Raw genomic sequence first — 59,253 nt, 5'->3', positions numbered from 1 at the left:
AATGATGCCCGCTGACGTCAAAAAAAACATTGGCGCATGCGCGAACTGGAATGTAAACAAAGATGCCGTCTGCGGCCGAGCGAAACGATAGTCGAGAAATTTCTCGGTTTATCCTACTTTCTGAAGAAGAACTGAATGCTGTGGTTTCAAACAAGGACTCGAAACGAACGAAGACGATAATCAAAGGTGCATTGAACGTTTTGCAGAAGTATTGCGACCCTGTCGGGAAAAACTTTTTCTTGCTGAACCACTCCAACATAAGCTTATTACATCATAAGTTTACATGCGACAACTTTTGTGTATGGTACGTTCTTATGTATGACTACGGATGAGGTGTGTTACAAAACACATATTGACTGGCCATGAGGGCAACAGCATACGTCTTTAACCCCTCGGGCCTGTGAGTCACCCCCAAAACAGACTGTTTCCCTCGGCCTACGGCCTCGGGAAACAGTCTGTTTTTGGGGGTGACTCACAGTCCCTCGGGGTACAGACGTATGCTGTTGCCCTCATGGCCAGTCAATATGTGTATAATGATGCCCTCTGCGAACGTGATGATGCCCTCTGCGAACTTGATGATGCCCTCTGCATTTGATATTACATGGATGACGTCAGTTTACTTACTGCGCAACCTTTCTGCGCGTAACAAATTGTCGTTCGCTTGTAGGCCTACTTGCAGTCGGCAACTATGGCAGCGAAACGTCATGCAGAGCTGTCACCGGCACAGTTAGACGATATTTTGATGCAAGTAAACAGCAAACGAACGAAAATAGCAACAAGGAATGCAATTTCTGTGTTCAGTGACTATGCAAGCAACAAATTTGGATACGCCACCGAGGAGATCGGCAAACTTTAGCGGCAAACCTCAGATTCGGCACTGACAACATTTTACTCTGAGGTCCGGACTCATGCAGAAAGGCGAACTGTACTCGAAGAAGTTTGTTCGGTGTAATAAAAATAATAACACATGAGAGCTAGGGCAAGATCACGATTTTTTGCCTGCCCTCGGGCTGGTGGTCATGATCGAAATATTGATGATGCCCGAGCCGTGCCCTCGCTCTCATGTGTTATTATTTAAATATTAACACAGCCATGCAATGCAGAGCTAGCCGTTAACATCCTGGATCCAACAAAACCTCTGAGATTCCCTATCTGGTCGGTGGTAGTGGTGGACCAATGTCTGTTTGTCAGTAAAAATAATATAGCATAAAAATAGCCTAAAGGGAAAGTCCTACAAGAACAATATAATTTTCCTGGCCGAGTGATTTTTTAAAGAGAGTATGTAAGCCATTATGGCTTTTATTTTTCATTGTTTCATTTTATCGCTTTATTTCAAACAACACGTAATTGTCAAGTTTCACCTACATCTTTATTAACTCTAACCAAGTTATACAAAGCAGCAAGTGTTTAGAAGTTCACTGATCCACGTATCACAAAATGTTGAACACATGCAAGCACTGATTTCTAACACTAAGCTATGTCAAGCAGTTAAGTTCAACATACAATAATGTAAGAAAAATTTTTTTCATCAAAACTGAGTTGATTTGAATGAGATTTAACATAAAATGTTTACTGTATACGCCTAAAACAATTAACAAATGAAGAGCATGGACCTGAAATAATTACTTGTTTACTAACCAGCAAGTCCTTTTTTGTTACAAATTATCTTTCATACAATATAACATTTTCTTAAATATTGAAATACATAATTTAATCAAATATTCAAAAGAATAAAATTATACAAAGAAGTTTTCTAACTCTGTATTATGTATTCATATATGTAATGTGTGTGTGCCTGTCTGTATGTATGTGAATGTGTGATGGTGTTTGTATGGGTGTCAAAACTAGGAATGTATGTATGTATGCAACACAGTATGTACATGTATGTATGGTATACATGCATGCAACGACATATGAAATGTTCTGTATCCAGAGAGCTACAGCAGAATCCATTGAAATGGATTCTGCTATAACTCTCCGAGTCTGGATACGGAACATTTCACATGTATGGTGAATCCCATCAACCATGGAACACTAGGATATGTAATTCAAACATCACTTGAAACACAAAACTGTTCAATTTAAGAACTAAACTAGTTTTGTCAAATTATTTAAAACACATCTAAATTCACAGAAAGTTTTAAAGTACGTAATCATGATTGTCTTGACACTTTGGATGGAATATGTATGGGTAAATAATTATGTTGGTTTTACAACAATGCATAAATGTATTTTACTTTCCATCTGTTTCCTTTAAACTTATCACTTGCAAAACAGTCACCACGTTTCTGGAAAGAAAAGAGAATTCTAGAAAAAAATACACATTTAATGATGATTAATTTAGCAACTACTAGAACAACCAATCACTGAGCCTGAAATAATGGTAATAAGGTAAAAATGCAAATTTTGGCATAACTGAGCTGTATTAGAATACTCTTGAAAAAATGAAATGTTGAAGGCAAGGGCGCTTTTTTCAAATAAACAAATTCTCGCTAGATTTTCCTTTCACTCCCACCCCTTTCCTCTGGGGCCCTATCACAAATTATTTCAGAAGGTTGTATTTCAGTGATATTCCGGAAAGTGTAATGATGTTTCAGAGGAAGGGGAAGTGAAAGGTTAATGAAAGCCACAAAAATAAACCAATAAAAAAGCTTTCTGGGAATATGGAACACTATCTGCTAAAAGTCATAAAGCTGAGATAAATCATAGTTGAAAAAACTGATATATCACAAAGTCTGTACAATTAATGTTCATTGTTCATTGACTTTTCTAATATGTTATATTAGGGCACTATCCTTTCAGACCAAGCCCTAAAGTAGAAAATAATCTTGAGATTACCAACTATTTTATTGTACATGTGATTGCTCAGTGTCGAGTATCTTGTCCCTGGCTATAAATTATAAGTCCAATAATGAACACATCTTGAAATCAAGACATCATTTCTGTCAAATACTGTTTGTGAGATACGAAAGTTGCCATCGTTTGATTTAAGTGTCATGTGCCATGTGGATAGTCATCATCATTCATCATCATCATCATCATTTCCAAATCGCCTCTTTGCAATTTGGATTTGATAGCTTAGAGCTTGAGGTATCATACCAACAATGCAGAGAGGTACTTGACAGCATCATCATGGTCATCATAATTTCAACTCACTATTGTTTGTCATTTTTTTCATAACCATAATCATCATCATTATCATCATCAACACCATCATCATCATGGTCATCATTATCATAATAATACTTATCATTGTTGTTGTCATTATTGTGATGATATTATCACTGTGATGATGTCATCCATCATCATTTTTGTCATCATCATCATCATCATCATCATCATCTCTCCTTCCTCTGCTCTCATCTATTTCATGGCAGAGCCAACCAGGTGGGGTCTGATGACTTGCATATATCCTTTCAGCGGAGCAAAGAACCGGCTGTACTCCAGCCTTCGGAAGCCCCCCATATCAATGTATGTCCATGTTTGACGGGTGAGATGGCAGCCATCACAGAATACGAACAGGGGATTCAACATGCGCTGCATCAGATGCGTCCAACTGTTCTTGCTGGCTGAGACGTGTTCCATGTAGAAGAACATGCCACCCTGGTAACAGAGAACGACAATAGTGAATGGTAATGATCTACATCAAGCATAGATTAAAGAAGAAACACAAATAACATACGCATTTCATGCACAGAGGTCTATAACAAGACTGGATGGTGCTCATTGCTTGGTTGCAGGAAAATAGAAGGAAAATGTGAAATTATTGAATCAGCTGTAGTTTTACTCAAGTTATGTAGCTTTGTAGCATGAATAACGATCACAGAAACCAAAATGCTTTATTGGACATGTACATCAATGTCAGGAGATGAAACTCTAATAGTCAGAAAGTGCCCTGACATCTGTGCGGTAATCTTCTGTGTCAGGCCCCAACTCAGATACCAATCTTGGGGAGAAACACAGTCCAATGCCAGACCTACTTTCAACGTTTTGAAGCAGTTTTCATGCAACAATTATTTGTAATTCGAATTTTGTCACCTGCGCTACTTTTTCAAAATGGCTGTCGATATTTATTTGGGATGCTGAATGTAACTTGAAAACAATAATGTATAAAGAGAAGTATCAATATTGGGAGGCCAATACACCAATAGTAAGGTGTACAGGTTACCGGTATTGGATGCCAGAATGGGCGATATGGGTCAAATTTTCACCAAAAAAGTCAACTCTTCATCAAAAAATCTAAACACGGGTTTATTACATAGGAAATCCTTCACACACAACATTATAAAGGTAAACAATCCACAAATTTGTCCAAAAAATCCCTAACAATGAAACATTTATTGCAGTCATACTGATGTACTCCATTAAGGTATACAACAAAAATAGCCCCTATTTGGCACCCTTTGTCGTACTGGGAGACATTTCTAACACTGGGAAACATTTTTAACATTGGGCACTTCCACCATTCAAGTAAGTATCAGGGCTGTAAAGATTAATAAACAGAACCAAAATTAGTCTTCCTTGAGTAAACATGGTGCGGCCACCTTTAGTATATCACATTCTGAGGGACGGTGTGTAACTATATTTTCTAAAAGAATACTACAGAAGTTTAGACTTGCTCATGGCATTCGTTGAGGGCGCTAAACATTTTCTACAACCAACCTTTCAGCTCAGGGTCTGCCATTGATATGAGGGACTGTGTGGTCCACTCAACAAAACAGGAAAATTTCACTCAGTTCAAGTGACATAGGAAAAATAAATTCCGACAAATTACTGATATTCGTTAATTAAAGACCATTAGTATTCATTTTGCAGCACTGGTGTGTATAATTGCAGTGTCAAATCTCAGTTGTGCAATAAAGAAAAATTTCTATGGCAATCACATCCACAGCATCGTTGAAAAAAATATATTTCCATCTTGTTTTCAAATCAGTAGTGTGGAGCTAGTCCATACACAGCCTTCTGTGCTATTTTGACCTCATTTTTTTGATTTATTGGGAATCTAAGCTATTTAATGGGCCGGTAGCCGTAACTTTTGATTAGTTTTTCTTTGTTTTGTATTTACTGGTAATGTCACAATAGTTTTTTGTTCAACTCCTAAGAGCATGTTTAGACACAGAATGTTTGAGCTCATCAACCGAGCCTTTAAATGTGTAAACTGGATGGTTATTGTCGACAAATAAATACTGATTTTTACTAGAATTCAAACTTAAACAATGAAAGCGCATTTTACACTTATAGATGCTGTGTTGACAAACTAAATGGTTGGTACCTCAAATACTTTGGAAACAACAAGAAATTATGAAGACATACACAAAAAAATGGTAAAAAACATCAAATGATATATCTACTTTATAATTGCATGAATAGAAGACTCACTTAGAAAAACATTTTTTAAAGTACTAAAATTTGACCAAATCATGAACAGCAAACCATATGTTTGCCCAACAGAACAGGATTTTGTGTTCATGATTTTTGTATTTATAAGAATATTTGCAAAAACATTCAAGAAAAAACGTATCTTGGTACATATATTGGAGATGGTTAGAAAAAGAGTATGTGACAGTGTATGAACTATTATAGGTTTTTAATATTTTTAGTAAAAATTCAGGTCACGATTGTACACTGGATAGATAGATAATTTTTTGTCGCAAAAGGGGGTATTTTGGAAGGCTTTTAATATAAAAGATATCGCGGATACCCATTAGCCACCACTTCCAGCTCACCATGACGACAACTTGACAATGCCTGCATAATGCAAAGAATGTTGCTCTGTCCGTACTTGAGCACTTGTTTGAAGCTGTTCACAGGTTGCTCAGTGCAGCGGGCAATATACTTATGAAAAGTAAACAACGCCCCAAAATGAAATACAGACTTGACATTCTCAGCCTGCCATTTAAAAATGGTGGTCGGAAACGCTGAAGTTCAACATGGAACTAGTACAAAATGAAGAGGGGGGAAATATTTCAGTAACCACTGTACGGACAAAAGAAAAAAAATTCTGTCAAAAATATGTACTGTAAAGCTTCAAGTTGTGTAAATAATTTGTGACGCATGAGGGCGCAAAATGATGCCCTTCTGCGAGCAGGGTGCTTTCCGAACATTTTTTTTCAGGGGATAGGCCTACATCGTTACTTACAGGTTTCAAAATTCGCTTGACTTCCCGAACATAGTCTTCAGGGTGTTGCATACCGCTCATTACAAGGGTAGAAACCACTGCATCAACGCTATCGTTCAAAATGTCGCCCATGTCTTCACCCTTCGCAACGACGAACCGGTCGAGAACAATATGGCCAGTGTCCATGGCTTTTCTCTGCAGGTATTTCTGATACCTTTCGTTCGTGTCGACTGCAATTATCTTAGAGCACTTAGGGTAGTACTGGAAGTTGGCACCTCCCCCGGCGCCTACCTCCAATATCGTCAGTTCCCCGCCGTTCCTTTCCTGCAGGTCGGCCAAGTTGGCGAACAGCCTGCGCTTAACACCACCCATCCTGGAGTTGTACGAGCTCGAAAAACAATTGACGAACAGTGGTGAAATGACCGATCCAAGACGTTTCACGACTACGTTCAGGACACGGCAACTTACGTACGCGAGCAGGGCGCACACCAAAATCTTAAATAACAAGGTCTCCAAGATGTCGTCCGTGGCGGACTCGCGATTGGGATCCGCTTGTTGTTTCGCTTCAGTGTTGCTGTCAGCCATTTTCAGAGCTCGGCCCACCACCACGGTGTGACGGACGTTTACAGGTGCCGGTACGTGTTCGAGGTCAGTTTTACAACCTGTGAACAAATCACGTGCCACGCCCACTCCTCGAGGGGTTGTCTCACTGGCTGATCGCGAGCACGTTTGGGCCCTGCCTAGGGACCGACCCACAAATAGATTGTAGGAGGGGTGGTTAGCAATGGACAGAAATATGCGGGTAAAAGTTCTCATATATTTTTCGCATTTATTCTTTTATCGAAAAATATTTACATATCTTTCAAACTGGGGAAAGTGTAAAATTCTATGAAAAGTATAGGCATGCTCAGCAGACTCTCAAAATCATCGGAATGCAAAATAAAATACCTCATCCTGTGCAACTTCAGACTCGCCCTTCCAAGACCAAATGGTCCAACCCTTACACCGCATTCCAGTAGAACTGGCTGCAGCTGCAAAGTAGCTTTGGTGAATGAGCATGTGTTTGCCGCAGCTTCATGATGCTACTAAATATTACACGAAACATCTGTTTCCCTTGACTTGAGCAACTTTCTAAAGAAAACCTCAATACCTACATGAGAAAACGATCGACAAAATATGCATGACATATTCTTGTATAGCAATTATCTGATCGGACTTAGGCCGCAATTATTCACTACCGACAATTTGATTTTCCAACAAAAGTGGGGTGTAAACATTCAGAAATGAAACAGCTTATTGAAAAATTGGAGGTAACGTGTTACTTTATACTTTTATCAATAAATAACCATATCAATTGTCCGATAAATGAGGGAAAACGGAAGCAAGACCTTTTCATAAATTAAAAAATTATTTATTGACAAATACTTCCATCTTACGTAGTAAAATTGTATGTACATTGACAGTCGTTCCGAATAGCTCTCTCTCTCTCTCTCTCTCTCTCTCTCTCTCTCTCTCTCTCTCTCATATTATACATGTCATCTTGAGGGTTTATCAAAGATTCGGACTTCAGGCTGCGTTAACAAAAGTAAGTTAGGGGGTTGGAGGAATTCAGGGGGGATTTGAAAATTTTGGAGGTATAGTAGAGGGGGGACTTGAAAGTTTTGCTCCGCCTATAGGGTAGACTGAAAGATTCCGTCGCGTGCGGGCGCTCCGGCGCACTGCGACCTACGACCCTTTACCAAAGGTAAAGGGTCGTAGGTCGCAGTGCGCCGGAGCGCCCGCACGCGACGGAATCTTTCACTCCGCCTATAAGGGGACCTGAAAATTTTTTGGTTCCTCTTTTTCACGATTCCAAGGTTTGATGGGTAATTCAAAGACCACTTAATAGCATTTCAATGTCATCCAATGTTCTAATGTTAGTAATCATTAAACAAGATCTGGTACCATTGTGTCACATTTCATTACTTTTGCTTCGAAAAAATCTTAATATTTATGAATTTTTGTAAAAATCAAGTAGGCCAAGCATCGGGGCAGAAGCTGCAACTGCTGATTTTTTTTCTCAATACTCCGCGCAATATATCAAATGCAGTTTCTTGCTGTCTCCCTACAGCATGCTGAACGCACAATATTCAGTTTGTCGACAAAAGCCTGCATATGTGAATATTGGGTGATAATTGAATTAGAGTCCAGAGTGAAAGTCATTTGTCAATGATACAACTGTAGGGTACATATTCACAGGCTGTGTTCGCAAGCTGAATACATAAACTGAACAAAAAATACTGTCAAAATTATCAAAGTTAATACAGCTACTGCCCTGCTACTGCGCGCCTATGGGCAGTGTTACTGTCTCTGTATACCGGCAGTGACAGAGATAGCTCTGACTATGAAGTAGCTGAAGAAGAGGTCGGGTCATGTGACGCTCATGACAGTGAAACACACTTGTGCATAAGATCAGGCCAGAGAGCAACACATGGAAGACCAGGAGACTTGAAAGTCATCGGAGAGTTTTGAATTTTGGCATATGAGAATAATTAAATATCAAAGAAAAAGATGAGGTCACCATGTTTGGTTTTCTAAATTTTCACATTCTCATCGTAAAATAACACAAGAAACACAATTGGAACTAATTTGGGAGAATTGGATCTTTATATTTTTCAAATTTATCAAAATTGTTAGGTTATGGCTAAATGTTGCAATATTACAAAGTACTCCTAAAACAAGTGTATTGCTTAAAAAGAATTCAGCAGATGAGCTTACATTATTGATTTAAACCGACATTACTTCATTCAATTATCCAAAATTGCTTGCAATTGTGTTAAAAGTAAAACTTTGTACTAATTTAAATGAAAAAAATAAAATGGAATTATTTTAAATTTACCAAATTTTCCATTCTTACACCAAAAATCTCAGAGGGTTATTTAACCTTCCAGTATTGTCAATTTTGTAAAACTTATAAGTAGCATCTAATGTAGGCAGGAATTCACAATTTTCATACTCTCTCATGATCGTCATTTTGTGTGCTCTTCAGCAGGTGCCATTGGCATGGCCAGATCGAGTTGGATTAACTCAAGTCGGCTTTGACTGATAAATCAAAAAGTCCACTGATGTGTCTTTAAAAATGAATCAATTTAGAAACTTGCCTTAGGAATATGGCTCTACAAACTGCTACCTGTAATAACAGGTAGTGTTGAATATCTGTGGGCTGAACTGCCAAATACATGTTTATTTTAACTTTGTGTGCATCCCTAAATATGCGGCTATATAAAAATGGGGGATGCTTGAAAATTTTTGATGATATAGACGGGGAGAGAGCTTGAAAATTTTTATTTTATTTTTATTTATTTTTCCTTCAGCCCCCACCCCCCAACCTTTATTTGTGAACCCAGCCTTACACCTTGACATTATCGATGCATTAATAGACTTTGATCCTGAACTGGTGACATGTGGATTTTGAGGCCAAATTTCCTGCGGTAGCTTGGTGAAGGAAGAATAAACACCTATTTCTTTACACGATGAATACAATTTTGTCGAAAACTCTGTTTTGTAGACCGTCCCTAACAAAGGGAATGAATCACCCGGTTTGGCATTCGACCAAATCTCTCTGACAATTGACAATATTGCGTTTACAGTCTGGTTCCCTGAACCAGACTAGTGCGTGGCGTTATTCTCTTACGATACACGCCCTCTTTTGGCTAGTTGACCTCCTAACTTCGTTTTATAATTGTGACTTGTATGGAAGACCGGTCACGACATGCGACATGCGACCTGCGACTTCAAAACTGCGACCTGCGTCCCGCGAGTTTGAAACATGCGACCTGCGACTTCGGCATTTAGACCTAGGTGTATACCTGCGACTTCACAACAGCGACCTGCGTGTTTGTCAAACTGCGACCTGCGACTTCACAACTGCGACATGCGACAACAACACGTAACGTTTCATGGTGTTTTCCTCAGTATTAGATTGGAGGCGTCTTGCGTGAACTTTAATCCTTTGAGCGCCAAAGTCTATTTTTGTCCCCTTATATAATAACCCCTGTCAATCTTTTCTTTCTCCAATTTTTGCAAAAAAAATTGGGAAAAACCTGTAGCCAATGAAATGTGATGTCGATTTGGTCCAAAATTATCAAAAATTACAGAAAATTCATACAATTGGTAAAATTTTGGCACTAAAAGTTTGGTGGGAGAAAATTACAGCGCTCAAAGGGTAAAACGTGGAAGGAGATTTAACGTTCAACATTGATCAATTAAAGTTCCATTAGCTGTATCTTCTTGCGATTTTTCCGTTAGTTTTGATTGAAATGATCACTGGCTCATGTTGAATAGCCTGTCAAATAACAGAGAATCGCATATATTCGGAAACATTACGTGCCCTACAACTAATAACATGTGATTTTACAACGAAATTTCAATTTTTGTCCGGACAGAAATACAAACTCTGTTGACACGCGGATTGCAACGTAGGCATTCTTCTGCACCTGCGCGAGCCATTTACAGCAATTTCAAAATAAATATTCATTACTTATGCCCAGCACTTACGTCGTAGTCCATTGTCCGAGCACGTTGCGTAGCCAGATGTCTGGCAATCCTCGACGCAATGTTGTTTGATCCCGCAATAAACGTGAACTTGTAGATCTGGCGTGATCGCGGCGTCACCATATCTGCGTTTCCCCAGCACGCTGAGCATGACGGACGTCAACAAATGAGCTCGATAGGGAAACACGTTTGAACAAAAATTAGCAGTTTTATGTGGCTATAACATCACTAATCATGTTTGTTTCTTTTGCAACAAATATAACCTCCAACATGGAATTTTCCGAGGTAAAAAATGGTCAAAAGTTACAAATAATGGCCCTTTAATAAGCCATTGCTTTCGCTTTGGTAAATCGTTCACCAAGTCTGGCAAAACTCAATTCATGTACACACCAGTTCACTCATTTTCATCTGGAGAGATAATTTTATGACGGAAATGTTGACAGTACGTGTTAATGCATGGAAAATAATATGCTACGTGATAGGCATTTAGATGTTTATATTATAATTTCAAATTATTTTAGATATTCTTCGTCTGCCTTACCTCGCTTCTTTCCTTATGTTATCAACAAACTTTTTGATTTTTAGAAATCTCTGGTATTTATCCTCATTTCACTGTGGTATAACCATCTAGCTGTCTGTTTAATTCATCAGTTGTCCCCCCTGTATCATAACTGCGTCAGTGTCATTGCAAACATTAGAATTTTCAGTTATTGTCGTTCATTTTCTAACATTTCCAGTTTTGTTCCAATTCTCCAGTGATTGATCATCGGATGTTGCCATCTTTTCGTCTAATTTCATTTTTACTTTTCGTCAAAAAATCGAATTGATCCAACTTTTGTTCAGTTGGAAAAATAAAAATATTCTTACTGGTTAACTTCGGACTACATTTGTCTACACAAATAACATATGCAAAGTAAAGCAGTTAAAATAATACTGATATTGACAGAAGTGCAAACATATTTGCTAACCATGAATAGCCAGAGACGACTCAAGTTCTTTATAGATAACGCGAGTTAAAACTGTAAAACAGGACATAATTAAACCCTCCTACAATCCTATTTTCAGTCTTTAAGCCTAATATGTACATACTATAATATGTACATATTATTTTTTTGTGTGTATATAATATTTTAGATCATGTAGGCAGAAAAAGTTCCAGAAACTATTAAACACTGATGTAGACGTTTAAAACCCTATTGCTATTGCATTATTTCAGATCGATTGCCTTTCGTAAGAAGGAAAATAAATTTGTGCTCTTCGTTTGTGGAATTCTCTACCGTCACAGCTTCATGCACTTCTATCGCTGGTTGAATTCTTTCGCTGGCCGATTTTTGCGTAGGCCAGCGGTGCGAAAATAATGCTCTGGTCGCGAGAATGCGGTAAACCGGCTGTTTTAATATAGTGCAATGGTGTCCCTCGTGTTTTTCAGGCTCGTGTTCAGAGCAATGGTGCGAACAAATCAAGACTGATATCGCAGTTTGACAAACACGCAGGACGCAGGTCGCTGTTGTGAAGTCGCAGGTTAGGCCTACACCTTGTAAATGCCGAAGTCGCAGGTCGCATGTTTCAAACTCGCAGGACGCAGGTCGCAGTTTTGAAGTCGCAGGTCGCATGTCGCATGTCGTGACCGGTCTTCCATAATTGTGACTTGAAAGCACACATTCTTCCGTTGCCTGGTTTAGGCTGCTGCGGTTCAGACATACTTGCAATCCCGGCGTTGCAATAATTACGGACAGAAGCGTAGTTGTCCGTTACAATCGAGATAATTGTATCAATATTTTGAAGATCGAGATAATATAAAGAATTTTTGAGAGCATCGATAGAAAAAATTATTGTCTCTTAAACCATAAAAGGAAATGACACGATGCTAGGTGATGCGTGACAAGAACTAACCTGTTGTTTTCTCAGACGGGTTTTTGACAAGGACTCCCCCTACAGTAGGGAGAATTGCGGGCTGCAAGCACAGGAAACCTTACATTGCAGTGTATTACCAGTAAAACTGGCTGTGGTACTGGTGTCAACGGATGTTGTAATTTCCAATAAAATAGACCAGTGTCCAGTAGAGCAACTATGAAGCTTCAGCGAACGTAATGAAGTCGAGTGGCTCTCCTCTTAGCTTTACGATACAGATTTATTATTGATTTATACACGTATTCAAATGATGTTGGCGATCGTTTTCATCACTGAACCTGACTTTAGTTCTTCTGTGGTTTGGACTTTATTTATTTATTTATTTATTTATTATTTATTTATTTATTTATTTATTTATTTATTTATTTATTTATTTCCCCTTAGAGACTGGTCAGTTTCTTCGTTTTTGGTGGTCGGTGATTATTTTTTGCCGAAGGACGTCAAAAAGTGGCTGATTCCCCATTCCAACTTTCGAAAACAGGTAAAAAAAAGGTGATATATATATATATATATATATATATATATTATATATATATATATATATATATATATATATATATATATATATATATATATATATATATAATGGGGGCCACCCTGTTTTTTTACTTTGGTGACGGGAGGTCACCATCTTCTTGAAATGATCAATATATATAATATAATATATATATAATATATATATATATATATATATATATATATATATATATATATATATATATATATATATATATATATATATATATATATATATATATATATATTATATATATATATATAAAACTACGCGCCCAGAGGCGCGCCGAAAAGTGTATGTCTGTTCTGATTTCTTAAAGTTACGGGCCAGAAGAGCGCTCCACAAAATGCAACTGAATGATGACATTTGTGGTTAGTACGATGCATTTTTAATAGACAAGTATGAGCCCATGTTGTATTTCAAAACACACCTGACACCCCCCCCCCCCCAAATTGATCATTTCAAGACCAAAGTAAAAAACAGGGTGGCCCCCATGAGTCCACCCCCCCCCCCCCAGCAGAAGTAGTCCCGCGCAGCCCTGTCTATGGCCCGAAAATACCTAGAGCCGTTGAACGTTGGTGGCGCTCTTCAAGAAAGAGATTTGAATGATTATGGATGTACATATCCGCATCTCTTCTCCAGCCATATCGAAGGTTGTTGACCTATTGACATGAAAAGAACGCCGAGGTGCACCAGTTATACCAGCCTTTCGGTGATCTGATCATCTGTACCGGATTTTGATATGTCAAGGTGAGTACTGGTTGACATAGACGTATGTATATACACAAACATGCAACGTATGCATGGAGGTCTCGATCCTGCGCGCGCGCGCGGGAGCAGCTAACCCCGGGCAGCTAACCCGGGAGCTTGCCCAGCAGCTCCCCGTACCGCTTATACCATTTTGCCATTTTTTGGCCTTGGATACACGTGCACCAGGTACTACGGTACTGCATGTAGTACCCAATCCATGGACAGACTAAGTCAGGTGTAATACCGTGGACAGTTGTATCAGTTGCAACGTAATGGCGACGTATTCTTGATTGAAAAGAGTGAAATCAAAAGTTTCCAACCAGGCAGCCGGGACTGCAGCCTGTGTGACAACATGAGAAAATGGAGTTTACTCAACATTCAAATATCTAAACACCCCCCCCCCCCCCGCCCCTCACGTCTAAGCACACGTCCGTGTTAGACTCAGTCCTCTCCAGTCTCCGGTTCCCAACGTCAATTTTCTCCCACTTCAAAACATCTTGAACTTTGTCTGACTTCAAGTACTGCTTTAGCCTTACCTTTATGTTATAACAACACTAAGTTTTAGAGAACTGCAGTCCAGTTTTTCAACTTACCTTCCCTTGTGAGCAAGACTGCGATTATTTGTTAGATCTATGTTAAAATTTTAATCATCGGAATGGTTGACAAAATTTGAATTTCTCATCACACCATATACATGTGGATGAATTATTAGGTAGGAGGTCAACTCCAAAAAGTCCTGATCACGACATTGATTTTTTCTTTCATAAATTGTGTGACTCCAGTTTTGATGATTTGAATCAAAAAGAGAATTTCATTCACATTTTGAGTCTGAAATATAATTACCTCTTGTGAAATAATTATTTTTGATACTTAATCCCCGGCAGAGCTTTGTAACTTTTGCCATACGGCACTCTCTGATCGTATTGTTGAACAATAAAGTGATTGAATGAAAGAGGAGAAAGTCCAGAGGATGCCTCAAAAAGTATTTCCCCTTTCTGCTGCTTTCCAGATGTAAATTGCATTGTCAACAACGCATTTCACACAGACATAAGCCAATTCTTTACCAGAGAAATAATGAATATTGTAAGAAGAACTAGACAGAATAAACAAATTCCGAAAATTGTCAGAAGTTACAGGCTCTAATAAATACATTAATGCTAATACATGATTTGCAGTCCATTTATTTATAAATATCAGCTCAATACTGGACATTATTCAGCGGTTGAATATCGATCTCTGTATGAGCAACTACAGTATTGTTTGTCTTTGAGGTTGTATTACGGAATTCTGCTTTATGGAAATCCATTTTTGTCTTTGTTCAAAAGGCATCAAAATGTACACAAAGGATGGACGATCTTAGAAATGAAGGGTGGTCAAAAAAATGAGGGCGCTCGGCTATGCTAAATTTGTCAAAATCCATGACCCTTGATCATAGTGCAAAATGCAAAATTGACATGACTCAAAGGAGCTCAAAAGTGAGGGAATGTTAGAATAGTGGGAAAGGGAAGTATGCATGCACTGCCAAACTCAACAAAAGTCTCCTTCGGAAAAGAAAATCTTGCCAGGCATGACATCTTTCAATCACATTTTCATCCCATGACTATTGTCGTCAGTCTTTCTTTTTGTAACAAAGTTGAACAGGCAGCCATTGTATGGTTTAAATTTCTCCCTCATAGAACATGTTTGTTTTGAGAACTCTCTCTCCCACGACTTTCTACTGCCAAGCTACTTGCGCCCTCTAGTGTTGAAAACTAGAAGATGATTTAGGCTGCAAGGTATCGCCTGCTGCTGTGAAGTACACTTGAAATAGTCTTAAGTATACCAAAACATTACAAGTAAAGTTGTTTTGTCCACCTGTTAGCAATCTATTAAAACTTTATGGAGTTCATCTTTGCGCATGAGAAACCAATGAAATTGGAATTTCAAATTAATGGGAACTTAAACAGAAACAAAAGTGCAAGACTGTTGTTATTGTCTTCTGAAAGTAGAAATTTAATGGCAAAGTTCTCAGTCATATCTGAAGACGGTGAGACAGTGAAAAATTTCACATTCTGGGAGATGTTTCCCAAGTAATAAAATTGCTGATAAGGCCAAGAAAGATATAAAGTTTGTTTCTCATCCTAGACATATTGCAAAAATGATGTGGTGATGCAGGTTTTTTTCTCAAATTTTTTTTAATTCTACAATCAACAAGAACACGCAAAAAAACCATGAACTTAATATAACTTAATATAACAGTGACATATGTGTAAGTTCTGAATAGAATGTTAGCGTCAGTTATTTTGTTTACAAGTCTGTTTTATACAGCACTGTGTTATTTACTATTGTCGCATATTTTCGCATTTATTTTTTTTATTTTTTATTTTTTCATTTCATTACCCAATGAGCAGAAAAAGAGTTGACGTTGTGGGTCTGATTTGGTGCATGAGGATGAGAAACAAACTTTTTATTTTTCTTGGCCTAAACTCAAGGGTGAAATTAGGTGTAGGTGGCAGATATGCATTCATTCCATGCTCCCCAAATTTCCACATATCAATGTCAGTCAAAAGTGAAAAAGCAAAACACACATTACCACCCAAGTCTTAATACGTCCTGTCTTCCATGACCATCTGTTATTTCTCATGAGAGGTTTGAAGTGTGCGTCATTCATTGTAACCTCAAAACAAATAAGAACAGACAACACAAATAGGATCATAGATGTACAAATATGTCTGAACAAGATATCGACCACTGGCAAATAATGGCATTCCAGAAGTGTAACCAACAGTTCATACAAACACGTAATGACTTGAGTCAAAGGTTATTTTACATGAAGTCAGCTCTGCACTTTGTGTGTGTGTGTGTGTGTGTGTGTGTGTGTGTGTGTGTGTGTGTGTGTGTGTATACATATCCGGTATGTGTGTATTGTGTGTGTGTGTGTGTATGTAATAAAAGTGTGTGTGTGTGTGTGTGGTGTGTGTATATATATATATATATATATATATATATATATATATATATATATATATATATATATATATATATATATATATATATATATATATATATATATATATACACACACACACACAACACATGACATTTATAAAGACATCTTACATTTGAAGGGTGCTTATCTCAAATATATTTTAATCTCCTACATAAACAGGGAATGTCTCTTTCACCATGAATTTCTTATATTCAAATAAACTTATATATATATATATATATATATATATATATATATATATATATATATATATATATATATATATATATATATATATATATATATATATATATATATATATATATATATATATATATATATATATACACATATGTTCAAGATTTATGTTGTGGCTCTGAGAGCGGGACTGTAGAGTGTATGTGTATAGTACTTTGCAGACTTGGCCACTCCAAGACGAAACCATTCATTTGTATCCGGTCATTTGTCCACTTAATGGAGCTATTTGCACTAGGAATAGTTTTCCCAGCATATATTATTCATGAAGTTGAGTTTCTGCCACTAGGAATCGCTATATCACAGTTTATACAGCTGACAAATGCATTTTGCACTTTGTATTTTTTTCAAATTTTCATCAGGTTCTCTATTTTCTCTGCGCGTCTCAATCCTTCATGTACGTAATCTGCTGAAAGCTTTGTTGGATTAGCTCTGTGTTGAAAGAAAAGCAGTCTTTTAAACCAGACAAAAACCCTTCTGTCATGGAGATGAAGTTTGCAAATACAACCAGTGCACTACCCCCTTAGTCGTAGTCATTGCTTTCTATCGATCAAAGGGCCTTAGCAACGCCCATGGTTACTCCTAACAATCAATGTCGCCTGTCTGGCCATTGTAATTCCCTAGAGGCTGTTTAGAGGTTCATCATTACTTTCCTCCCCTTAACGAAGGTGTCAGTGTAAATCGATTTTTTCCTTCTCTTTATCCTGCCAGCATTTACAGGCTGAGGAGATGCATTGACTGCCTCATTAGCATATGAATAGAGCAAAAGAAAAAAAACCTGGTAGATTGTTGTAGGATTTGCATACCATACATACGCTGATCGCCTCAGTATGTGTGTGTATACACGCTGTGGCCTTTGATACTGTTACCAACACAAGTAACGGCAGTATGCACTTAAGCAGTCGGGTAAACGTGAAATTCATTCAGAGGTAAGGTCTGGGCAATTGTCTCCAAATTTAATATTTTTTTCACTTTCCAGCTTTTGAAAGTCATGAGAGTTGTTTGATAACAGGGGCTGTAGTTTCTGCCACCTGTTTGGTAATTTTATGTTCCATACACAGTCACATTAAGGTTGTCCAGTAAACTGTCATTGTGTTTTGTACCAACCTATCAAACTGCTCTTAAAGTTTATAAAAAAATCCAACATCATGGGTGTCTCAAAGTTTGTAGGACATAAATTGGACACGGTTTAATGGGTTCTGTGTAATCAGTCAATTAAGGTCGGCAGGTAAAGAGTGAGTTATGTCTTCCTAGGGCAGGAGGTCGCAATGAACTAACACTTGTCTGGCTGTATTGGGGCACCTTGCGTTTTACCAGAAAAACACACAGATGTTCATGTTATACCCAAGCCACTGAGGCCCTGCAAGACAGTATGAAACCTTTGCACGGATGATATTCGGGATTCCAGTCCACATACTTTGGTTCGGTTGTAACCAGCAGATTTATCCTGCAAGTCTTTTGAGGACAGTAATTAGAGCAATTAAAAAATTGAAAAGAAGTTCAAGGCAAAATGGGTGCGGGAATTCCAGCGAATTATTTTCAACGTGTCTACTTTGGCCGAGTTCCATATACCCTGTTGTACATAGTGATACATGTTATCATGTTACACACTGCAAGGCCAGTATTGCCTTACTCTTTCCTTGTTTACAATGCAATGCTAGTTAGTTCTCAAATTATAGAACTACGGGCCTAAAATAGGATTGACTCACTGACAGGAAATCTGTGTCTAAAGATATATTTCAGTTACTCTTTCATTGTATCTTGGCAGTGTTCGGTGAAATTGAAGTAGCATGTCTTTAATTTCTTTGACAATAAAAAAATTTGATCCATCAAGAAAATATCAAAAGTCGAAATTGACAGATGGAGAAATTAGGGTTTGGTTTACTCCTATATTTTGAAATTATGTCTCAACATAGATGCTGTGAATTTTCTGTTGTAAACTGTATCGGGAACATGATGAAAAATGATAAAAAAATTGATATGATTTCTCAGTATAAATACATTATGTCAAACGTTCAAGATATCTATAATTCTCAAAATCAGTGTATCATATGCTCAGATACTCATGGAGGAATCACCATCAAGCCCTCTTTGAAAGTTTACAAAATGAAAGTGCAGCTCCGATTTAGAACTACACTGTGTTTACACTGGCAGCTTCAGCATGGTTTGATTCAGTCACAGAATGTTTTTCTTATCACATAAAGACTTTTATGTTTAATTAATGTGAATACACCGGTAGAGAAACCGCGAATGCAATTCATGCAATATTTAGCATACACCTTTCTAGAATGGTGCGTTACAGGCTTCAGTGACAGTGATGGCAATGAGTGTTTGGAAACATTTTGCTGTGGTATTAATGGTAATGATCAAAGAAATATGTTTTTTGCTAATACTACACATGACTTTCTCATTGTCTTTTTAAAACTATGTAAAATCATTTTTCAAACACAGTATGGCCATTTTTCACGTACAGATTGGAAAGTGGGGTAGATAATTTCATACACCCTGCGGGATTCAACCTCTTCATATTTTGTTTTCAAAACGGCAGAACGTGAGACAACTACTTTGCAAATCAATGCATTGTTTTGATTGGTGGCCTCAGTGAGTCTTCCCATTTGAGTTTCGACAGTGACTTGACCTTTAGTGACCTTTGGAATTATCTCCATCATTGGCAAAGTTCAGGTTTATCACAAAATTTGATGAGAATGAGTGTCTCCTTCCTTTCTCCTTTGTTTGTTTGTTTTTTCTTTTCTTTATAATTTTCATTTTGTGAATGGTAGTAACTGGAATCTGTTTACAGATCACAGTATGGTTTGTGCTATAGATTGTGTATCCTATCAACCTGCAATAAAATAGTCCTATAGACATCAACACATGTAGTATATTACTGGTTCTCTGGATCTGTCAGAGTTGTATCTGGTTCATTCACTTTGAAAAATTCAGGATCATTTCTGTTATTAGTAAAATGCCCTGATCCCCACAAAACCCCTCCCAAATAATATATTATGGCAAGTCCTCCCTCAAACCCTTTAATCAGCATACTTTTAACCCCACACCCACCCACTTAAACCACTCACCCTCTCCATCTCGTCACCTTGCTTGTGATAGTAACAACGTGATACTATTTAAGACAAACTGGCCTGGACAAAGTAACACTACAGTCACTGTCTGATGACTCAATACTGAGCGCTTTCAACATTGCGATTCCAGAAAACCGTGCCCAGTATGTGTCTAACAACAGGGATATGCAACAGGTGGATTTTGTGTGTTTAACAAATCTAAAAGACTGAATGATGGACTGCATGTGGTACTGAGGTCAGCTTGTCGTATTTGCATTGCTATGCTCCGTCTGATATCTCAAAATATTTGTAAATTCTGACATTGAGCGGTGAACGTACAGGAATTTAGGTCATTGGACTGAGGTCAAGCCAACAGAAAGACTACATATCATCAATTTTTTGATCGATAAAAAAATCAATAGAGTGTGCCCATTGTCTCATTGACTGTTTAGTGATCCACATAAATTATTATTGCCATAGCAATGAAAACATAATGCACTGCAAAAAGCTTTGTTTGTCCTGAAGAAGCCTAAATACAGTTCAGTGATTTCAAACAGAATTATGGCTAAAATACAGCCATTATAGAATTGTGCCTTTTACATTTGTAGAAAATGTAGCTGCCATTCAACCTTTCAAACATGGTGCCGTACATGATATCTGTGCCTTTGTGCATTTGGGGGAATTTTTTTTTTAATTCTGCTCTTATTTGATTCATAATTTGAAATAGTCAGGATATCTTTGTGGCCAGAATCAGGACATTTTGTTTTACTTTATGGAGTAGAATTGTGAAAATGCATTTTGTTTCAGATCTTCCAATTATAAAAGAATTTTCTGGAAGATTTTAGACATTATAAAATATTGGCACCCAATCTGTCTTGCTATGGAGTGATATCAGTCTGCCTGGCTAGACTACACTACATGTATCGGACCAACATATCAGACCAACCAGAAATGAAGAAAAAGTCATTATCTGTAAATTTTAATGTATTTTCCTGTATTTTTTTTTTACCTTTGTAAAATACTGGGTTTTTTTGGTTCTATTCCCAAAGCCAAGTTTAAATGCTGAATGTTCAGTTAGCCAACACTGAATCCTTGTGTGTAATTACCTGATGTTATTGATGAGAACAAAATTTTGGTCAAGACTAGAATTCATTTGTCAACAATAACCTCATGTATTGTACACAAGGAATTGTTTATCAGGGGTAAATACTTAGTATTTCACTTATAGGAAAGGAATAAACAATGTGTTTATTTTGTAGAACAAAAGATAACAAAAACATAATTTACAGCTATGAGTGTGACCTAGCTTTTAAATCACTCTGGCAAGTCAAGAGACTTTTATAAGAACTGCAGCCTAATTGTTTTCTAGTTTTAGTCATTCAGGCTGGTTTTATGTTTATTATAGCCGATAAAAGATAATAAATAATGATGAGAAGAGGTCCTTATGTCAAATCTATCTTCAATCAGTTCTAGGCTGAATGCCTTAGTCTAGAGACAGTCGTGTGCAATGCCTGCAGTGTGATGCTATCACCATTTTCTGGTTCACATTCACCGGACATTCTGTCGGATAATGAGCAAATTTAAGTTCTGACTATTCAGACTGTAGGAAAGAAAGCCAAGTGGCGATACTTTTATTGGAAATAAAAACAAACAAGTTATGAGTGCCTGTAGCCTTCTGGAAGCACATAGAAAGCCTCAACCAAGCCAGAATCATCTTTAATGGTTAAATTATTAGTGAAACTCCAAAGTAAGGAGGCAGAACATGTTTTCAGACAGGACCGCTCTCATTCCTCCAAGAAGAGAAAATCCTCTGTGTACAACTCTCAAGTAATTTACAGTTTGTATAAAACTGAACGAGAACTCAGCAATATGCCTGTAGCTGTGTAGACACTTTGTGGTGTGTGTCTTTGTGTACTGTGACATTTCCATTGTTAGATCCTGTCACCATAGTTACTAGAGATCGTTGAAATCTGAGACGAGAACTGGTATTCAGTGTACCTATAACGTGTATAGGTCTGCAATTCTGGATAAAAATCGATTTGAAAGCTGCTAGAATTTTTGATACTCTTCCTGAGGAACTTATGTGGTTATTAACACTTTATTATCAAACAGATAAAGGGTATAAAAGACCATGTGACATTGAAACGCCAGCATTGCTTCACCGACTGTCATTGATTCTCAACAAAAGAAATATACTGTAATTGGAATAAATGGTATACACTGGACTTCATCCCCTACATTTATACATATTGGAACAAGATTGCTAGTTAAATCATCGAAGCTCAAACTTTACAAATTGCTTTGTTGTTTTTTTTCAAAAATACATATCCTGGACTCTTCAGGATTTCAGGATTTCATATATGGGAAAGGATTTTCATAATTTGCAATTCCACAGATATGAACTATCAGGTATATCTGATTTGTAAGGCTTGTACATGTATCAACCTGGCGGGTGATGATTGTTCAAGGATTCACTGATAGCATCCAAGCAGGTGGTTGTCATCAACGTATTCAATCATGCACAACACAGGGACAGAATTGTCTGTGTGCCAATTTCGAAATTAAAGAATGAAAAATTACACCTTCTTTCTATTGAATCTGTTTTTTTCGCCGAATACAAAGCAATGACTCCAGTAATGGGCCAGGTTGTTTATGTGGATAAGTTGATGTTGTAATGAGAGATGTAGCCAATCCTAAACCCAACCCCAAACCCTAAATAATCTGTCTAAATACAGCGGCTATCAATCAGGTAGGTCGGCCCATTTGAATGGAGATCCACATGCACTGACTATTGTTTTTGCATTGTTGTCCACTCAATGGGCACTGTAGAACAAGAAACAGGATTTGAAAAAGTCAGCGAAAAACCATGTGATACGATACATGTTTTTAGCTTCACTACCTTAAGTCAAAATTCCAGTCAGATCGCAAGCAAGGTAGGTATAGGTTACAGAAAAATATTTTCCGCTTCATACCAACACTCTAGGAATTATATTACACTCTGAAAGGATTGGCAGGTTGTTGTATTGACGTACATTTCACAGAGATTTCGCTAAAGAGTTTCTCCGAAGGCGTGATTTGATCTATATCCTTTGGTTAGTGACCCTTGATCACACTGCGTGACCCCTGCATATTGACAAATTGTAAAGTTTCCAACCCAGATTATATGAGTCGCTGGCAACTATTGTGTGTTCCTCGATTGCGTCCCGCTGGTTTGCTCCCAAAGAGGGACGAAAACACCCATCTGTTTTCTTTCATCGGTCAGGAATTCTTTTGAAATTTTTCTTCTTGTGATCCATGTAAATGCTCCATTTACCGTTACAAGTTAAACTGTTGTGGATTTACAGGGTTTTAAGGTGAGTTTTGATGTACCTGTTTTACCCATGTCACAAATCTAAAGGACCCCATGTTAGTCTTTTTTGAACTGATCCATTTTTAGTCGACTAAAGTCACCTGAGAGTCTATTTAGCCGTGTATGTATTCTATACGTTCATTTTTGGTGCAGATACATGTACATAAATTTCTCAATGCATTGACAGTTGAACTACGCATGCTGTGTGTAGATTGTAATCAGAGACTGCAGTTATGTATTTTTGAAATAATGACTCTAACAGGGCTGTCCGCAATTGTAGGTCTGTCAATAAATATGACTGCAGGTGCAGGACATAATGGACTGCTGCCAAAAATGTGGACAAAATTTGTCAGTGTTACTTGTGCTGCTGTTGTTCTAGCTTGTAGTCTGAGCTGTTCATATGTTTTGGTTTTTTTTCTGTGGTGTTTATCGCAATGAAGTATGAAGATGTTTTCATCGTTCTTGTGTGCATTATTTCCAAAAATGTAATCTGCATACAAATATTTATTTTTGTATATCAATGAGAGAACAGTGACATCACTTCGGAACAGCCCTATCCGAAGAAAAGACACAGAAAATCACTCTTATATATTTCTTGAGTATTAATCTCAAATGGAAAAAGTTTTCTTATTTCCTGCGTGATTATTCTTCACGATGACATCAGAATCAGAAGAGCTCTTTCACTGATTCTAAATCTGATGATCAATACTTTGCCTCTGCTTGAAAATCTAAAATCTAAAATCATTGGAAAACAAAACAAACGGTATTGTTTTTCTACCAATGTTTGAATGATTGAATTTATCAATCTATATGTAAACAGGCCCTTTATTTCGATATAAGTGGGCGATAGCAGCAGCAGCCAGTGGGAATGTTGAATACTCCCTTCAAACAAACAGTTCATATACATATTGACTGGCCATGAGGGCAACAGCATACGTCTGTACCCCGAGGGACTGTGAGTCACCCCCAAAAACAGACTGTTTCCCGAGGCCGTAGGCCGAGGGAAACAGTCTGTTTTGGGGGTGACTCACAGGCCCGAGGGGTTAAAGACGTATGCTGTTGCCCTAATGGCCAGTCAATATGTGTTTTTGTAACACACCTCATCCGTAGTCATACATAAGAACGTACCATACACAAAAGTTGTCGCATGTAAGCTATATGATGTAATATGTTGGAGTGGTTCAGCAAGAAAAACGTTTTTTGCCGACAGGGTCGCAATACTTCTGCAAAACGTTCAATGCACCTTTGATTATCGTCTTCGTTCGTTTCGAGTCCTTGTTTGAAACCAGAGCATTCAGTTCTTCTTCAGAAAGTAGGATAAACCGAGAAATTTCTCGACTATCCTTTCGCTCGTCCGCAGACGGCATCTTTGTTTACATTCCAGTTCGCGCATGCGCCAATGTTTTTTTGACGTCAGCGGGCATCATTTTTCGGAACTGATGCCTGGCAGGCAACAGTTCCGACAAATGATGCCTGATGACGTCGTTTACGTGGATCAGCACAAAAAGAACGCATCCCACGTGACTGACAATTGGCGAATTAGAACACAGACTGCGGATGAGGTGTGTTACAATTCATATAATGCAGACTGTGTAGTTTTCAACAACGGGGCCCGGAAAAAACTCAAGTCAAACAACTATCACAGACAACAAGATATCTTCCAAGTTATTTGCGATTTTGATCAAAATTAAAGAAGATTACCGTTAATTACACTTCTGTCAAAATTGTTGACTGATCAGCCAAATCTTCAATCAAGTTCTTGTACAAGACTGGTTTACAATCAGATTGAACCATTTCAATCTGTTTACCAATGTAGAGGAATATTATTGATCCAAGGCAAATTCAACCCGGATGAAAAGGTTTCATTGGGTAACAAACATAACACAAATTAGTTTACATATCTTGTGGTGACATCAGTGCCCATGTCAGAGCTGATTAAACATATCTAAATGATCTTGAACATGTCTTCACTTGTGTAAGACTGGTCATGCTATACCAATATAAACATTTTTGTGTTGTTGGTATGGCTGCAATCACACCAATGATTACAGACTAGTCTTGGCTTTGCAGTTCAGCTGGTCTAGAAGACCCAGCTATTTGTGATTTAAAATAGACCTGACCCCTTTTTTAAATATGGTACTATGGTACAGTAAGTTCAAATTGTTCAGTCTTTCCTAAGTGTGTAGTTGGACAACAGGTATACATACATGTAGGTACATGTGGGTATGTGTATATATATGTGTCTGAGAACATGTATGTATATATGCATGTACGTATGTATACGGCTATATTATATATATATATATATATATATATATATATATATATATATATATATATATATATATATATTATATATATATATATATATATATATAATTATATATATAATATATATAACAGATATCTTGTCTGTTATTGTTGTTTGACTTGGAGTTTTTTCTGGGCCCCGTTGTTGAAAACTACACAGTCTGAGTCTGCATTATGAACTGTTTGTTTGATTCTGATGTTATATATATATATGTTGTATTTTGTATGCTGATATATATATATATATATATATATATATATATATATATATATATATATATATATATATATATATATATATATATATATATATATATATATATATATATATATAACATGTATATGTATTTGTATGTATCCCATATATTAAGACTATGTCAGAAATGTTTTTCCATCCATTTAACAGTTGTGTATTTTTTTACAGAGGATTGTCCAAAGATGTCATGATGTAGGAAGTTTGGATAAAGGTTACAATGGCAGACGACACAAAAATCGATGATGGTGTTTCTGAAGACGTGACGATGACAGCAGAGACTGTCACCGAGGACGTATCAGAGAGCGTAACAAAGCAAATAGTGGATCCTGTTGCGGAAGAGACAGCCCAGCCTGAAGTCGTTCAGGATGGAGAAACTGCCAAAGCGACAGAGACAGAAAACCAGGAGAACAAATCAACATCGAACAGCACAGAGGGTGAACTTGGACTTCATGAAAATCAAAGAAATATAGATAATGACAAATCACAGCAGGAAAGTAGTAACGAACAAATCAGTAAAGATGAAACATCCGACGAGAAGGAAACGGCGGGGAAAGGAGGAGAGAAACTGTCTGATGTGCAAAATGATGATGGTGACAAAAACAGGCCAACTGATGGAGAAGATGCTGATGTGGAAGATAACGAGGATGAAGAGGATGCAAATGCAAAGAATGCGCCAGCCGGGAATGCGCCCGCTGACGATGTGTCCAAAAAGAATGACAAAGACAGTCGTAAAAAGGAAAGAGTCTCGACAGGGAAGTCGGTCCAGTCATCCATAAACGTGAAAATTGTGCGCATTCGGGACTTGGGAGAGGAAGGTGAAGACGCCAAGTCCGAGGCCAAGTCGTACTCCAGTCGCAGAAGTGAACGAAGCACTTTCATGACGACAGTAGCGGACGAAGTGTCGGTGGCGCCGACGTTCGACGAGGTGCAAGCGGAGCTTGACAGGGTGTTGAGCCGACAAACAGCAGAGGACGGACTACAGCAGAGCGAACTTCCAGGGAGAACAGCAACTCGTAACACACCAGCAACTCCCATGACAGACTACCCAGAAAGTCCAACGTAAGTAAAACAACCATTGCTCATTTGATGAACAAAGAAACACTGCAACACCCATATTCCAAGTACACATTTATCCCAATAAAACTTTTTTTCCTGATATTGATGTATCAGTCGCTGTGAAATTTTGGTTCACAGGCTTCTGAGTGTTGGTATTATCGAGAATTTATTAATAATGATGGTATATTGACAATAATGTATATTTATCAGGGGTTACATATTTATTTAATATTTTATGCAATACTGGAATTTGAAATATCACAATATCCAATCATCCAAACTTCAAACGAGTTCATTCTTAATTCACTGATATCAAAATGCTGGCAGCATTCAGTAGGATCAGCTCTCTGTGTCTATACCTGATGCAATGATGTCATGTATACTCACTGTGTGCACCGTTTCATTCTCAGCCTGTTTGTGTTTTGTTGAAATTTTATACACACTGCAGTTGCCAAAATAACCAAAAAGTTAGGAGAGATCTGACAAACATATTTGGTTTCACACTGAGACTTGTAAGCTTGTTTAAACCGCAGGAATACATCTGTGTGTCTCGGAGATATTAACATCTTGGAAGGATGCTAATTTTTGTTACCCTGGAAAAGGTGACCAGATTAGTAATACCGACAGTCGCCATAATGTTTAAAGACGAGTGTTGATGTTCATGTAACTCAGTCAGTGTTTAATCATCCTGCATCGAGCACAGTGAATGGAACTGTGAAATTGTATTCTTCAAATTTGAAAGACTGGTAGGAACAGGGTGTACATGGACGAGATATCATTTGAAAATTCTGTAGTTTTTCTAGTAGATTCAAACTCACAAGGTCAAGTTTAGAGTGGTGAAAGTTACAAATATTTGAAAAACTAATGAACAGGCCAGGTATAATAAGCATGGGGTGATGTTTTTATTAATGTACCTATTGTGCTAAGTTTAAAGTTGGATTCATTGGTCTTATTGAATTGGCGTCAGTTGAAAGATAAAAGGCAAAATATCTTTTCAAAAGTTATCAAGAACATCAGGAGACTTTGACAGTCCATTGTTTAAATGCCCCATTATCTCTGTCAATGTCAACTCAAATGGAATTGAAGTTAGATAAATTATAGGTTCTGTGATTAATGTGTAGGACTGAATGAACAATGAGTAGCACTCACTTCATCAAAAATTGGTCACCCCCACCCCAACCAACCCATCCCCCCATGGCCGTTTGGTGTGGTACATTGTAACTTGATGTGTGCATAAGCAGAAATATGGTTTTCTGATCTGCAGTCTTTGGCATTGTTTTTAAAAAGAGGGGTATACGCTATGCAGATCCCCTTCTTCTGGACCACATGACCTGACCCACCCTTTTACCCCAAGTCAACCACCATGTAACTTGTTGACAGAAGCTAATTGAAGTCTTCAATGGACTTGCCGGTGGTACTGCAAGATTAAAGCCTTCCATTGAATGCAATTTCCTACTAACTCCATCATCTACAATTCTAATCAATGCTCCATTGTCTTGTCATTGTCTGAAATAAGTTACAAGTTTTGGCATATTGTATCTCGTGTTACAAAAACCTCAAACTGTCCAACTGTCCATGTATGCTATTTCAAATGAGCTAATTCTTCTCAATTATAACTTTAGAAAATTATCTTGTCTCTGTGGGAACTTTGCTCAATAATCAGGGAATGATAGAATTTGCAGATTGTTGCAGGATAACTATTTCAGTTTCACATCACCAGAAAAGATGATCGTCTGGCCACTTTCATGAAAAAATATTCCAGCGAATTTAAAGCCATGCATCATTCTCAAAGAAAGCCAAATGCACTTCATTATACCAGTGGCACTGTAACTTTAATACGATTCACAATAAATATCCATGTTACAGTTCCTGTCACATCTGCTAAGCTTCACACAAGTTCAAATTGTCTTTACAATGCTGCCATTTGGTTCCATTTGGTATTTTACAATTACAAAATATAATGTAAACCATTAAATTCTTAATGTCATAGACAAAACATTTTAAAAAAGGATAAAAATTTCTCAATTCATATGTGCGTACAGAAAATTAAAATTTTGGTGAATTCTTCTTACAAGTTCCCCTGGCCCTGTCCTCTATCATGAATGCCATGTGCATCTCAAACATACAGTATAAGTTAGTCAGCGATTTACTGGAGAAATGATGATCTAGTATGATCAAAAAACAGCATGCAGCAATCTTTTATAGTGGAATAATTATAAAGTATCATTTAGGTAGGGCCTTTTATTCAAAAGTCAAGGTAGCTCAGTCATGGGCAAATGGTAAAATTAATTATTGTGGGTGTTATAGAGTGACTACAACCTATATCCTAATTACATGTATCCTGAAGTTTTGGTCTTGCATCTTCACTATTGGAGGGCGCCATTCCAAGAGTTTTTTAATGACTCATAGAGGGCGCTGTTCTCTTTCAACATCTTTGATACACAAAGGGTTATTCCCTGAATCAACACTTTCTACCGTACTAGAACTTGTTAGAAGAAGATTCAATGAAGTAATTGGATGATATTTTCCTTCATTGGTTTGGTTTTTCCGTGCAATTTAGAACCAAATATAAAGATGACAAGTTGCCCATTCAACTTATTCATCTATTTTCACAGGAGTTTGAAATTCATAAGAAAGGTTTCAATGTAAGTATTTGTGCACACAAACTTTAAGGCTGTGTAAGCTGATATATAACTGTAAAGATTGACGTGTGAAGAAGTAATGTAACAGTAATTTAACATTCAAGTTCATCACATAGACTAATGCCAATCCATAACTTTATGAAAATTGATGAAGCTTCTATTATTAATATAACTTAACTGAAACACATTGTTATCTAGTGAGTCTCATACAGTAATGAATATATCAGTAAAAGAAACATTTTGCTGTTGGTTAAGATTACTGACCTCTTAGCCATATATTAATATACAAAGTAACGCTTTGGACATGATCTGCGTTTAGATTGCTTTCAGGGCTAGAAATTATCTGAAAACATGCCCTGAAGATATTACAATGTAATTCAAGACAGTATAACAAAATTGACTTTTGATTGTGTACAAAAAGGGCTGAATTTGTATTTTAATTATGCATTCAAAAGTGGACACACCTGAAAAGCAGTCTAAACACAATTGAATGTCCATGAGTGTATGCAAAGGGACAACCATCTCAGATTGTTGCATGAGTTCAACAAGTGAAATTCATTTCATCTACAGGGGAGGGGGTTTGATCTCCATTTATTATGTGAACTTCACTTTCGCACTTTTATTTCATGATCACAAGTTCACTATATATTGTGTGTAAAAAATAAACAAAAACTGCCCACTCGTGCCCACAAATTTTACTGCAACTACAGTTTCCAACTTGTGTTTACTCCCAAACACAATTTGCCAACTGTAACATGATATCCAACACTTTTCATTCATCATACTGTAAAGATAAAAAGTATTACATTTTTTTAATTGCTAAGTGTCTGCCTGATTAGTCCCCACGGACACCGTCCGGGGGGACTTATAGGTTTGGTCATGTCCGTGCGTGCGTCCGTGCGTGCGTGCGTGCGTGCGTGCGTGCGTGCGTGTGTGCGTGCGTCCGTCCGTTCACGCAGATATCTCAGAGATGCAAGAAGCGATTTCATTCAAACTTGGTACAAGGATTACTTCATATGTCATACAGATGCACGTCGATTTGTTTTGTGATACGATCCAATATGGCCGCCTGGCGGCCATTTTATTACGATTTTTTCATGTACAGAGCCATAACTCAGACATGTTTCAACCGATTTTATTCAAAGTTGGTACAAGGACATTAACCAATGTCATAGATATGCACGTCAATTTGTTTTGTGATACGATCCAATATGGCCGCCAGGCGGCCATTTTATGACGATTTTTTCATGTACAGAGCCATAACTCAGACATGTTTCAACCGATTTTATTCAAAGTCGGTACAAGGACATTGACTAGTGTCATAGATATGCACGTCGATTTGTTTTGTGATACAATCCAATATGGCCGCCAGGCGGCCATTTTATTACAATTTTTTCATGTACAGAGCCATAACTCAGACATGTTTCAACCGATTTTATTCAACGTTGGTACAAGAACATTGACCAATTTCATAGATATGCACGTCGATTTGTTTTGTGATACGATCCAATATGGCCGCCAGGCGGCCATTTTATTACAATTTTTTTCATATACAGAGCCATAACTCAGACATGTTTTAACCGATTTTATTCAAAGTTGGTACAAGGACATTGACCAATGTCATAGATATGCACGTCAATTTGTTTTGTGATACAATCCAATATGGCTGCTGTGTGGCCATTTTGTTACGATTTTTTTCATATACAGAGGCATAACTCAGGCATATCTCAACCGATTTTATTCAAAGTTGGTACAAGGACATTAACCTATGTCATACATATGTATGTCAATTTGTTTCATGATATGATCCAATATGGCTGCATGGCAGCCATTTTGTTATAATTTTTTCGTGTCCTTAGCCAAAACTTGGGCATGTCTCAACTAATTTTATTCACCGATTTTATTCAAACTTAGTACAAGGACGTTGACCTATGTCATACATATGCACATTGATTTGTTTTATGATACAATCCAATATGGCCGCCGTGTGGCCATTTTTTTCCCGATTTTTTCATGTCCGGAACCATAACTCAGACATGTATCAAGCAATTTATTCAAAGTTGTACAAGGACATTGACTTATTTATACATATGTATGTCGATTGGTTTCACGAGATGGTCCAATATGGCCACATGGTAGCAATTTTGTTATGGTTGTTCCATGTCGAGAGCCATAACTCTGGCAAGTCTCAACTGATCTTATTCAAAGTTGGTACATGTACATTGACTTACGTCATACATATACATGTTGATTTTTTAAACAGTAAGATCAAATATCGCTGCATGGTGGTGATTTTGTTACAATTTTCAAATGTACAGAGCCATAACTCAGACATATTTCCACCAGTATCATTCAAAGTTGGTACAAGGACATTGACCTATTTCATATATATGCTCGTCAATTTGTTTCACGTCATGTAGCAGTAACATGTCAATTATTGAAGTTTCGTAAGTAGGCTGATATGTCAAGAAATACGTACTGCATCAAATTCATGAAATTTTATACAGATGTTAACTGATGTTAAGCTCACATTGCTTTAACATTGAAAAAGACATTTATCAGTGTCATTTTAATTAATTTGTAATTGCATAAGTAATGAACTTTCCTAATTAGGGTGATATAGCCACAAATTAATACAACGCAAATGTGATGAAACTCGATACAGATGTTGATCTCATAGTGTTGTAAATACTGCATCAAACTTTATGAAATATGGTACCAGTGATAATCTGTCAAGTGTTAAAATTGTATGCAAAAATGTTTTGCAACATCCTGTTGATTAATTCCTAGTTGACTCATTTTATGAACTTTAGGATGGTGGCCTACATTGGTTTTATGTTTTCATCACCATGGAACTCATTCTTGGCCATTGAGCGCCATTTGTATCAAAGTATTTTTATCACAGACCTAATTAATGAAGAGGACTCTATCCTCTCTGAAGACATGTAATCAAAGTACCCATTAACAAGTGGGGACTGTGTCATCAACGATGACTTGTTTAATAATATATGCACCTCATTATTTCACTCCCATTTTGTGTTGACAAAGCAGTACTAAAAAAGATTTCCACAAGGTGCATAATTCCCAGCGAAAATATCCCCAAAATCCCACCTCATATATCAGGACAAATTACTATTTGGTAAACCAGTTGCTGGCTCAGTGCAGTTTTTTTGAAAAACACCATAATGACTACGAAAAGTTGTGGAAGCCTACATGTTTTTACACCGGGGAACTTGTCAATAACTGAAAAAAGAACACAAAGATGCAAAAAGGGAAGTAAAATAAAATAACACTTCTATGCAACAATATGCCTGGGATAGTACTCAAATTTGATCAATTACTTGACGATGTGTTGTGGCCAAGGGAAACATATTCTTCAGTAGCTATAGCAAAATTCTACATTGTACTCTCAGGCAGACATCAACATTTTGCTCTTTTGAAATTAAGGGGGAGGAGGTTTTGATCTAAACGAAGAAATTTTGTTTCTTGAACTCATGCAACATTCTGAGATGGTCCCCAAGTTAACCTGACCAATGCCTACCATCTAAAACCTTGTAAAGAGTGTGTTGGAAAATTGTGTAAGTTCAAAATTAATGTTGTATTCCCTGCCGTAATCAAGCAAAGATAAATTTTGCACGTGTGGACTTGTGTAGATAAATGTTCTGTCATTTGATCCATAATTTTATATAAAAAAAGGTCAAGTTTCAGAGGTGGGGAGGGGGCAACACCATCAAATTAACACTGAAAAGTTTGTAAAGTCCATTAATGTGGCCAATTTTTTTTATTTGTACACTGGTCACAAATATTTGTTTACTTTATGGTAGGATTTTTTATTGTTTCAAAGCGATTTATAATGCACTAAGTAGTGAGCACAAACCAAGTAAATCAACACATCTGAAATTATAACTATGATGTGCCAAACAGAGATTACATGTAATTTTATGTTTGTGCAGTGTTTCAAATTTGTTGTGTGTTGCATTTGTCATAGTGACAGTGTTTGGAAAATTTACATTCAAGTATATTTTATTACAGTCAGTTTAAGAAAAGTAAAACACCAGTAAAATTGTGGGAAACCAGGAAAATGATCAAAAGAGATGGACAAAACTTTTCTTGTTATCAGTATATTGCTTTGCAGCGCTTGAGAAAAGAAAAGAGCATTGTCATTTCCTGTCGCAAGGTGGCGCACTTTGAATTTTTTGTCAGTAATTTCTGCAAAGGTAATCGACCTCAGATCAGAAATAAAGCTCTGGTCTAGTTTCCTTTCAAGAAGTCAATCGTAGTTGTTTGTGACTATCTTGCCAATAGGACTTAATGAATTACAAAATAATGAATTTCACAATTTTGAGAATGGATTTCCGGCTTATCTAGAAAGTTGATGTCAGAGATTTGCCTGAAGATATGATAACCTGGTGTTGTCTCCATGAAGGATGACCCTGATCTGTTGACCTTTATTGATGAGCTCAGAGACATCAGCTCAGAGTCACAGGTATTTCTTTGAAAAACAGCGTTGTAATCAGACTACAGAGGGTGACCAACCTTGAAAACTAATGGCTTAGGAAGTGACTGTGAATGGGAAACGTGTGATCAAATGGGATGATTTAATGTTTCAACTTCCCTGCTTCAGGTGATTTTACTGACATACACGCTGCACCTACCTTGAGCTCAAAGCAAACACTGACAGCTTGAAATAAAAACGCATTTCCTGTGAAAGTCAAAACTTGTTACAACATTAATAAAAAAAAGCATTACAGGTGATTGATGTGCTGAGATTTCACGCTCCATGTAGACTCATCAATCAGTGCATAAAATTGATTCGCAGAGAATGAGAGAGGGTGGTAATCTCTCTTTTGTTGTCTGATGGTGTTCCTATACTCCCTTTGGAATTGTCTGCAAGATCAAACGAGGACGATCAACTGTCCAGGAAATTGCAATCTCTGTCTATCGTGTGAGTGTTTGAGTGTATGGATACGTGCAAACTGCCGATTCGATGGATATCGCCCTTCACCTTCAAGGATGCAGTATTCCGCAAGGTAACACTGAAATTAATGTGAAGCCATATTCCATCACTCATATTGGAGAAACAAATGGAGCACGGTGACCTTTGTCTGTCATTCATAAATTATTCATTCAGCCAATATTCATTATTGGAAATTTTCAATCAAAGGAAGGAAATTGGAAATTTATTTAGTGTTCCTAGCAATATTTGTTAGGTTAACACTGTTCTAGACAGGGCCTGAAAAATTTAATTTTTATCCACTTGTCCCCGGACAAGTAGCCTCTATTTTTCTACTTGTCCGTGCAGAAACTCACTGCCCTGAAAATTTCAAAAAAAAATGATTCTGCTCTTACCCAGATTATGGGATCTCTCCTACAATGGTTGTGACAAATTGGTGGTATTTACAGTTTATAATTGTAAAAAAAGTACATTACCATAATGAAAATTATTTAATATGCTTTCGTTGTTTATGGGAATTCTTTCCAGTTACCGCATTAAGATATGTTTAACAGAAATAAATACTAGTAAGATGTTTCATCACACTTATGACTACAAAAGTAGGAGTGATTGAAGACAATAGTCTAATAAAGCAGACATTTAACATGGTTTTTTCACTACTTCTGTAAAGTTCACTTAATTTTTATAATTGCCCAAATGATTGACACTTTTTCATTGAAATTGCAAAAATAAGATAGGTTGAAAACACTAAATATCTGAGAGGAACTCCTTTCTCTTCATATTAGCAATAACAACTTGCCATACCACGGCTTTGACAAGCTAGGTGGCTTTTGTTAAGGTCCGCTACAATTAAGATAGGGGGTCTTGACCATATAAGGAATGCAGCATGGTGACCTACACAAGCTTGCTGCGTACGATCGAAGAGTGGCATGAGACTCATTCTGGAGAAATTTCTGACTGCAAAATACTACTTTGAAAGACAGGGATATAGTGCTTCATCAAAATTTTGGAGTTACTGATATTTTTAGGTAAAGTTGTGAGCTTCCATCACATCACATAGTGCCGTTTGATGCTCCGTGCAGTGTGGCTATAAATTTCATTCTCTGTACACACTGTGTACTACTATAGCTAGCAGGTTAGTTGGGTAGAGACAGAGTAACGTTACCGTAGTTGTCAATAAAGTTTGCTTCACTGTTTCACAGTCCAAATTATTTGGTGAAAAGTTAGTTGTTCTATTTAAAATGATCTATGCTTCCGCTTCAAACATCATTGTCTGGTTATTATCTCGTTACATTTTACATGTAAAATAAGTGGAGAAGTACGTGGCCCGGCATTTACACCAGGGTCAAGTGGCTAGTGGACGCACATCAACTTGCCTATACCATGAATTGCAAACTGTAACAGAGTAACTGATTTTTCTTCAGTGTTTCCGTTGAGACGAAAAAAATAAGCTCCGATTTGAGTGCGTCCGAGTGACCCATGTCTTGTACTTTTGGGGGACATTGTTTCTAATTTTTGCGTCAAAAGACGAAAGAACGCACTCTTGACAAAACACTGAGTTGACTCTAAACTTTCTGCCCGCGGGCAAGTGAGGGCTAGCTTTGCACTAGTCCGTATTAGAAATAAGTCTGTCCCGGGCATCGGGCAAGCGTAATTTTCAGGCCCTGTTCTAGATATGGAATAATCAGAGCAATTAAAGAAAAGGCGGTCACGCTGTCCTTTGATGACCTTCCTTGACTTCTCTGTCTGCTCAGTTCTGTCTCCTTCCAGGGTTTTTTTCCAGAACTGAGTTATCAATAAAAAGGAATTACAGATAATTAATGGATGTGGTTAAAAGTTTCCATGGATGCCGGCAACTCCTTCTATATTATCCCTTTCACCCCCAAATAATTAGGAAAGTGAAAATCTTGCAAGCATTTTAATATTGAAAAGGGGAAAGTTAAAATGCTACATTTTAACCGCAGTTTTTCACAGCAAAAAATTGCCTATTTTTGAAAAATAATGTAATAAATGCAATGTTTTGTGAACCATAATGTATGTTGAAAAATATGCTTGTGCTTAATTTCTAGACATTTAATGAGGAAAATTGTCCCAACTTTAACAGAAAATATGCTACAAATAGTCACTGTAATGGGATAGGAATACTGGTGTTGATGACAGTAAATCTTTTCTGTCTTCTGTTTCTGATGTTTTTGGTTGCAAACATAGAGTCAAGAGTTCAATAGCAAATTGATCTTGTTGAATGTGCTGTGAGAATGTGATGAGGGCAGCACCATTTGATTTTTGGGAGGGTAGAGAGTTGGGGGGGGGGAATTACCAGCCACCAAAGGAGAAAAAAAAATAATTTACTAGAAAACAGATCCACAGTAAAATAATTTGTTGCCTCTTCCCTGATTCAGGTTAAGGTAAAATAATTATGTGAGGTGCTAAATAACCTGAAATGTGTGTCAAGAGTTGTCAGATCTTGATATGTTTGAGCTTCCACCTATGATGGCAAAAATAATACAAGCTCTACGTTTCAGTTAACTGCTTTATGTACATGTGGGTTATTTGTACGTTAATAAATACATTAGTTCATCATGCGTCAATAGTGATAGACTCTACAGTTGTTACAATCTGGATAGCAACTATTACAGTCTGTGACATTTGAAGAATCAGTGTGTATAAATTTCTTCTGTAATTATAATGTGCTACATCACTGTTGGTTCAGTTTGCTTTGGAGTTCATTACAATTCAGTTTTGAGGTTTGTATATTACCATGAGATGAGAGAAAAATATTTTTGACACCCTCATTAACTTCACCAATGCCCCCCCCCCTCCCAGATATCAAATGACTCTCCCCAAACGGTTAGAGCAACTTTTAGTCTGGTTTGGTAGTTTGTTGTGTATTTCCTTTGCAAGACAGGAATTGTCCCTTCATTGCGTTTTGAAGACTGCAGACATGTCCATCGGCTTTGAAGAGCCATTTTCTACGCAGCATTCTACAAGAATGGCCAATTTTCTACTCAGCATTGTCAAAGATTAAGGTGCACCAGGTACCCACCTTGAAATTAAAAAATTTAACTTTTGCTCAAGCTGTCTGTAAGGAAAATTTAAATCATTCCCTTACTAAGTTCCAAAATCGAGAATAAAAATCAGGGGTCACCGTGCAAACTTTTGTACTAGCCAAATTACCTAATATTTTTACTGACATTTAAAATTCAAAATGGCTGCCATCTCTGTGTTAACTCTGGGGTAGGGGGTGGGGGAATTAAATTATTGATTTTCACAGAAATAAGCTGGTGAAAATTTTACTTACTCCATGAGGTTCAAAATCAGGCCAGCACAAGTGACAGACCAAAACCAGTATTGTAAAAGTTTGAGAGTCAAAATATCTGTCCCTGTGGTGCGTTCTACCTTAATATCATTTCATCTTTGAAATCCAAAGCCTCAGTTGGTCAATGATGTGATTGCTGTATCATCATCCAGAAGAGAATCACTAATGTGAAAGAACTTACAGTGAAACTGCCACTGTAAAAAGTGACATTGGAGTAAAGATGTAAGGTTTCCAATATAAATCTTCAAAGGACAACAGCAGGAACCCTGTAGAAAGGTTTAACAACATTCTTAACCTTCAGAATAAAACCATATGAGGGCAGAAATTTGCATTTTCTTTCCTTTTCAATATTTTTCAATCCAAATAATAGATGACCTGGAAAATTTCCAAGATTTTTCAAGATGTTGGAAAATTAATCAAAATGTAATCTCCTGATACAAGCATTAAGCATACATTCTGTTCAATGAAATTTTATAATCACAACTATTATGAGAAAATCCCTCATAAACCATATCATCAATGTCGCTAAAGTTACATCAAAATTTTTATTTCTGTCAATACACAGGATTAATACTTGAAGGATAGGTGAACAAGGTTGCTTAGAAGTCAGTGCCCGTGTTTCAATGAGCTCCGAAATAATAATAGCTGTGTTCAATGCACTGTGATCTTTGTGTGATAAGATTAACCAAAACTAGCATGCCCCAAGTAACACCTCGATTACAATGGGATGATATTGTCCAAATTAAGTCAGATTTGTATGAATGTACAGCATGGGCCAAGTAAGATATGTGACAGGTTATCAAATTAAAGAATGACCAAAAAAAATCAAATAAATTCAGGTTCAGAGTCTCTGTCATGACATAAAAACAAAAAAACTATAACCCCTGAAGCAGAAATCTTGACTCTTTCTCGAGATACTGCCAAGATAATTATTGCCCCGCTTAGGCCAAGACTAACACTGAGTGTTAATGAAAGTACAATGGAAACGTAACAGACACTGTATACAATGCAGTCCTCAATGGTCAGACAATTGTTCCCTTGGTGGGAAGTCACGATGAACTAATACAATAGAACATGCTGTAATAAAAGTTTATAGCCTCAGGGGCTTTTTTTATCTTTTTTTTCATTTTGATTTTGATTTGTCATTGGAAAGTAATGAAGCCTGACAGATGACTTTTTTAGTGGCCTTTTCTACCTGGTAATGAAACCAGTGTTCATTGTGTACCTGCTGACTTGCTTAGAAATTGGGAGACCGGTTACTGCTGTCACTTCTGATAGTTGCCCCGTGGTGTGGCTGCTGTTGCTGTAAACAAAAACACAAAGCCCACCCAAAAAAAATAGGGCGGCAGCTTCTGTGCTGGGTAATTGATGGTTATAGCGTTAGAATGGAAAGAGAGCCGTATTCACACAGGCAAGTTGATTCATTCATAAGTTTTTGGTGTAGGGGTTGATTGCCAATTGGCATTAAAAAGTGATCTCTGACTCTGAGATGGTGAGTTTGTAACGTACTACATGTACTGTGGGCCAGCAGCCTGGGCAGCAGGGTCCAAAGGTATTTTTCTTGGTTCTATTGTTGTGTGAATTTAATCCACCTGTGTACCCGGCTTTTGATTGCTATAGTTGACACAGAACAGCAGATCTCTGTGATAAAATAAGCTTGTGCGCGACAACAGGGACAATGGTGATATGTCTAAGCAGTGACGACAGAAAGGGATCGGAAACCACTGAAGCAGAACCGGGAAGGAGTTGAGTTCACCACACCAATCAACTAGACATGACAACGTTTAAAATGTTTTGTTTATAGAGCCGGTGGTCAACGTTGTCACACAGACCCGCAGCCCACATGTAGTCTGATATGTTTGCAAAGGCCTGTGTCGAGGACAACCAGGTTATTGCCGGTTGCTACACACGTGTGTGTCCAACAAACAAGGGCATTCTAAAACTCTGACCACCTCATTATCAAAGTATCAGCATTATTGTGACATGTGACAGTTGCCCTGACTTCGTTATCGCGATCATGAAATTAGCGCTGAAATGAACACAGGTGCTGAAATTCGCGTTGAAATTAACTAGCAAGAGTTGAGTTTGTAAAAAAAATTTATATCTTTTTTTTTTTCTGGTCCAGCCGGGCAGGAACCAAACTGACTCTGGCCAGCATACCCAGCGCAACTAAAGATACCATCTATCAGAGAGCGTTGGCACTCATGGACACCAGGTGTAGTAGCCACACCAGGTCTATCGGCGAAGGCACGGTAACGACAGACCGGCTACCGCTCCTGCCACCGGCAAGCCTGCCAGATCACCCGTACAGACATTTCCCGGAGTCGTTTTTCTATGTTACCCAACAGAGACCACTTCCAGCTGCCCCTGTTAAGGTGAGTAAATATTCTGCAGGAGACCAACAGAGTCAGGTCCACTATGTTTGGCATAATATATGTTCTACCCACATGAAGCACAAAATAGAAGTATTCATTTCATATATTCATGTATCTCACGCAGTTATGATTCTGTATCTAGAATGCTCTCAATTTTCACTTTTTGAAATGTCGAATTTATCAGCGAGTGTAGCTGAATTCTCATATTTCAAAGTATGTCAATGGCCCCACACTTGAAGTAGTGTATTATTTTTGTCCGTGTTAAAGTGCAAAGTGGAAGCCCTTAAAACTTAATCCTGTAAGATTTTTTATTGAGTCCATTATTAAGTTTATCCAAAGCTTTCAAGGATGGATTGTTTTATTGTCACGAACACCTCATTCAGTTGTCCTGCGACGGATAAATGTTAGCAATAACAATTTGTACTGTTGAACGTCAAAGTCCATATCAGCCCAAGGAACTTTTTGCCTGTAATGTAAAATTTGTTTCAAGTCCTCTAAGAATAATTTTACAGTACTACAACACAGCTTTCCTGACTGACATTCAAGGAAACTTAGTTATTATTTGAAAAAAAATAATAAATGCTTAGAAAAACATTACATGCAAAATTATTTTTTATCATATCAGTAACTATCCAAAGTTTCTTAATCATGTTCCCATCAGATCATCATTAGTCTCTTTGGCTGTTAATCCTTTTAATACCAGAATGGTAGAACAATCCGATTAACTCTTGTGACAAATTTGGGAAACTGCATTATGGAAGGGGGTGAAAAAATCACATCTGGTTACACACTAGTTTGTAGGTGTTTTTTAAATTTCTGCAAACATGGAAAAAACCGAATTTCCAACAATGAATGTTTGATTGCCATTAGAGAGAAAGACCCAAAAGATCAGTCACAACTGAGATTGGTATGTGTCAGCCCACTGTGATTATATTCAATGTGTTCACAAACAAACACTATCTTAATCCTATTTGCTGAAATGTCAGGTTTTTATAAACATACTCAAGTCGTAAACAGTCAACAATCAACATTCCTAAAATAAAATATATACTCATAACTATTAAACAACGTCACCCCCACCTGCCAAGTGCTTTTATGCTTCTGGTTTTGAAGCCAAGATAAAGAGTCATTCTGATGAACACATCTGTCATTTCCATTTCATTTAGAAGACATTCCCAAGCTCATCAAACATTTTCATTCTGTATTGTTTTGATGTTGTATGGTTGTCAAGATGACTCACTTGTCCCTGTATCCACGGTCCCACACTGTCCTTTTGTGGGACTGTGATATATCCAATGACACTGGCATGTCTTAAGACACGCAATTGTTGTTTCAGTCACCTCAAATCTTCCACATAAACAGGAATTGATTTGATCTTCCCCTTAAAGACCTTAACAAACAAACATTTTTCAAATCTGATTAAAATATCTGGTTGGACACTGTGTACAATTTTTACGCTTTGTAAAATACTTTAAGATTCAAGCTTGTACTTTCCACAGAAACTACCAAGCAACGTTGTATAGTGTCTGGCAGTTTTCAAGAATTGCATGTTCAACTCTGTCGCTATGCATCAAGGGGGCATATCCTTTCTAGATTGGTGTGTATCTGTATGAATTCATGCAAAATAAGATCGATCCAAAATCAACTTTGGTTAACCACTCAAATGAAAACAAAATTTTTTGAAATAAATTCCTAATTTATCGATATTTCTCAAGGATTGTTTTTATCTGTACTTTACCGATGGCTTTCTTCGGCAAAATTCAAAAATGTGTGGTGAATACCAAAGAATTTTTTTGCAAGAAACTCCCCAGTTGCCAGCTTACAGGAGCTTAGTAAGCACTTAAACTCTGACAAAGCACTCTGTCAACAATTGTTGGGTTCCTTTTGTGGACATCTTGGATACAAGTACTTCCAATCACAAATATTTGAATTCATGCCAGTCTTTGCCACAATAGGCCGGTTACTTCACATCAACTTCGTAAAATACACCATTGTCGCAATACTGTAAAACCTGGCATGTAACTTGTACAAGCAATTTACCTGCCTATGATCATTCCCGCCATAATTCACCCACTCATTTAATCCAAAATTGTAAGCCTTTTTGATAAATTTTTAAAGGAAACATCATCACTTTTAGTATTTGGCCCAAAATGATTGTTTTTACTTCAAATATTTTGTAATTTTTTGCCATAAGTTATTTATTTTTGTCAAAAGATTCTCTGGTTTCAGTGGTTTTGTTTGTTTGCTTGAGTAGATATCATACACTGTATATTTTTCAGTTTCTCATATACCCTTTGACATTAGGCAGAAATGGCATGCAGGGTAGGTCATGCTAAATTTACCTGTGCATGTTTTCTAACTCACCGACTTAAAAAAAATTTGTAACAGAGTTTATACTTGAAGTTATCACCCGGGGTTGGCTTAGAGCGCACTCTCTCACAATGTCGATAGTGTACCTGCTAGAACTGCTAATACAAATACGTCCCTAGTTATTCTACCATGGCTATGTACAGACCCCAATGTAACCATGCGACTATTCACACAACAGGAAGTACATTGTATATACACAGCAACTTGTATTGAAACTGTAAATCTTTCCACATTGTTATACACCTTACAAGATAAGATAGGGCTCTGATTTCTTATGGTGTCAAGAGCAGTTATGTTTGCCTTTAATACTGGACTATTGACAAAGTGTCAGTTGACCCCTTAACCCCTGACACCATTTTTCTCCAGCCAATCAAAAGGGCTCACTTGCAATAAACAAATGGCAAGACACTTGTGTCCCACAATGCACCATTTATAGGTATGATATATAGCTATGACTTTTGGTGATATTTTTGGTTATTTTTGTTCCAGAAAACAAGCAAATGTTCATCTTTTCCTGAAAATCACGTTGAAATACAAGTTAACTTTTAACCTTATCAGCACAACACATTTTGTACAAACTATGCAATGTTATTGCTGACAAATAAATCCAAACCAATTTCAATCGTCAATGGTGACATCGGACAGTATACACACTCAGTATGTGTTGGCATGTATAACAGTACGGGTAGGTGTTTCAATGTGACTTTGAGTAAAGAGCAGGGCACCGTTGTTTAAAAAATCAATTTTTTTACAAATACTGGTGTATGAATCAGAAGTTACAGCGAACACGGAGTTCTCACCAAGTGTACAGCTCTTCTGCATCAGTCAGGTTCAATGACCTCCTGAACTCTGCTGTTGTGTATCATTCAGAGGACAACATCGGCCTTATTTTAAGTTTAAACATTCTGACACCTACACGATGCCATTTACCACGGAGATTTACCCAACGTGTTGACTGAGTGATGGCTGTACTTAAGAGTACCTTCATTCCAGCGATTCATTCCATGGAAGCAAGCCAGGGGGGAATATACCGCAAGAATCTACCTGAAGATGTTCCGCATTCCCTGCGCCCTGAAAGCAATTTTCATTAACATTCCCGGAAGTTTTAACCACATCCTGGAGATAATTAAGCGGTGGAAGCGCCACAATGGCAACTATGCCGGCTGTTTGTCTTCCTTCTCCGGGATGAAAGCCTTCATTTGCGTCTTTTTCTTTTCCCGGTGACCTGCTCAGCAGTTCAAAAGACACCTACTCTCAGCGTAAACCTGTTGGTTATCCATTATCGCCGTGGTAAATGGGGCCAAAGGGTCATACGCGTTGTCAATATGAGGATGAAGACAGCCGGCGCGATTTGGAAGAGAAATGATGAGAGCATACGTACAGCCAGGCATCCTGTTTTCAATCAGCTCTAAGTGCCTTAAGGTTAAATGATGTAGCCATCCTCTCTGTTCTAACAGGAAGCGCCGTTCAATTGACAATCCTTATGCTTCATCTAATTGGGAAGAAACCGGCATGATTGACAAATATTTCATCTTCCTTGGTGTCCTTTTTTCTCTCAATGTACGTATTGACAAAAGTCATGAAATATTTTCCAGAAGGTATTGCTGCCTGAAATAACACTCGGTGTCTTTATTTCATTAAAATCGTCTGCCTGGTTTGGTTCTTATATCCTTTGCAGGTGTATCAAGTATTTTGCCCTGGAGGCCATATTCCCATTTCTGTCTCAGGAATGGAGCAAAAAACAGCAGCTTGGCTAGATTTGTAGTGGCATTATTCCTCTCAAGGCTGACAAAATCTCCATGTGGCCATAATGATATCTGACGGAATCACAGACTCCAAGTGAATTAGTGTTACAGCTGGCTGTTGGCAGCTCAAAATCTCTTTGACTACAGAGTCTCCATCAGACTGTACCCTTGATGAAGATTCTAATTCAGTTGAGAAATATTGTTCCGTTGTACAAAGGATGAATTTGGATAAAGTGCAGTTTCCATGGAAACAATTTTGAGTCTGTTGTACCATGGTGTGATAAAGTGGGGTTGTCATCATGTTTTACTGTTTTAGCAATTATATGCCATAGCTGTCAGAATTTAAAATTTGCACTTAATTGTGTCCAGATTTTAAAATTGCATATTATCGTTGCAGGAAGTTGAAGCTGCATGTTTTAGATTCCAGAATTTAAAATTGCTCACTATAGCTTCCGGAATTCTTGTTCACATTATTGTTACAGGAATTTAAAACTATATGGTTGCTGGAATTTAAAATTGCACACTAGTGTAATTGCATCAGTTCAAAATTGCTCTCTATAGTTGCAAGAATTTAAAATTCTACATTACAGGCACAGGAACTTGAAACTGCACACCATTGCACTCTGTAATGACAGGAATTCAAAATTGCTTTCTATAGTTGCAAGAATATACAATTGACTTGTATAGATACTTGTAGGACTTTACAATTGCATCGTAATTCGGGAATTTAAAATGTTTATGCCACAGAAACCTTTCCCTATGTAGGCTCATCTGCCATCTGTGGTTCTGTACATTTAAAATCAGTCTATGTGCAAGGAGGCTTTGATTTTATGACTTTGTAACCAAGTCACCATCAATCCCTTTCAAAATAATTTTATATCAAATTTCACTCAAATTTTATTCAATTTCAAAATTGATTAAAGGATGTAACTTAACTGGCAATAGATTTTATTAGACTATCAATCAATGAACCCAAGTATTGTAGAAATTAGTTCACTTCATAATGACTTGAAATGCAATTCAAAGATTCATCACAAATGTAAAGAAAAAGTTGTCTGGTATTTTACCAGGTCATGACTCTTGCATGTTTCTCATTCTTATCTAAGCTTCAAACTTTGCAAGTAAAATGAAAATAGAAATTAATTTTCTATTCAATTATGGTGTATTTATGCCACATTGCTTTAAGTATCTCGGAGATACTTTTTGAATCCTCCGGGTTGGACATCTTTTTCCAACTTTGTTAAATCTCAGTACCAGTGCACTGGAACGGAAAGTACGGGCCAAATGTCCTATAGATAGAGGGACTCTTGGCTCAATCTCTTCACGAACAAGCCATGGTACAGTCCATTTGTTTCTGTTGCTTGGTTGTATCCATATATAAGGAAATCATCCCACTAATCTAGAGATATGATAATACTCAATAATTTTGTTGCTGCAAGCAGTGTCTTACCCAAATTTTTTCGTAGGGATTTTTTTTTCTAAATGATGTTCTAAAATTTTCACCTTTTTTATTGGTTTATTGTTATGAGAATTTGTATGTTGGATTAATGTACAAGATGAGGGGCTGAAGAGGAGGACATGAAAGGATAACTTACTAGTTTTCATGCCTACCTTTCTGGCCCTTCCCTATATTATAGGTGATGGATGTAATAGTGCTTTTAATTAGATCTATTTGACTCTAGTTTTAATTTGATTCTCCAATTAATTAATTCTAAAAAGATTATTTCTATGGCCTTTAATTTTTCAGCAGATCTTATAGATATTAGATAATTATGCATAAATCCAAAATAGTGAATCATAAATACAAGTGGTATTTTTATTGGTGTACTAAAACTAAAGTTTAGAAACTTAGATTTAATTGCCTTGTTTTGTAATGTAAAGACTTAAAAAAGTGAACATGAAATAGTGGAAACCTTATTTTTCAAATGTCAAGTTCAATTTTCCCGGATCATCAGGAGATGTCAAAGGTGCCATGTTCAAGAGAAAGACCAGTGCCATCTTTACTTGATGTCAAGCTCTATTGATGTTCATTAAGGCAAGAAAATGGAATGTGATTGTTCATCTGATTGCCGTAAAGATGCAAGATAATTATAGGTGGTTAATAGATTGATGGACTCGAAGAGGAGCAAAGCAAACTCAATCAAGTCTAGATTGGGAACTGTGAAAGCAAAAATTTTGAGTTGATTGAATCAACAGCAATTGATTTGAGGAGGAGGATGAGAGAGAGAGAGAGAGAGAGAGAGAGAGAGAGAGAGAGAGAGAGAGAGAGAGAGAACGGACATGCATGAGATGTTTGTTGTTGTACATTCCTGAGCAGCAGCTGTTCTGTCTTGCTGGGAGAAAAGCCACAGATGTGCAATGACAGTGTGGTGTGTATGTGTGTGTATGTAATGTGTGTACATGCCATCAGATTTATACACTAGGGTTTGCACTGACAAAGCTCTGTGTTCATCGTGTTCATTGGCGCAGTCACTTCCACACCAATGTTTGCGTACTCTTTTTGTTGGTTGAGGTGGGGGAAGGGGGTAGCTAGGTCACTGTTGACTCTAGCCGTGTCCCATGGGACCCATACAGAGTGCAGTCATGGTGAAAGACCTTTGTATAGTGACTGTGTGTCTACACGGGCCTTTCTACAAGGCATGAAAAATGTTGTTCTGGGAAGGAGGTCAAGCGGGAAGGTCAAAAAAACAGTCAGAGGATCATAGATTTTGTGCTGCCCTTTTTTTACCATTATGCTCTCACATTGAGATTTATTGGCAGAAATTAAAGAAGTAATGGACTAGGGTATTTGAAGAATGTTAGAAACTTGGCATTATTTTCTATCGAGAAACCAGTTGAGGTTAAACTGGGAGGCGCAAAAATGTTTTGTCGAACATGCAAAACTCATCAGACTAATATCTGTGAAGTTCACCGGTTCAATTCACTGCTATGTCAATTTACTATAGAAAAGTCTGTAAATTGAATGTGCTTTCTTGAAGTTGAAAGGCAAACAGAAAAAAATGCAACAGTGAATCATATCATAGAAATTTTGTGGGTCTATACATCAAAGGGTTTAGATTTGTGTAAAAAGAAGCAATGGAGAGAAACTGTGGAATATGCATGGCAACTGATCAGCTGGCACCATAGATGTTCATATCAGTGACAGCTGATGTTCATTTCATGTGACCTCTGATAGGAAAATAGCTTTAAAGGCCCAGTATCTATAACTCTCGATGATTTTATTTCACAAATTTTGTTTTGTGTGTCAATTGCACATTCTTGTTCTACTCCCAAAAGCAAGTTGAAACACCTGCTATTGAGCTACAGTCCACAAAGAGTCTACCCTATCAAGCACTGTTATCATTGCATACTGTACATTTAAATTCTAACCCGGACTAGAATTCCATCGTCAACAATAACAACAGTCTACTCATGTACTAACTGAGTCAGCAAAAATAACACTGTGTATCACAACAGGCTTTTAGGAGTAGTACAAGAAAGCGCATTTGATATTAAAAACAAAGTCATGAAAAAATCATCAAAGGCCTAAAACTACTGGCCCTCTAACATTTGATGGTACTGTTATTATTTTTGTTCCGAGAAACACATACTTTTATCTTGTTCTTTTCCCTATTAAAAATGTGTTGAAATACAAAGTAACTTGAAATGCTTTATGAAATATGCAATGTTGTTGTGGACATAATGAATTCTAGTCCAGACTTAAAATTCAGTTGTCAACAATAAAATTGGATATTACAGACATACAAAGTGTGTCGGTAAGATGTACTCTTGGTATTTCAACATGAAGTCATTTTGGAGTGGAATGAAAAGTTTGAGTGTTAAAAAAATACAACACAAATACTAGAAAATAGTTCAACAATTTCAGCTAATGGAACTTTAATGAAAGAAAGGCCGAACAATAACACCTTACAACTGTATGTAACATGGAAATAGTCCAATATGAAAGCAGCTTTCAACACAACATGTCTCTTGCCACAAATACTGCAGCAAGAAGAGTAGAATATCTTTGAGAATGTGTGTCTAAAAATTTGAGTAGAATCTGCCGAAATTCCACCATCACTATGAAGAGAAGAGAAAAAAGAGACGGATGAAGTATCGCTGTCTGAATAGCATCAACTGTGGCTTTTGTTGAACTGCTGAGACTGTCCATTGACAGGCTTAAAGTCATTGAAGGAAACAAGTTAAACAAGCTATGCAAATATTAAGCCGGAAGAAAGACTTCATTCTGATGGGGTGATTATGCCAGAGCTGAGAAAGTTCCCACAGTTCTCAGCCAGGTAATCCCCCTTTTTTGCCTTTCTTTTCAAAAGAAAGTAAGCAATTCTTTCATGAGCTCTGGAGCAGTCATACCTGGTGACCTCTTTGACCCATTGGTATGGCCAGTGTTGTATTGTACAGTGTGTCCGATGGTAATTCTGACACAAGTTCATGAACATTGTTATCATTTCTCATATTTCCCAAATACAATTAGTAGATCCCTGTCAACCATTTTTCTTTTCTATCTGTCATGAACAGTTTATGTTCTCTATTTCCACTCTCTTTCTTGTTGCCACTCCGGGATAACTTGGTGCCACTGATGATTGCACTGTGGGAATGTTAGAACAACAAATCCCATGAGAGGTAGATGCCATTGATGAGGAAAATCCCTAAGACAATAAACATATTAAGGAACCACAATTAGTTATCTTTCCTTTACAGAAAGATCTTGATGAGATCAGTGACTTGTGATGGGTTACCGTCATGATTTACCAAATGAGCAATTGCAGTGCCTGTTCAGTCTGTGATACTGTACAATGGTAACATCAAAGCATGGGGGGGGGGGGGGGGGGAGAGGGGTGGAAAATCTGCTGATTCAGCAAATATTGGTGTGAAAATTAATTTAACCCTCACCTGTGTAGAACTTAACTTTCAAAGAAGCAAATCACGCAACTTGAAATTGCGCAATTTTTTCAACCTTTCTCTACCTGCACAGTTGGCCTCCAGGTTTAAAATGAGGTCTTCCTTTTGTGATGGAACACGCAACCAAGCTGATCACAGCGTTGAATTTTAGGCTATTGGCAAAAAACTAACACTGTTCATTGTCATGATCATATGCTATCTGTGTCCCTGTTAAACCAGAAAATTGTACCAAATTGTCCCTGAAAATTCTCTCATCATATAGGAAAATTGAGGTTTTTTGTACTTTTTGTTCTTTTGCTGCCAACTATCATGTAAATTTGTCTGCCCGAGATGCGAAACAAGGACCTTTTGTAATCACAACCTGAGGTTATTTCTTTTGTTTCCAAGTATTATGAAGGAGATTGAAATATTGCGTGTCAGCGGCAGATTCTCAGAGATGAGATTAAAGGATAAAGACAGTCATATGATGCCAATTTGCATATCTCTGGCACCGTGACAATTGCCCCATCTGAGGATTTCAAACATTTAGACCATCTTGCTGATTAGACGGTATTTGTAGGAATTGACCAGTAATCCTGTCAGACCTATCTTGCAACACAATCAGCATTGAGCTTGTATGAATGTGGATTTAGGCCCTGAAGGTTTAAGTTGACAAAGGTGACCATTTATTCATAGGTCATATATATATATATATATATATATATATATATATATATATATATATATATATATATATATATATATATATATATAGTAAACATTTATAACAAGTAGAAACGACTTAGGCGTTATTCAGAGTTTCATGCTACATGTACATGTGTTCTCTGTAGCGATCATATATATATATATATATATATATATATATATATATATATATATATATATATATATATATATATATATATCGAAGTATGCAGATGTCCTCGTGGGACATGTATTTATATATGTACCAGCATTAATAAATATATAAATATATGTACCAGCATTAAAATTCAATAGAATTTCATGGCAAAGCGTAATTTTTACCACAAGGAAACCAGATTTCTCATCTAGCATCAAGTCAGCAGTTCTGTTGAGCATGTTTGTGTCAAAAAAACACAGAAACTTGACATGGGAAGTTTAAAGTAATCATAGGTTTGACAATGAGGGACCTGACATTACACTCGTGGCCACTTTAGTGTTGATTAAGCCTGTCTGGTGCAAGCAGAAATTCTGTTTGTATAAACGAAACAAAGTGGCAGTCGATGTAATAAATGTGAGGTTCACTATCGGCACCCCACTGTTAGGATTGAGATAACGTTCTACTAAAATGTCTCGCCTGCCCAATTCAAATCGATGACAACACTGCACTGTAGACACGCTGTAAGTCTGCACTCCGACAATGAACATCAATAACAACGGTCGCGAATATCATACGGGGAAAATCCTTCAGTAAGGACGTGGGCAGCTTGATTGTTCAAAATATAAGACATTGTGGTGGCAATTTGACATCTAGCGAGGTACCATGAGGAGCTATAAGAACAAGCAAGCGACTGTTTTAAGATAAGCGTGGAGGGAGCCAGAAAAGTTTGGAAGAGATATACATGTATCAGGACAGGTTCCCTTCAACCGGGATGAGAAAAGTGTCGTTCATGGTTACACACATGTGAATACATGTACATGTAAAATGCTACCCCGACTGTACTTTACTCTTACCTTTCCGTACCAAGTGAAATTGGAGTAAGTTTATTCACGGTTTGTAGGAAAGAAGCATGGCTTAGTGCAAGTGAATGTTTATTTCGAAAGTTTTGCAGTCAAGACGGGCGATGTCTGTAATTTAATTGCTAACATTTTCAAAGTGGCATTTTCTCAATTCCGCGTCTGAACAAAGTCTGAACACGACACTTACGATACACAGCTATAGTATCGTTGGTATTCATTCACTGCAATATTGAAATCGGCACAAAATGTGTGATGTTCTGTAACACTGACTGCATTTGAAACACATGAGTTTTAGCAGAAACTAAATACTGATAGGGCAAGTGCTGTGGTCAACATCATTTGTATACAGTGTATTTTATAATCACTCCGTAATTTCAGGCTAATCGGCGTGTCCACGGGGTACCGATAGTAGGATCATTATCACCACTGATACAGGGTAAAGTAACCGTTTTATCACCCTTCTGCAGACAGAATTTCTGCTTGCACCAGACAGGCTTGATCAACACTAAAGTGGCCACGGGTGTAAGTGTAAGGTTGAGAATTCACAAAACGCGTGTGTGTGTAAACATTGGCTGTTCTCAACTGAATGACATTCTTGTTTTCCATTGGAACTGCGGAGAGAGTATGTTAGAAGTTTGCCAGCTGTGTGAAAATCATGGGAGTAGAAAATAAACAGAAGACTAGTACAGTACAGTGTGACTGCAAAACTGGAAACACTTTGATGAGACACTGGTCTTTTCGCTACAAGGATATTAAAAAGGAGTATAGATAGTATGATGTGGCATATTTAACTTTTCTTGATTTTTAAGGATTGAATACTTGCCAAAACTCAATTACTGTATTTTATGAGAATAAGTCTTATGAAGGTGTTTTTGATGTTATGATATACCCACTCAAAATAAAACTCAAATCGTTTGGAAAATAAATGCATGATGTATGTCAGATAACATCAGAGCTGTATATAGATGTTAAGGTGGAATGCGCCTCGGGGACATATATTTTGAACTTCAAACCTTTCCAAGTATTCCCTGATCTATCACTCATGGGGGTTCATTTTAAAGCTATTGGTGTAAAAAAAACTTTACCGTCTTAGTTTTTCCAAAATCGAAAATTTTAGTTTTACTCCATTGAGTTTACACAGAGATGGTGGCCATTTTGGATTTCAAATATCTGTAAATCTTGGGTAATTTGCATCTCTAGTACCAAAAATTGCACGGTGACCTCAATTTTTATTCTTGATTTTGAAAGAGAATTGTAGAAAGATTCCTTGAGGAAATTTTGAGCAAATGTCGCTCACTTTCAAGGCGCATACTACCTTAAGGTAGAATGCATCTCAGATACAGATATTCTGACTGAAATACTTTTATAATTATACTTCTAATCCACCTCTTATATGGGCTCACTTTAAAGCTATAAGGGAGTAAATATAATTTTCTCCATTTCATTTTTGTGAAAAATGTATTTTTCCCCATATATTTAACACAGGGATGGTAGCCATTTTGAATTCAGTATGACATTAAACTGGTCCAATAATCATTTTTTGCTCACGTGTTGACACACGTGGGCATATGTCGCAGCGATGTCTGTCTGTCTGTGTGTCTGTCTGTCTGTCTGTCTGTCTGTCCGTCTGTCTGTCTGTGTACTCAATATCTCAAAAACGGCTCATCAGATCAGAATCAAATCTTGTACATAGATTCAGTTTGCAAATGGCAAGAACTGATTAGTTTTTGGTGGGTGTGGCTTGCTTACTTTTTGCTCATTTGCATAATTAATGATTTTAGAAAAAACTGATATATATTGACAACGACAGCACACAATTTGATGAGATTCGCTACAAATGTTGATCACACCAAGATATATCAGCTTTGAAAGATATTAATGGGTGACGTGAAAGATAATTACTAAGTTGCATGTTTAATGAAATTTCCTAATTAGGAGTATATATCTGAATTTGCTCGATCAAAATTGACGAAACTTGGTATGCATATTGAAGATTCTATGATTTAACCTTATTGAAAGTCATTAAGCATTTTTACTTCATGCAAATCCTAATTTGCATATTTAATGAATTTTTGAAATTAAGGATATCTATTTGAAGTTACATGACCAAAATTGATGAAACTTGCCATGTACATTAAAGATACTATGATAGAACATTATTAAATGTCATTCAGCATTTTTACATCAGCCAATTCCTAATTTGCATATTTTATGAACTTTCCTAATTAGGGGTATTTATTTGAATTAACGAGACCAAAGTTGATGAAACTGGCTATGTACATTAAAGATACTATGATAGAACATTATTGAAAATCATTAAGCATTTGAACTTTAGCCAATTCCTTATTTGCATATTTAATGAACTTTCATAATCAGGGATATTTATCTGTATTGACTGAACAAAAGTTGACAAAACTTGCTATGTACATTAAAGATGCTACGATACGACATTCTTGAAAGTCATTAAGCATTTTTACTTCATCCAGCTCCTAATTTGCATATTTAATGAATTTTTGAAATTAGGGATATATATTTGAATTTACATGACCAAAATTGATGAAACTTGTTATGTACATTAAAGATACTATTATGTAAGCTAACATTATTGAAAGGCATTAAGCATTTTTGCTTCAGCCAATTCCTAATGTGTGTATTTAATTAATGTTCCTAATTAGGGATATATTCTTGGATTTATTTGATCAAAGTTGGCATAACATGCTATGACATTGATGATTATACCAGGTTATACCAATATTGGAAGTCATTTCGCACTTAAGTTTTCATGTCAGCTAATTAATAGTTTGCATATCTAATGAGCTTTCAAAGTTTGGAATATATAGTTTGAAGGACTTGACCAAAGGCAATTACACTTGCTATATAAGTGGTGATACAATTATAGCAGTCAAAGAAATTAATTATTTTTATTTCAGTTAATTACATATTTTAATACTTAATGACCTATAGAGTTAATCTGTGGTGAATATTGTTTATTATGTTGATCATAATACTTTCAATGAAGTTGCAAACATGTGGCAAATGTTCAAATTTATACATAACTGCAATATATAATGAAACACGTGAGAATTTACAGTTCATATCTGGTCATTCAAGGTAATACATTACCAGGTCCATGGGACATTTGAGATTTACAAATTTAAGTAGGACCATACTGAGCCACTGATAGTTAGTGGTGGTACCAGGTGTCCGGAATGGGTAAGCGTACCCTGCTAGCATGCTACACCCGTCAGGATTGGTCCCAAAATTGTCTAAATATCGTATGAAGTGATACAGTATATGAATCACTGTAATAAGTCAAAACCGGGAATGCTGTCGCTAATCATTTGAGTGACCAAGGTGTCATATTTGGCCACAATGTCATCATATCGACCGTAGAACTTTTTGAAAGTCCTCACGAGTCTTTTGATGTATATCCCTGTCTCACTAGTTTTGATACCAATGAGCTGTGTCTCATTTGAAAATCAGCGTAGGCATCACAAGCCCTACAATATCTTAGAAGTTGAGACACACACACACCATACAGTCAAGTCTCTCATTTTCAGGGTGCACACTAACTTAATCATATGTGTAATTATCATACTTTGCAGGTAGATACACACATTTTGATTTGTTCATAAATTCTATCTTTAAGGAGGGTTGAACATATGTCTTATCAGCTGCCAAAGCTTGTTTGTTTTGACAAAAAGAAATAGCTCTTTTTTCAGCTTGTATAGAGTTGACAAAAATAATGTTGGATATGGCCACTTTAAGCCTTCCAAGAAATGCCACCCTAATTTCAACCCTGTTATTTCATAAGAACATTAGATATCTGGCTGACAGGAAGGAACTTGTATGAATTTTCGGTATATTTCTTTGAGCATGGTAAGACCACCACCTGTTGATTTAAGTCTACCAGGGTGGTGTCTCAGAGAAGAAATAACAGTGAGGTTGACAGCGGTGTGTGATGAAGGGCCTGCCCGTATCATGTGACACATAATCATGACAGGCCACAAGGTGTTGGGATTTATGGAGCCAGGGTTAACGTTGAGAACTTGAAACCTCACAAAACAACTCACAGAATGAAGTGAAAGTGAATAGAAGTCAGAAGCGTAACATGGGCTGTGGTTGTTGTTTGTTGAATTCAACCTTTGTTTGGTTGTAAAATTGAGTGACATGTCAAGACTTATTCGACATCATTCTTTCTCTCTGTTTGACACCATGATCTTTCAGCTGCTAGTAATATTGCAGCACTCTGGGTCATTCTGCGGTCTGAGAGCGCAGAGACTGGTGATGAAAGAGTTTAGTTTAGTTTACCCAATGTGTAGGACTAGACTGAAAGATTAATCATGTGAGGGTTTTCTGTCACCTCTGACCTGTCGGAGGTACTGGAGCACCCTCACACTACTGAATCTTTCAGTCTGGTGTATGCCATTATGAATACAAACCTTGCCAAACGTGACTCACATCCTTGCTTTTCTTACTCTCTGTCTTTCAGGCTTGGAGAGGTTACCATGGCAATGTGTATTTTGAGCCTCTGACATGTAGGAAGATAGATACTGCTCCTGTACATAAAGATAAGTCATTTTATACGTCGCTAGTACTGAAGAATCGGGGGACCAGATCGGTGACTTTTTCACCAAGAAGGAAATCCTGTCCAGGCACAATTACAAGAGGGCAACTACCAAACGGCCAGGAACTCGGCAGATGGCGCTGTTGGACAAGGCGTCGGTGATACAACGAATGGATGAGAATGTCCAGGAGGATGTCAGGTGGATCAGTGGCTTGGAGTCGGTCGGTAGTCTACGCGTCGGCAGTCCTGAAACATCCCCCAGGTCGAGTACCGAGCGCTATGACAAGATGCGGATTTGCAGGGGTTTTGTCAGTCACACCAACTCACCCAGATTTCAGACTCTACCCATAGTTCCCCTGAAGGGAGGCAGGATGACGCACCCGGCCTCCAAGAGTCATTACTTCACGACCCAGTACCGTGGCAGCAGTCGTCAGGGACTAGTGAACAGCCGTATGGCGATGAGCATTTCACCGGAACTCTACAACTACAGCCCCTCAGCACCTTTGCCCTCTCTGGAAAAGATACAGGCAAGCCTGCAGAATGTGGAAAAATCCCGGGAAATGGTGTTCAGTATTCCGCCATACCACCCGGGCCTCACGACAGAGAATCCAACGCCAAGGTCTCCAAAAACTGATCCCAGGGTACATCACAACATGGAAGGGGACAAAAACAAGAAACTGCAGTCTTACTAGTTACCTAGGTTACAGAAAGTACTTCTCATTTGCCATATTTGTTGATCATCTTGTGCACTGTAAGAAGTGTCCTCATTAAATGGATGACCTTTGTCCTGAGTCACTCAGTCAGCATGCTCTCATTCAAACTGACTTGACCTTTGACCTAAATAACCATGAATCTCTCCCAATGAGATGCAAGGGACCGACATAAGACAATTATGTGTTCTCTTCACTGACCAGTGATGTTTGTTTTAGAACACTGGAAATAAACGTAATTACAGTGATAGCAGATCAAATCTTGATCCAAAAGAGCTGTCATTGCATCAGACCGTGAACAACTCCCAACAAAACTGGTAATGTTGGCAAAAAATCAACTTCAGGACTTGCAAAAACCTCTTTCAAAAACCAGGGTGACTCTGTTCCTCAGTTCTTTAGATCACGCAGAATACCTCCCCTCTATACGTACTTCTCTACTCCTTTGATTTGACAAATCACACAAGAATACAATTATTCTTTCTTGTATTCACCAATTTACATAATATTTGTCGCCATATTTTATCACAACCATGACGGTGAAAATGAAGATCTGGCTGATGTGTGGATATTTTCATACCTTTATCAATTTTGAAACTCAAGTTTTCCGTCCATCAACTTGCTTGGACAGGCTCTCATATTTACCCGTGAATTTTTGTTCCTCCACTGGTTTGGACTATTTCAATGTAGTATATGGGTAATAATAGATTTATTGCATGACAGAGATTTATCATCTTTGTACAGCGAGGAAAATTCCTCTTTTTATAAATGAAATGTACTGATATAACTTTTACCTGAAATAAATTGCAAGTAATAAAAAGCTATAGAGTATATGCATGTTCAATTGCTATGGTTGTTTATTTATTTATTTATTTATTTATTATTTATTCAGTTATAAGTATACATCAAGCGGTGTCAGAAAATACACTATAGAAAGGTTAAAGGGCCAATAATGCCAACTTTTGAATAATATTTCCACTTTTGTTTTGAATGTGAACCATAATTCCTTGTTCTACTCCCCAAAGGATGTTGATATACACAGTACTCAGCTTGTCAGCTCAGTTTGTAAGTGTGTAAACTACATTGTTATTGTTCAAAAGTGAATTCTGGTCTGGACCAGAATTAAAATATAAACAATAACAATGCATTTTACACCTATAGACATTAAGTTGAGAATCTAAACAGCGGGTTGTTTCAACATTCTTTGGGGAATAAGAAGTTTTTGTTGATGTGCAAAATAAAAATAATGAAACAAGTCATCAAAAGTCAGCATTGCTGGCCCTTTAATGATCACCAGGAAAAAATTTGAAAAATTACAAAATCTAAAATAGCAACATGAGGCAGGAGTTACAAAGCAAGTGTTTGACGTGACAGAATAAATGGAAGGTGCCATCATCAATGTACATGTATTATGATTCACATCATACAATTCATCGGCTTCTGCGGATATTAAAGGTATCCGTAGCTTTGGTTACTCTTTTGAGTTTCTCCGCAGTTTTAACTTCATACTGGCATCATTAACCCTTTTGAGTGCCAACGTCAATTTATCTCACCTTTATAAAATCATACCATAGTCAATTTTTCTCAGATTTTTGCCAAAGTTTTGATAAAAAACTGTTGCCAATAAAATATGATGTCCATCTGGTCCAAAATTATCAAAATGTTTCAGAAAAATTCATAAAAATTTGCAAAATGTGGCAGTAAAATTTTGGTGGAAAAAATTGCAGCACCCAAAGGTTTAGCATCGTTGAATACCGGTCCGGACATGGATTTGTCAACAATAACAATGCATGCATGTACGATATGGTTGCTGTACGCCCCAATGTCTATATTTCCAAAACGGCTGAACGACGCTGCTCGTGCTTCTGGTAATAAACACGTGAAGCTGAGAATGCAGCCAAGTCGTTACGCCCGCCAGATCTTTTGCGAGGGTTGTGCCGTTGAGGGGCCAGTCGGAAGAACTGTAAAAATGATTGCCCTCTGTTATTCTGATGTCATCATGTTTCGGGTGCAGGAAGGGCTAGGGCGCCTCCAATAGTTCAAGGGAAAAATACTCATGTTCCCGTACTCAGTCCTCCAATTTTATGCGACTGTGTTGTGTTGTAATAGGACCCATGGGCCTCGCAACAGAAAGTTTTAATCTTTTGCCAAAACTAATACCTACCCCAGGGAAACTCAAACCATTCTATCAATATTTGAATTGAGCGGTTATATCCCATAGTAAATTTATTTGTCCCACAAACTCTCTCCAAGACGCACTCAACATTTACTTGAGTTGATTGTATCCTCAGCAGTGGACGTGTGAAAAGGAAATTTGACATAGAGGAATGAAATATTTGACCATTGAATTTCACGCTTTGTTGTAGAAATATGTTTCGTTCAGAATACTGCATGTGACCGTGGGCGTACATCATGCATGGGACGGCTAACAATCTCCGCACCAAAGTCACGTGTATGTTGAATTCTAGACTTGGTTCAAGTCGGTGAATTTTTAAAAAATGATATCATTTGTAATAGTTTCTCTTGTGTCTCTCCTATTTCATATGAATCTATTTGAAAATTTGGCAGCCCAGGCCAGGTTTTCCTGACGATTGAACGCGTTACCTTTGAGTCTGCGCAGTACTGAGTTCGTTTCTGCCGGATTCACTGTCATGTCATTCCGGGTGAAACTCTCCTCTATTAAAAGCGTGCACCCCACTCATCGCGTTCACCCCACTCACGGGTTTCACATGAAAACAGAACACAAATCATCACGTTCATCCCACTCAAACATTCACAAATCACAGACTTGAATCAAGTCTAGTTGAATCCCAGTTCCTTTCATCCACCGTGAGTGGCCGTGATCCTATTAGCTTTTTTAGAAAACACTTACGAAATATCAAGGAAATACTGAAT

The 59,253-nt window shown here is 37.3% G+C and overlaps 2 protein-coding genes across 9 annotated transcripts; one reads left to right on the top strand and one right to left on the bottom strand.

The window, feature by feature from the left end:
• Positions 1 to 1,394: 1,394 nt before the first annotated feature.
• On the bottom strand, positions 1,395 to 6,861 carry LOC139131030 (thiol S-methyltransferase TMT1A-like). Its single transcript, XM_070696945.1, has 2 exons — positions 6,140 to 6,861; positions 1,395 to 3,603 (listed from the first exon to the last, which is right to left on the bottom strand). Exons 1-2 carry the CDS (start codon positions 6,701 to 6,703, stop codon positions 3,364 to 3,366), a joined length of 804 nt encoding a protein of 267 aa, XP_070553046.1. The 5' UTR covers positions 6,704 to 6,861; the 3' UTR covers positions 1,395 to 3,363.
• A 6,853-nt stretch (positions 6,862 to 13,714) lies between these two features.
• LOC139131027 (transcription elongation factor B polypeptide 3-like) lies at positions 13,715 to 57,178 on the top strand. Of its 8 annotated transcripts, none has more exons than XM_070696938.1 (5): positions 13,715 to 13,829; positions 26,195 to 27,085; positions 29,698 to 29,727; positions 40,120 to 40,369; positions 55,577 to 57,178. In XM_070696938.1, the coding sequence occupies exons 2-5, from the start codon at positions 26,244 to 26,246 to the stop codon at positions 55,811 to 55,813; spliced, it is 1,359 nt and encodes a 452-aa protein (XP_070553039.1). In that variant the 5' UTR covers positions 13,715 to 13,829; positions 26,195 to 26,243; the 3' UTR covers positions 55,814 to 57,178. The 8 variants fall into 8 exon arrangements, with proteins under 8 accessions (XP_070553039.1, XP_070553045.1, XP_070553037.1 ...); XM_070696936.1 differs by lacking the exon at positions 13,715 to 13,829 and adding an exon at positions 17,783 to 17,981; XM_070696940.1 differs by lacking the exon at positions 13,715 to 13,829 and adding an exon at positions 23,024 to 23,044.
• The last annotated feature ends 2,075 nt before the right edge of the window (positions 57,179 to 59,253 follow it).

This window comes from Ptychodera flava, chromosome 4, assembly GCF_041260155.1.
Source record: "Ptychodera flava strain L36383 chromosome 4, AS_Pfla_20210202, whole genome shotgun sequence".
Lineage (NCBI taxonomy): Eukaryota > Metazoa > Hemichordata > Enteropneusta > Ptychoderidae > Ptychodera > Ptychodera flava.
Note: the sequence above shows the minus strand (reverse complement) of the source record. Positions and strands in the feature narration are given on the sequence as shown.

Bases quoted from the DNA above. Each gene is read 5' to 3' on its own strand.
- LOC139131030 (XM_070696945.1), bottom strand. From the start codon at position 6,703: ATGGCTGACAGCAACACTGAAGCGAAACAACAAGCGGATCCCAATCGC. The intron at 3,604-6,139 runs GTAAGTAACGAT...CTCTGTTACCAG, and splicing joins TCAAGCGAATTTTGAAACCT to GGTGGCATGTTCTTCTACAT.
- LOC139131027 (XM_070696938.1), top strand. From the start codon at position 26,244: ATGGCAGACGACACAAAAATCGATGATGGTGTTTCTGAAGACGTGACG. The intron at 27,086-29,697 runs GTAAGTAAAACA...CTATTTTCACAG, and splicing joins GACTACCCAGAAAGTCCAAC to GAGTTTGAAATTCATAAGAA. The intron at 29,728-40,119 runs GTAAGTATTTGT...TTTCTGGTCCAG, and splicing joins TTCATAAGAAAGGTTTCAAT to CCGGGCAGGAACCAAACTGA.